The following is a 71002-nucleotide window of genomic DNA, read 5'->3' as shown; positions in this document are numbered from 1 at the left end:
CAGTGAGTCGTGGTAGAGACTCGGGCAGAGAGGCAGGGGTTGCCCGAGATCACATGGGGGTGCTCCTCCGTTTGTTTTGTCTTTTATTAAAGTCAGACACATTAGGCGATGGGACGAGACCATGGCACAGTCCTGGCCTCTGTCCCCTTGAGAAGTCAGCTGGAAGGAACTTCCAGCATTCTCCAGGACAGGTAAGACCTCATCAACCTACGCCCAGCAGGCTGTAAAAGCAAGCAGGATGGTGACACGCTCAGGCCAGGAGGGCAGTGACCGCTCCATGAGGACAACGAGACACGGATAGCCTCGGTGAGTCTCTAGATACTCTTGAGCACAGAGGCAGGGGCTGCCATGGGTGCAGGGGGCTGCTGCTCCGTTTGTTGCTTTCCCACTTTCAGCCAGAAACAGCACAATCCTGGCCACTCTGTCCTCGAGCACTCAACTGGATGGAAGAGCTGCTAACTCTCTCCAGGAAAGGTAAGACCGCCCCAGCCCACACCCACCAGCCACTAACAGCAAGCAGGACGGTGACATGTTCAGGCCAGGAGGGTAGTGACCGCTCCATGAGGATGATGGAACAGGGATGGCCTCAGTGAGTCGCTAGAGACCATCGGGCACAGAAGTAGGGGCTGCCTGTGTTCACAGAGGGATGCTGCTCTGTCTTGTGGTGCTTCTCTTTCAGCCAGAAATGCACAGCATGGAAGCAGACAACGGTATAATCCTGGATACTCTCCCCTTAAGAAGTCAGGTGTAAGGAAGAGCTCCCAATGCTCTCCAGGACAGGTAAGATCGCCCCAGCCCACACCCGCCAGGCTCTAACTGCAAGCAGGATGGTAACAGGATCAGGTCAGGATGGCAGTGACCACTGCATGAGGATGACGGGACACAGACAGCCTTGGTGAGAAGACCCTTGGGCACTCAGGGAAGCGCTGCCCATGGTTACAGGGGGATGCTGCTCCATTTGGTGCTTTTCGTCTTTCAGACAGAAACATCCCTAGCGATGAGACCAGACCATGGCACACTGCTGGCCTCTCTCGCTTTGGGAACTTAGCCAGAAAAGATGCCAATGTTCTACAGGACAGATAAGACAGCCCCAAGCCATTCCCCACCATGGTGTCACGCTTGGACCAGGAGGGCAGTGACCGCTCCATGTGGACGATGGGACAGGGACGGCTTTGGTGAGTCAGTAGAGACACTCAGGCACAGAGGCAGGGGATGCTCGTGTTCAGAGAGGAATGCTGCTCTGTCTTGTGGTGATTCTCTTTTAGCAAGAAATGCACAGCGATGGAACCAGACAATGGCACCTCCTTGCCGCTCTCCCTTGAGAAGTTAGCTGTAAGGAAGAGCTGCCAACGCTCTCCAGCACAGGCAAGATCGCCCCAACCCGCACCCTTGATGGTCCACAGCAAGCAGGAAGCTGACAGTGAATGCTTGAGCAGAGTGGCAGGGACTGCCCGTGGTCACAGGGAGGTGCTGCTCCATTTGGTGCCTCTTCTCTTTCAGCCAGACACACACAGTGACGAGACAAGGCCACAGCAAACTTCTGGCCTCTCTGCCCTCGACCGCTCATCTGGGAGGAAGAGCTGCCAACGCTCTCCAGGACAGGTAAGATCACCCCAACCCACACCCACCAGGCTCTAATTGCAAGCAGGATGGTGACAAGTTCAAGTCAGGACAGGAGTGACGGCTGGATCAGGATGAGGGGACACGGACAGCCTCAGTGAGTCGCTGGAGACCCTTGGACATTCAGGCAAGCACTGCCCATGGTTAGAGGGGGATGCTGCTCCGTTTGGTGCTTTTCCTCTTTCAGACAAAAACATAGCTAGCAATGAGACTGGACCATGGCACACTGCTGGCCTCTCTCGCTTTGAGAACTCAGCCAGAAAAGATGCCAACGCTCTCCAGGACAGATAAGACAGCCCCAAGCCATTCCCCACCACGGTGTCACCACGCAAATTGGGAATATGACACATTTAAGCTACAAGGAACATCTCCTGGACATCAGGAAAATGAGAGATGGACAGTCTTGGTGTGAGGCTGGGAGAACCTCAGTGATTCGCTAGAGACCCTCAGGCACAGAAGTAGGGGCAGCCTGTGGTCTCAGGGGGATGTTGCTCTGTTTCGTGCTTTTCCGTTTGCAGCCAGATTTACACAGCGATGGGACCAAATTACAGCACACTCCTGGCCACTCTCCCCTTGAGAAATCATCTGGAAGGAAGAGCTCCCAACGCAGTCCAGGACAGGTAAGATCCCTCCAACCTACACCGCCGATGGTCCACAGCAAGCAGGAAGCTGACAGAATGGGGGCAGGAAGGCAGTGAATGCTGCATCAAGAAAACGGGACACGGACAGCCTCAGTGAGTCTCTAGATACTCTTGAGCAGAGAGGCAGGGGCTGCCCATAGTCGCAGGGAGGTGCTGCTCTGTTTGTTGCTTTTCCTCTTTCAGTCAGAAACAGCACAATCCTGGCCTCTCTGCCCTCTTGCACTTAGCTCAACAGTAGAGCTGCCAATGCTCTCCAGGGCATGTTCATGTAAGATCGCCCCAACCCACATCCACCAGCCTCTAACAGCAAGCAGGATGGTGACTAGATCGGGCCAGGAGGGCAGTGACCGCTCCACGAGGACGATGGGACAAGGACGGCCTTGGTGAGTTGCTGGAGACCCTCGGGCATAGAGGCAGGGGCTGCCCGTGTTGACAGAGGGATGCTGCTCTGTTTGGTGCTTCTTCTCTTTCAGCCAGAATCACACGGCGATTGGACCAGACCACGGCACAATCCTGGCCGATCTCCTGTTGAGAAGTCAGCTGGAATAAGAGCTGCCAATGCTCTCTAGGACAGGTAAGATTGCCCCAACCCACCCCCACCACTGTCCACAGTAAGCAAGAAGGTGACACGATCAGGCTAGGACGGGAGTGACCGTTCCATGAGGACGACGGGACACGGACAGCCTCGGTGAGTTGCTAGATACACTTGAGCAGAGAGGAAGGGGGTTTATGAACAAACCATAAATGTTTGTTCACTGTCTTTTTTATTATAAAAAACAAGGAGTTCTGTTTGAGGAGCGGGAGTTGCGAAAGCTCCCTGCTGAAGTAAGGAGCAGTATAATGCTTGGCTAGACACTATGAAAATTCCTTTGCTTAATGTAACAAAATCTTTTGTTACCCCAGATCCTCACGCTCTCCTGCTCAGATGCCTACCTCAGAGAAGTTGGGCTTATTGTGGTTAGTGCTGTTTTAGCATCTGGGTGTTTTGTTTTTCTTGTGCTGTCCTATGTGCAGATCTTCAGGGCTGTGTTGAAGATCCCCTCACAGCAGGGATGGCACAAAGCCTTTTCCACATGCCTCCCTCACCTGGCCGTGGTCTCCCTGTTCATCAGCAGTGGCACATTTGCCTACCTGAAACCTCCCTCTATGTCCTCCTCATCCCTGAATCTTTTGCTGGCAGTTCTGTACTCGGTGGTGCCTCCAGCAGTGAACCCCCTCATCTACAGCATGAGGAACCAGGAGCTGAAGGATGCAGTGTGGAAAGTGATGACTGGAGTGTGTCAGAAACAATAAATGGTCTGTTTTCTTCTACATATCACTCATAATGTAACTCATTATAGGCCCAAATGTTCGTTTTCTCTGAGTGTGCCTTGCTCTTTTATTCTTTTTTCCTTTTTTTTTTTTTTTTTTTTTTTTTTCCCTTACTTATGATTGTGTCCACAAAGGCACAAAGACATAACATTTTTCCTCCCCTTCATTTCAGTATCTGCCTGCTTGAGTGACTCCAAGACTTGGTGGAAACAATGAGCCAGGCTCTCTGTATGTTTAAATAAAAGAAAGGACCCTGTAGTGACTTTCTTGCCTGAGATCCTTCCTCAGACACCTGTGGTGGAACTGCAGAGGCATTTGGCTGTGTGCAGAGGTGGAGGAGAGAAGAGTCCTGGCACAGCAGCATTACCAGGGAGCCTGAGGGCTTGGTTTGTCCTGAGCTGCTCTCTTTCACCTCCCACACTCTCCTTCAGAGCCCTTCTGTTGCTGTGAGTTCTGATTGCTCTTGTTGGTTGCTCACTGAGCAACTGTGGGGAAGTCTTTTGTCCACAGGCCAGGGTCTCTAACACAGCTCCGTACCAGCACCTCCAGCATGAAAGGGGATCTGGCACTGAGGGCAGTGCCTGAAGGCTCAGCTCTTCTCCCACATCTCATCTCATGGATATTGCAAAGGAACGGACTCAAAGGAGGCTCCTTGCTTTGCTTGTTTCTCTGTGGGCTCAGGGCGACGAGATCAGCTGATCACCAAGGATCAGCTTTTAGGCAGGAAGGGCTGATTTCAGAATTGCCAGCTGGTGTCTGGCACCCATAGAGATGGTGACTTCTCTTGCCTGTATCCACAGCATGCAATAGGTGTGAAGGTGGGCAGGTGTCTTTCTGGAGGGAAGTGGAAGTCACCAGGAGAGCCCAGGGGATTGGCAGGAACAGTGTGTGCCAGGGAGTCAACAGGGCATGGAGCCCACAGAGCATGAGCATGTCCAAGGTGGAGCCACCCAGAGGTAAGATGCTAAACCTGGGCTGGAACAGGCAAAGGAGAGCTCTGCAACTGCAGGGAACACAGCAAGCATAGAGAAAGCAGTCTGCTGAATTAGTTGTTAAACCTCTGGTGAAATTTCAAAGACTAGATCGAATGAATCACCCCAAAACATCTCTGACATTGGAAATGAGTTAGACTCAATGAGCTTTGTGTGTCTCTTCTACGAGGGGAAGGCGAGGAGTTGAGGTAATCTGCAGATGTCAGCAGCAGGGACAGTGCCACTGCCCTCCACTTTTCCACTTGCTGCTGTTAGGAATGTTTTAACAATTTGTGTCCATAAAGAACAGTCCTGTCTGTCTCTGGGCCCTGCACTGGCAATTTAATTCTTGAACCACAGATGCAGTGTGTCCCAGTCTCCCCCTCATTCTAGTCAATTGATCAAGTCTTCAGAAAATTTATGAACCTGTTTGCTTTTGTTATTCCGGACTTCTATTTCTAACAGTTACAGCCTTTTTTTCCATCTTCTTCGAGATTAACTAAACACAGCTATAGGTGTGAGTGTCCCTGTGAATGGCTGGTGAAGAATGTTTTAATTACTGGTGAAGTGTCAATAAGAAAGCTATTTGTGTTTGTATGAAGTCTTTGATGTCTGGGGGTTTCAGAACAACTGATAACAACTAGTGACTGTTATGGGATACTATGCAGGCCCCTGATATCTGACCAGGTGGCCAAGAGATTAAGAAGAAGAAAAAAAGAAGCTGAAGGACGGCTGGGAGACAAGACCTGCAGGGGATGTTCTATAAACTTGATACGGTGCCAAAGGAGTACAAAGGGGAAGGACGAGAAAAAAACTTGGAGAGGAAGACTACGAGCCTTCAGCATGAAAGACCCCTAGAGACCCCCAGAGGAGACTGATGCGCATGCTCCAGTAGGAGGGACTGGACCCCGGAAGCTAATTATAATAACCTGTTTTTTTTAGAAGTAGTAATGAATATGTATTAGTCTAGGAGCATAAAAATCAGCTGCTAGATGTAACTGGTGTGTGTCCTGGTGGAGCGGAGACTCCTGGTGCACCCAGCGCTGTTTGCTTACCTCTATTCTTTCATATTCTTTTAATAAATCCTATTTTTTATTTAATCCTAATTTGAAGATTGAGCCATTTCTAACACTGCTTTGGGGCCATTCCAGCCTGGGCTGCTCTGCTGGGCTGGGCTGGGCTGGGGAGAGGACGGGGAGGTGTGGAGAGCTGGGGAGGGTCTGGGCTGTGCTGGTCTCCTGGCAAAGACAAGGAGGAGCAGCAGAGCAGGGGCTGGGCTGGGCCCTTGTTCTCTGGACACCCTGGCAGATGCTGCCCCAGGGCAATGGTCCCAGAGCAGCCCCTCACAAAGACCATTCCCAGCACTGGGCTCTTGACCCAGCTCACACAGATGGTTTGGAAGGACATGGAAGGACACCAAATGACTACATCAGGAATCCACGTTTGCCTTGTCCATATGAGACGGCCCATAGTATTGGTGCAGTGAGATGAGCCTGAGTGAACACAAGTGCCAGAAACTATTCTCTAAGGCTGCTATCATGTGCAGTGGGACAGACAGAGTCTCAAGGTCCCTTCTCTTTAGAGGTATGGTCTCCTGGGAAACCAGCTAAATAAAGCAAATCAAGACAACATAACTTTCACACCAACTCCTTCTCTGTAGAGTTCTCAACGTTTTCCTAAAATTCATTTCTTGATTCACTTTTCCACACAGAGATGGGCATTTCCTTCAGGATGCACTGGTGTTGCTAAATGCTACATGGGGAAACATGAGGGACTGTGCAGGGTATCCCCTGCACCCACTGCTCCTGGGGTGGGAGGACGTAGGCTGGGAAGAGACCTCCTGAGCACAACAGCTCCTTGTAGCCTTGTGGATGCTGGCTGTGAGGTCACTTCTGTCCCAGCCCCTGGCTGGCCAACAGCAGGGAGGCAGAGCCTCTGGGGTCATAAAGGCCATTAGAAAGCTGCCCCCGGCAGGATGACACGTATGGGAGGCCAAGGGAAAGCCAGGAAAATAAAGTGGCAGATTGGTGGAGAGAAGACCAAAGTGGCTAAGAGAAAGGAAAGATTTGGAAGAGAGAAAAGGGTTTCAGGTAAGGGTGCTGATGCTGGAAAATATTCGTTTGGCAATATTTCTAACTTGCAACCTTAGGACATACATGTAGTCCTACCCGAAATGCCATCCCTCACCCTGAACAAATCCACTGCTCTAATCCCCAGCATCAAATCCTACCTTGAACTCAAACTCCAAACACGTCTCCTGTTACCATTAGTCTTAACCTATTGATCACCCTAATCTCAGGCCTTTAACTTCTACTATTAAATTCACAGTTTTAATAGCAGCCCTCATCCCCAAACAAAGCAGATAATAAAACCGTAACCAAAAATCTAGCCCATACCTTAAACAGTGACTGGCTACCCAAAGCAGAACACCAAAGCCTCCCTCTGAGACTCTGACAAATCCCTAAACCTGGAAAGCAAGATCTAATCCCTAGACCCTAACCTGAAGACCTAACTCCCAAATCCCTGCACTCTGATCATGTAATCAAATCAGGTTGGCCCCAAGAGCCTGATATAGATCTGGCCAGGTCATAGGGCTCAAGAAGATGGGTGGGGATGTTCTTCTGAGGTAGGTCACCTGTGCCTCAGGATCTCAAGAGGAGGCCCATGGCTGTGCAGGTGGGTGTTGGAGTATTGTGCCTAAGGGCCTAATAGGCCGCCTTCAGGCACATGGCTGGTGTATCATAGAATGATAGAATATCCCGAGTTGGAAGGGACCCATAAGGATCATCGAGCTCAACTACTGGCACCACACAAGTCTACCCAAAAATTCAGACCATATGACTGAGAGCACTGTCCAAACCCTTCTTAAACTTCAGCAGGCTTGGTGCCGTGACTATGTCCGTGGGGAGCCTGTTCCAGTGGGCGACCACTGAAAATAATAAAATAATAAACAAAGAAAATAATTCGGTGCCTGCCCCTCCATTCTCCCTCATGAGGAAGCTGTAGACCACGATGAGGTCTCCTCTCAGCCTCCTCTTTTCCAGGCTGAACAGGCCAAGTGACCTCACATTTGCTTACCTGAAGCCCCCCTCCATGTCCTTCTCCTCCCTCAACCTTTTGCTGGCAGTCCTGTACTTGGTGGTGCCTCCAGCAGTGAACCCCCCCATCTACAGCATGAGGAACCAGGAGCTGAAGGATGCAGTGTGGAAAGTGATGACTGGAGGTTTCTGAGCAGCAAATAACTGCATGTCCATTTCATATCACTCTTAATGTAACTCATTAAAGGCCAAGGAAGATCTTGTTGTTTTCTTTTTTTCGTTTTTCTTTTTTTTTTTTTATCTTTTTTTTTCTTTTATCTTTTTTTTTTTTTTTTTTTTTTTTCTTTTTGCGTTACTTATGTGGTGATATATTTTAAAAAATAAAAAAATCCTTTTATTTCTTCTTCCAGTTTGCTACTGAATGTCTCATGTGACTCTGAGACTTGGTATAAAAGAGGTGTATTTAATGGGCAATTAAATATTTAATGTGTATTTAAATAAAAAGATTGTTCCTGCAGTGACTTGCTTGCCTGAGATGCTTCCTCAGAGAAAGGTGGTGGCACTTGGCTGTGTGCAGAGGCTGAGGGGAAAAGAATCCTGGCACAGCAGCAACGCCAGGGAGCCCCAGGGCTTGGTCTGTCCAAATCAGCTCTCCATTTCACCTCCCACACTCTCCTGTGGAGCTCTTGTGTTGCTGCAAGGACTGATTGCACTTGTTACTTGCTCATTGTGCTGCTGCGGGCAGTCCTGTGTCTACAGGCAGGGAGAGGCCAGAGGCACTTCTCTAACACAGCTGGCTCCATACCAGCATCTCCAGTATAAAAGGGGATCTGCTCAGGGCAGTGCCTGAAAGCCCAGCTCTTCTCCCAAAGATGCTCTCATGGATATTTCAAAGGAATGGACTTGAAAGAGGCTCCTGGCTTTGCTTGTTTCTCTGTGGGCTCAGGCAGATAAGATAGGAGTCCCAGGATCATATTTTAGGCAGGAAGTTATGATTCCATTCCTGCCTGTTAGTGCCCAGCACCCATGAGATTTTGACTTCACCGGCCTGTATCCACAGCATGACAGGCTGTCTTCCTGGGAGAGTCAGGGAGGACCAGCAGAGCAGGGGCTGGGCTTGGACCTTATTCTCTGGACACCCTGGCAGATGCTGCCTCAGGCCAACGGTCCAAGAGCAGCCCCTTGCAACCACCGTTCCCAGCACTGGGCCCTCGCTGCAGCTCACACAGATGGCTTCTTCCTCTGGATATGGACACTAAATGACTACATCAGGAGTCCATGTTTCCCTTGTCCATATGAGACTGCATCCAGTGTGGGTGTGGTGAGATGAACCTGAATGAGCCCAAGTGCCATAAGCTGTTCCCTAAGGGTGCCATAAATTCCAGTGGGACAGAGAGTCTAAAGTTCACTTCCATTGGAGGTACGGTCCCCTAGAATACCATCTGAATAAAGCAATCCTAGCCATCATAACTGTCACATCAGCTCCTTCTCTGCAGAATTTGCCTAAAATATATGTTTTCCCAAAGTATATATTCAGTTCTTGAATCACTTTTCCACACATGGGTGGGCATTTCCTTTAGGATGCAATGGAGTTGCTAAAGGCTGCATGAGGAAACGTGAGTCTGGACATGTAGAAGACCTTCTGAAGCATGAGCTGGTTGGCAGGCAGAGTACCCGAGGGACTGTGAAGGGCATGCATCTGGTGCTCCTGGGTGGGATGGAAAGAGGCCTCCTGAGCACAACACCTCCTTGTGACCCTGTGGATGCTGGCTGTGAGTTCACTTCCGTCCCATCCCCTGTCTGGACAACAGCAGTAAGGCAGAGCCTCTGAGGTCATAAAGGCCTTCAGGAAGCTGCCCCCAACAGGATGACACATTTGGGGAGGCCAGGGGAAAGCTGAGAAAATAAAGGTGGGAGATTTGGGGGAGACAAGAGGGACTTGGCTAACAGAAAGGAAAGATCTGGAAGAGGTGAGAGGGGTTCAGGCAAGGCTGTGCTGCTGCAACACTTCACTAGGAAAACATCCATGTCAAGCCCTGGCAATATTTCTAAGCAGTAACCGTAAGCCCTACCCTAACACCTAAATGCTATCCCTCTCTCTGCAAGGAATCCACTACTCTTACTCCTAACCCCAAATCTCACCTGGCGTGGGTTAGCCAAGTCCCAAATCCATAAGGCCTTACCATACACTCTTAGCTCAATTCTCACCCTAATCCTCAGCCTTTCATCCCTAGCATTGAATTCCAGCCTTAACATGATTCCTCAACAGAGCCCTGAAGAAAATCCCAACATAACATAACATAGTCTCTACACTAGACACAGACTAGAACCCAAAGCAGTAAACACAGGCCTTCCACTAATACTCTGCCCAACCACTAACCCTGGAAGGCAAGATCTAATCCCTAAACCCTAACCTGAACACCTAAGCCCCAAATCCTGCATTCCTGTGGTCTAGTCACCTAACTGAAGCAGTTTGGCCTCATGAAGCTGAGCAGGGCTTGAGAGGTCCTACAGCAATCCCTTGGTCTTGGAAGAGGCAGGTGAGGTGACCATGGTGGATGTGGTCAGCTCACAGGACTCAAGGAGGAGATGGGTGGGGATGCTCTGCTGAGGTTAGCTGTGCCTCAGGCTCTCAGGTGGCAGCAGGAGGCCCATGGCTGTGCAGGTGGCTGTTGGGGCACATTCTCAAAGCTTGTTTGACTATTACTTGAACTCCACAGGCTGGAAATACTGCACTGAGCACTTTGGGGAGCTTTCCAGCTCAGAGCAGGTTTAGCACATGCCTTGAGCAAAGCTAGAATATCTCTGAGGAGTCCCCTTGGTCCTGGAATCACTAGCGTGTGTGTCACCCAATGTGTCCTGTCAGGAAATGCATGGGTGTGTAGAGCTGGGCCATGATAGTGTGGTCCCTGTTTCTCTGGGATGTATATGTGTGTTCGGTTTGGTACAAACACCTGGGCTGGTTTCTAACCTCCCCCCTAAACACAAGTGTGGAATAGCTCACCCCCTGCCAAAACCCTCCTTGTTTTATCTCATCCATGGAGGGAAGAGCCAAAAAAAAAAAATCTCTGAGCAATTTTCCCAGGGTTTTCGTCTGCTAGCAGCCCCAAAGCAACAGCAGTGTCTTGCCCTTGCCGACTCATGGGTCTGCTGGTGCTTGTCTGGGCTCTGCTTTTACCTTGCAAGTGGGAGGTTGTATTGGGCTTACATGGAAAGGGTTTTGTAGTGGGGGGGGGGGGGGGCTGCAAGGGTGGTCTCTTTGAGGTGTCCATAATTTGCCCCTTGTTAGGGAAGTGCAAGTTCCACATGGCTCCAAAATGGACACACTGCTGGCCAATGCTCAGCCAATGAGTGATGCTGAGCATTTTCAAGGAAGGGGAAAAAATGACATGAAAGAATAGCTGGGAGAGAAATGTGAGACAATGTGAGAGAAACAACCAAGGTCAGTGAAGAAAGAGGGTGTGGTGGTGCTACAGGTGCTGGAGAAGAAGTTCCTCTGTGGTGCACCATGTTGGAGCAGATCTCCATGCTGCAGCTGATGGCAGACCCCATGTGGGAGCAGGTGGATGTGGCCTGAAGGAGGCTGCAGCCCTTGGAGAGACCACGCGGGAGAAAACTCCACATCAGAACTATGGAGAGCTCTAGGCAGCCTCTGGGGATGGGGCCTTTCTTCTGAAGACAAACTCATGTCAACTCTTTGACAGATGCTGCACTTGCAAGAACAGGACTCAGGATGGCATAGCCCTTCAGGAAGGAGCTACCTTTGGGATTCCCTCAAAGTGTGGAACTCCTGGCTGTGTCACAGCTTGAGTCACTGCACTGTGAATGCTGACCTAGGTCCCACCATTACAGATCCAACCTCATGCTTTCCCTGCAGCCACTCCTCACAGTCCTCCTGAACTACCATTGGTGCTGAAGACTCAAGCACACAGAGATAAAAGGAAGTGCAAGAATGCCACTGTTGTGCAAACTCAGGGACAATGATACATGCTAGCAAGTAACTGGAACAGGAGCTGAGCACCAGCTCATCACAAGCACCAGCTTCATGCTTAGTTGGTTTGAAAGGACTGAGCACAGGGCATTAGAAAAAAAATAATAAAATAAAATAAAATAAAATAAAATAAAATAAAATAAAATAAAATAAAATAAAATAAAATAAAATAAAATAAAATAAAATAAAATAAAATAAAATAAAATAAAATAAAATAAAATAAGAGTTACATCTTCTCAGTGTGGACTCAGCAGCAGCAACTCTGCAGAATGACAACCCATCTGGCCGCTGATAGCTTGGACAAGTGTGCAGTTTGCTGCTTGAAGAACTGTCTCAAGGCCATGCTCAAAGAGTCTGCGTGAAGAGAGATCAGTCCAGTTGGTGGATGTTACCGGTGGCATTTTCCAGGCCTCTGTACTGGGTCCAGTTTTGTTTACTATTTTGATAAATGATCTGACTGAGAAGAACAAGTGCACCCTCAGTATATTTGCATATGATAACATGTTAGCTGGGACAGTTGATCTTCTGGAGAATAGGAAAGCTTTGCAGAGGGATCTGGAAAGGCTGGATTGATGGACTGAGTCCAATCACATGACATTCAACAAAGTGTTGGGTCCTACCCTTGAGTTATAACAACCCCATGCAGCAGCATAGGCTTGGCGAAGAGTGGCTGGAAAGCTGCCCAGCAGAAAAGCACCTGGGAGTGTTGGTTGACAGCCAGCTGAACGTGAGCCAGTGGTGAACCCAGGAGGCCAAGAAGGCCAATGGCATCCTGGCCTGCATCAGAACCAGGGTGGACAGCAGGACCAGGGAAGTGACTGTTTCCTTTCTACATGGCACAGAAATATAGAATGTTTTGTGTTGGAAGGGACCTTAACGATCATGTAGTTCCACCACAGACCCACACACCACCTCCTAATAGGCAGGGACATGTTCCAATAGATCATATGTGCTTACGAGGTCACTGTCGGCTGAAGATAGGCCACGAGCGGGACCATGGCAGGTGAATGTTCCTGTGATGCCAGTGGTGCCTGCATAGCTGACAGGCTGAGAGCAAGGATGGCCTGTGCTAGACGCTGTGAGGACCCTGGTGCCTGAGAAGATTGTGGGCCAGGAATAACCACATGGGTCGTGTGGGTCTTTTGGAACTTATGATGTCATGTCAGCGATGGCACCCCATGCTTGATTACTCCTGGAACCCACCACCAGAAACCCCAGGCACCTGTCTACTGGTGCATCACACTTGTTCATAGGTGAGCAGGTAGCAAATAAGTGTCTATGTGGTGCTCAGGTCAGTGGTGCCTGTGGAGCTGACAGACCAGCAGCAGGCCCACAGCTCTCATAAGTGCTTGTGAGGGCACTGTTGCCTGAGAAGATGACAGACAGGATGGAAACCCATGCCTGGGGAATGTACTTCTGATGCTACTCTTGGCTGAGTAGCCGATAGGGCAGGAGCAGGTGCATGGCCATATAAGTTCTTGGGAGGTCACTGGAGCCTGACTACTTCCATGGCGAGTATGCATCAGCTGCACGGATATCAGAGAATCACAGAGTCATAGAATGGTTTGGGTTGTAAGAACCCTAGTGACCATCTAGTCCACATCCCTCTGCTACAGGCAGGGACACCTTCCATTAGGCAACATGTGCTTATGAGGTCATGGTCAGCTGAGGAGTTGATAGGCCAGGAGCAGGCCCCTGGCCTGTGGATGTCATTTGGATGCCAGTGGTGCCTGTGTAACTAACTGGCTGAGAGCAAATATGGCCTGTGCTAGATGCTGGGAGGACCCTGGTGCCTGAGAAGCCAGGAAGCCAGGAATAAGCACATGGCTGGTGTGGGTCTGTGGGGAGGTCACTGGTGATCAAGTAGCTGATAGGTCAGGGCAAGGCCCACGGATTGTACCGGTACCTGTGAGGTCACTGGTGCCTGAGGAGGTGGCAGGCCTGGAACAGGCCAAGAACTTGTGTAGGTGTTTGTGAGGTCATTGCTGCCTGACTACAGACCAGGAGCAGGCCCATGGCAGGTGAAGATGCTATGGCATCACCTGGAGCTGAGTTGGTGTCGTGGTTTAACCCGACCGGCAGCTAAACACCACGCAGCCGTTCGCTCACCCTCCCCCCTCCCTCTCTGGGACGGGGGAGAGAAATGGAAAGTGAAGCCCGTGAGTTGAGATAAAGACAGTTTAATAAGACAGAAAAAAAAATAACAAAAATAATAATAACAATAATAATAATGATGATACAATGGTGATAATACGAAAGTAATAATAGTATGTACAAACAAGTGATGCACAATGCAATTGCTCACCACCCGCTGACCGATGCCCAGCCTAACCCCGAGCAGTCCGGCCCCCTCCCCCCGGCTAGCCACCCCTATATATTGTTTAGCATGACGTCAGATGGTATGGAATACCCCTTTGGCTAGTTTGGGTCACCTGTCCTGGGTCTGTCCCCTCCCAGCTCTTACTGCACCCCCCAGCCTGCCCGTTGGCAGGACAGAGCAAAGGCTGAGATGTCCTTGGCTTAGTATAAGCACTGCTCTGCAACAATTAAAGCATCGGGGTGTTATCAGCACTCTTCTCATTCTAAGCCAAAACACAGCATTCCACCAGCTACTAGGAAGAAAATTAATTCTGTGCTAACTGAAACCAGGACATCTATCCACCCCTTATTCCATACCATTTATGTCATGCTCAGGTTACACTCTTTTCCATACATTCTAATTAGTCACCTATAGTAATCATGGTAGTGATAACATACAGTATAATATACTATTTAACATGGTGCAATTCAGTTCATGGGCTATTCTCACCCAGTATTAAATCTCCTTGAGGTACACACCGGACCTCTCCGTTCTTTTGCATCACCCACCAAGTATATCCAGGTCCCTGAGCGAAAACAATTCCACGAATAGGTTTGCCTTTTCCTGAGGCAGGAGTAGCCCAGACTGTTTTACCCAGCATATTTTTTACATGCACTACAGGAACTTTATCCCCATCTACAGTACGTAACAGGTTTGATTGGGCAGGTCCAGCTCGGTTGGTAGATCCCCTAGTATTGACTAACCAGGTGGCCTTTGCCAAATGCGTATCCCAGTTTTTGAACGTCCCAGCGCCCATTGCTTTCAAGGTAGTCTTTAACAGGCCATTGTATCGTTCAACTTTCCCGGAGGCTGGTGCATGATAGGGGATGTGATACACCCATTCAATACCATGTTCTTTGGCCCAAGTGTCTATAAGGTTGTTTCGGAAGTGAGTCCCATTGTCTGATTCTATTCTTTCTGGGGTGCCATGTCGCCATAGGACTTGCTTTTCAAGGCCCAGGATGGTGTTCCGGGCGGTAGCATGAGGCACAGGATATGTTTCCAGCCATCCGGTGGTTGCTTCCACCATTGTAAGTACGTGGCGCTTGCCATTGCGAGTTTGAGGGAGTGTGATGTAATCAATCTGCCAGGCCTCTCCATATTTATATTTCAGCCATCGTCCTCCATACCAAAGAGGCTTTGACCGTTTGGCTTGCTTGATTGCAGCACATGTTTCACAGTCATGAATAACCTGTGCTATAGCGTCCATGGTCAAGTCCACCCCTCGATCACGAGCCCATCTGTATGTTGCATCTCTACCTTGATGGCCTGAGGTGTCATGGGCCCATCGGGCTATAAATAATTCACCTTTATTCTGCCAATTCAGGTCCACCTGAGCTACTTCAATCTTAGCAGCCTGATCCACCTGCTGGTTGTTTTGATGTTCTTCAGTAGCCCGATTCTTGGGCACATGAGCATCTACGTGGCGTACTTTCACAGCCAGGTTCTCTACCCGAGCAGCAATATCTTGCCACAATGCAGCAGCCCAGATAGGTTTGCCCCTACGCTGCCAGTTGTTTTGCTTCCATTGCTGTAACCATCCCCACAGGGCATTTGCTACCATCCATGAATCGGTGTAGAGATAGAGAACTAGCCATTTTTCTCGTTCAGCAATGTCTAAAGCCAGCTGAATGGCTTTCACTTCTGCAAACTGACTCGATTCACCTTCTCCCTCAGCAGCTTCTGCAACTTGTCGCGTAGGACTCCATACAGCAGCCTTCCATCTCCGATGCTTCCCCACAATACGACAGGACCCATCAGTGAACAGGGCATATTTCTTTTCATTCTCTGGCAACTGGTTGTACAGTTGGGCTTCTTCAGCACGACCCACCTCCTCCTCTGATGATATCCCAAAGTATTTGCCTTCTGGCCAGTCCATGATCACTTCCAATATTCCTGGGCGACTGGGGTTTCCTATTCGAGCCCGCTGAGTAATCAGTGCAACCCACTTGCTCCATGTAGCATCAGTTGCATGATGCGTAGAGGGGACCCTTCCCTTGAACATCCAGCCTAGTACCGGTAATCGGGGTGCTAGGAGGAGCTGCGCTTCAGTACCGACCACCTCCGAAGCAGATCGAACTCCTTCATATGCTGCCAATATCTCCTTTTCAGTTGGAGTATAGCGGGCCTCAGATCCTCTGTATCCCCGACTCCAAAACCCCAGAGGCCGACCTCGAGTTTCCCCAGGTTCTTTCTGCCAGAGGCTCCAGGTGGGGCCGTTCTCCCCGGCTGCAGTGTAGAGCACATTCTTTACATCTGGTCCTGTTCGAACTGGCCCAAGGGCTACTGCATGGACTATTTCCTGCTTGATTTGTTCAAAGGCTTGTCGTTGTTCAGGGCCCCATTCAAACTCATTCTTCTTACGAGTTACTTGGTAGAGTGGGTTTACAATCAGACTGTAATTTGGGATGTGCATTCTCCAAAACCCCACAACACCTAGGAAAGTCTGTGTTTCTTTTTTGTTAGTTGGTGGAGACATAGCTGTTATTTTGTTGATCACATCCATTGGGATTTGACGACGTCCATCTTGCCATTTTATTCCTAAAAACTGGATCTCCCGTGCAGGTCCTTTGACTTTATTTTGTTTTATGGCAAAACCGGCTTTCAGAAGGATTTGGACTATTTTCTTCCCTTTCTCGAAAACTTCCTCTGCTGTGTCACCCCACACAATAATGTCATCGATGTACTGCAGGTGTTCAGGAGCTTCCCCCTGCTCTAGTGCAGACTGGATCAGCCCATGGCAAATGGTAGGGCTGTGTTTCCACCCCTGGGGCAGCCTATTCCAAGTATATTGGACTCCCCTCCAAGTGAAGGCAAATTGTGGCCTGCACTCTGCTGCTAGAGGGATGGAGAAAAATGCATTAGCGATATCAATTGTGGCGTACCACTTGGCTGCCTTTGATCCAAGTTCATACTGAAGTTCCAGCATGTCCGGCACTGCAGCACTCAGTGGTGGCGTGACTTCGTTCAGGCCGCGATAGTCCACTGTTAGTCTCCACTCGCCATTAGACTTTCGCACTGGCCATATGGGACTATTGAAAGGTGAATGAGTCTTGCTGATCACTCCTTGGCTCTCCAATTGACGAATTAGCTTATGGATGGGAATCAGGGAGTCTCGGTTGGTGCGATATTGCCGCCGGTGCACAGTTGTGGTAGCAATTGGCACTTGCTGTTCTTCGACCCTCAGCAACCCCACAACAGAGGGGTCCTCTGAGAGACCAGGCAAGGTAGATAATTGTTTAATGCCCTCTGTCTCTAAGGCAGCAATACCAAAAGCCCACCGGAACCCTTTTGGGTCCTTGCAGTATCCTCTTCTAAGATAGTCTATGCCAAGGATACATGGAGCATCCGGACCAGTCACAATGCGGTGCTTTTCCCACTCATTCCCAGTCAGACTCACTTCAGCCTCCAATACAGTCAACTGCTGAGATCCCCCTGTCACTCCACAAATATAGATGGGCTCTGGTCCTTTATAGCTCGATGGCATTATAGTACATTGTGCACCGGTGTCTACTAAAGCCTTATACTTCTGTGCGCGTGATGTGCCAGGCCATCGAATCCACACAGTCCAATAAACTCGATTGTCCCTTTCCTCCCCCTGGCTGGAGGCAGGGCCCCCCTAATCCTGGTCAGAATCTTCCTCGTTTCTGTGTTTGAAGGACTGTCTGCTGGAAGTTGGAGCAGCAAACTTTTCGGAGAATCCCTTTTTCCTGATTGTTTTCTTTTGCAACTCACGTACCCGTGCCTCTAGGGTCGCGGTAGATTTTCCATCCCACTTTCTCATGTCCTCTCCATGGTCTCGTAAGTAAAACCACAGGGTGGCACGGGGTGAGTACCCACCATATCGTCTTCCTTGTGTGGGTGAACGCCTACCCCTGACAGCTGAGACACTGCTTTGTACAGGTGCGAAGGAGAATAATCTCTCTTCAAGTTGGTGAACCTTTTCAGAAAGTTTCTCCCAAGTGTTCTCCTTTGGTCAGTGGGCACTGGTTGGTTCAGGTGGGGAGGACAATAGATTCTCTTCAAGTTGGTGAACCTTTTCAGAAAGTTTCTCCACAGCTGAGACGCAGGCCTGTAAGGAAGAGGAGAGACTTTCTTCGTACTGCCGGAGTTGTTTAGCCGCTTCACCCACTGTGGGTTCCTCATCCTCTTTCCAGGCCATTATTGCCAATGAGCTGGCATATGATGATGGTGCACTCCGTACAAACTTCCGCCACATGGGTCGTGTACACTTGACTTCATCTGGATCTGTGGATGTTTGTTTGAGGTCTGGATCCTCATAAATCACTTCCCGTATGGCTAATTCCCTCAGGTACTGGATTCCCTTCTCCATAGTGGTCCACTTGCCTGGTAGACATAAAATATCTTCCTTGAAGGGATACCTTTCCCTCACAGCTGAGAGGAGACGCCTCCAGAGGCTGGTGGGTCGTGCTCCATCTGCAATTGCTTTGTCAATGCCGGCGTCTCGAGCAAGGGATCCCAGCCGCTTGGCTTCCCTGCCGTCTAATTCCACACAATTGGCTCCAGAGTCCCAGCACCGGAGCAGCCAGGTGACAAGCTGCTCACCTATACAGCGACCAAAATCTTTTCGCACATCTCGTAGCTCGCGCTCGTTTAGGCTTCGGGTAGTTACTGTTGCTCTTTCGGCATCCTCATCTTCCTCCTCCTGAATCCTTGACGGCCCAGCATCGTCATCATCTTCGTCATCTCTATACTTAGTTTTGGCAGAAGCCTTACCTGGATTGGCAGAAGACTCTCTGCGTTCTAAACGACTTGAATTTCTATACCATATTTTCACCTTCTCTACAGGGGCAGCTTGCACTGCTACTGCTCGTTTCTCTGACTTTGTTACAGGGTCTGCCACAGGGGTTGGAATGCCCTCTGCAGGGTCAACTTGCACTGCTACAGCTCGTTTCTCTGACACGGCCACAGGAGCTGGAGCGGCTACAGGAGCTGGAGCAGTTGCAGGAACCGGAGCTGTAGCGGCTACAGGAGCTGGAGCTGGAGCTGGAGCAGTTGCAGGAGCTGGGACTGGAGCAGCAGTAGGAGCTGGAGCTGGAGCGGCTTCAGGAGCTGGAGCTGGAGCGGCTTCAGGAGCTGGGACTGGAGCAGTTGCAGGAACTGGGACTGGAGTAGCGGCCGGAGCTGGAACTGGAGCGACTGCAGGAACTGGGACTGGAGCAGCTGCAGGAGCTGGAGCTGGAGCGGCTTCAGGAGCTGGAGCTGGAGCAGCTTCAGGAGCTGGGACTGGAGCAGTTGCAGGAACTGGGACTGGAGTAGCGGCCGGAGCTGGAACTGGAGCGACTGCAGGAACTGGGACTGGAGCAGCTGCAGGAGCTGGGACTGGAGCGGCTGCAGGAGCTGGAGCTGGAGCGGCTGCAGGAGCTGGAGCTGGAGCGGCTGCAGGAGCTGGGACTGGAGCGGCTGCAGGAGCTGGGACTGGAGTGGCTGCAGGAGCTGGGACTGGAGCGGCTGCAGAATCCACCGTAGGGGTCACAGTGGCCGTTGGATCTGTCACAGGGTTTGGAGTGGCCGCAGGGTCTGTCACTAAGTTGACAGCAGTATCAATGGCAGCTCGATAGGCATGAGCCAGGCCCCAGCACGTTACAATGATTTGTGTTACTTTGGAACTGCCAGAATCATTACACCTTTTTTTCAAGCATTCTGCCAGTTTTTGAGGATTTTGCCATTGTTCAGGGGTGAATTTCCAACACACTGGGGGTGCCAACTGCTCTAGATGCCTGCCCATATCCACCCATACTCCCTGCCACCCACAACTATACTGCCTCCGGGCAGATCTCCGGATGAGCTTCATAAGTAGTTGTTTAACTTTAAGCAGAATCTGAAGTGCATTCATGAGGCAGAACAACAAGACTATGGTATTCTGAGTATTCCAGAAATATTCAATATCTTGGAGAGCTATTGTGACAAGCTCAGGGGATAAGAGGGTGGTGAAGGAGGAAGGCAGAGTGACCCAGGAGGATACAGGGGTGGTGAAGGAGAAAGGGAGAGTAAGCAAGTAAGGAAAAATATCCTCCCCTTTCCCCTCCACAGATTGACTCTCTAATGGAGAAAAACAATAGGTATAATTGCTAATAGTTCCCAAGATGCTGTTTCCAAAGTACAGAGTCCACGATGTTACTGAGTATAAATACCAAGTTAGAGTCATGACCAGATATCTTATCGTCTCATAAGCCATTGCTATAACACTTAGTACCATAATGGTCTGAAACCAGGGCCCGGAGAGGAGAAACAACACTACAGAGAGCAAATACGGAAAATAATGTACTATAATACTCAATTTGGAAAACAGGCGCAGCAGAGTTGTGATTAAAGCAATCAGCATCATGACAAGTGACTATTAAGCAGGTCTAATCCTTCCACCAATTTTAGTTTAACACACTCTAATCAGATCTGCCGTTATCTCAACCTTTCGGGCCCCACGTTGGGCGCCAAAAAGACTGTCGTGGTTTAACCCGACCGGCAGCTAAACACCACGCAGCCGTTCGCTCACCCTCCCCCCTCCCTCTCTGGGACGGGGGAGAGAAATGGAAAGTGAAGCCCGTGAGTTGAGATAAAGACAGTTTAATAAGACAGAAAAAAAAATAACAAAAATAATAATAACAATAATAATAATGATGATACAATGGTGATAATACGAAAGTAATAATAGTATGTACAAACAAGTGATGCACAATGCAATTGCTCACCACCCGCTGACCGATGCCCAGCCTAACCCCGAGCAGTCCGGCCCCCTCCCCCCGGCTAGCCACCCCTATATATTGTTTAGCATGACGTCAGATGGTATGGAATACCCCTTTGGCTAGTTTGGGTCACCTGTCCTGGGTCTGTCCCCTCCCAGCTCTTACTGCACCCCCCAGCCTGCCCGTTGGCAGGACAGAGCAAAGGCTGAGATGTCCTTGGCTTAGTATAAGCACTGCTCTGCAACAATTAAAGCATCGGGGTGTTATCAGCACTCTTCTCATTCTAAGCCAAAACACAGCATTCCACCAGCTACTAGGAAGAAAATTAATTCTGTGCTAACTGAAACCAGGACATCTATCCACCCCTTATTCCATACCATTTATGTCATGCTCAGGTTACACTCTTTTCCATACATTCTAATTAGTCACCTATAGTAATCATGGTAGTGATAACATACAGTATAATATACTATTTAACATGGTGCAATTCAGTTCATGGGCTATTCTCACCCAGTATTAAATCTCCTTGAGGTACACACCGGACCTCTCCGTTCTTTTGCATCACCCACCAAGTATATCCAGGTCCCTGAGCGAAAACAATTCCACGAATAGGTTTGCCTTTTCCTGAGGCAGGAGTAGCCCAGACTGTTTTACCCAGCATATTTTTTACATGCACTACAGGAACTTTATCCCCATCTACAGTACGTAACAGGTTTGATTGGGCAGGTCCAGCTCGGTTGGTAGATCCCCTAGTATTGACTAACCAGGTGGCCTTTGCCAAATGCGTATCCCAGTTTTTGAACGTCCCAGCGCCCATTGCTTTCAAGGTAGTCTTTAACAGGCCATTGTATCGTTCAACTTTCCCGGAGGCTGGTGCATGATAGGGGATGTGATACACCCATTCAATACCATGTTCTTTGGCCCAAGTGTCTATAAGGTTGTTTCGGAAGTGAGTCCCATTGTCTGATTCTATTCTTTCTGGGGTGCCATGTCGCCATAGGACTTGCTTTTCAAGGCCCAGGATGGTGTTCCGGGCGGTAGCATGAGGCACAGGATATGTTTCCAGCCATCCGGTGGTTGCTTCCACCATTGTAAGTACGTGGCGCTTGCCATTGCGAGTTTGAGGGAGTGTGATGTAATCAATCTGCCAGGCCTCTCCATATTTATATTTCAGCCATCGTCCTCCATACCAAAGAGGCTTTGACCGTTTGGCTTGCTTGATTGCAGCACATGTTTCACAGTCATGAATAACCTGTGCTATAGCGTCCATGGTCAAGTCCACCCCTCGATCACGAGCCCATCTGTATGTTGCATCTCTACCTTGATGGCCTGAGGTGTCATGGGCCCATCGGGCTATAAATAATTCACCTTTATTCTGCCAATTCAGGTCCACCTGAGCTACTTCAATCTTAGCAGCCTGATCCACCTGCTGGTTGTTTTGATGTTCTTCAGTAGCCCGATTCTTGGGCACATGAGCATCTACGTGGCGTACTTTCACAGCCAGGTTCTCTACCCGAGCAGCAATATCTTGCCACAATGCAGCAGCCCAGATAGGTTTGCCCCTACGCTGCCAGTTGTTTTGCTTCCATTGCTGTAACCATCCCCACAGGGCATTTGCTACCATCCATGAATCGGTGTAGAGATAGAGAACTAGCCATTTTTCTCGTTCAGCAATGTCTAAAGCCAGCTGAATGGCTTTCACTTCTGCAAACTGACTCGATTCACCTTCTCCCTCAGCAGCTTCTGCAACTTGTCGCGTAGGACTCCATACAGCAGCCTTCCATCTCCGATGCTTCCCCACAATACGACAGGACCCATCAGTGAACAGGGCATATTTCTTTTCATTCTCTGGCAACTGGTTGTACAGTTGGGCTTCTTCAGCACGACCCACCTCCTCCTCTGATGATATCCCAAAGTATTTGCCTTCTGGCCAGTCCATGATCACTTCCAATATTCCTGGGCGACTGGGGTTTCCTATTCGAGCCCGCTGAGTAATCAGTGCAACCCACTTGCTCCATGTAGCATCAGTTGCATGATGCGTAGAGGGGACCCTTCCCTTGAACATCCAGCCTAGTACCGGTAATCGGGGTGCTAGGAGGAGCTGCGCTTCAGTACCGACCACCTCCGAAGCAGATCGAACTCCTTCATATGCTGCCAATATCTCCTTTTCAGTTGGAGTATAGCGGGCCTCAGATCCTCTGTATCCCCGACTCCAAAACCCCAGAGGCCGACCTCGAGTTTCCCCAGGTTCTTTCTGCCAGAGGCTCCAGGTGGGGCCGTTCTCCCCGGCTGCAGTGTAGAGCACATTCTTTACATCTGGTCCTGTTCGAACTGGCCCAAGGGCTACTGCATGGACTATTTCCTGCTTGATTTGTTCAAAGGCTTGTCGTTGTTCAGGGCCCCATTCAAACTCATTCTTCTTACGAGTTACTTGGTAGAGTGGGTTTACAATCAGACTGTAATTTGGGATGTGCATTCTCCAAAACCCCACAACACCTAGGAAAGTCTGTGTTTCTTTTTTGTTAGTTGGTGGAGACATAGCTGTTATTTTGTTGATCACATCCATTGGGATTTGACGACGTCCATCTTGCCATTTTATTCCTAAAAACTGGATCTCCCGTGCAGGTCCTTTGACTTTATTTTGTTTTATGGCAAAACCGGCTTTCAGAAGGATTTGGACTATTTTCTTCCCTTTCTCGAAAACTTCCTCTGCTGTGTCACCCCACACAATAATGTCATCGATGTACTGCAGGTGTTCAGGAGCTTCCCCCTGCTCTAGTGCAGACTGGATCAGCCCATGGCAAATGGTAGGGCTGTGTTTCCACCCCTGGGGCAGCCTATTCCAAGTATATTGGACTCCCCTCCAAGTGAAGGCAAATTGTGGCCTGCACTCTGCTGCTAGAGGGATGGAGAAAAATGCATTAGCGATATCAATTGTGGCGTACCACTTGGCTGCCTTTGATCCAAGTTCATACTGAAGTTCCAGCATGTCCGGCACTGCAGCACTCAGTGGTGGCGTGACTTCGTTCAGGCCGCGATAGTCCACTGTTAGTCTCCACTCGCCATTAGACTTTCGCACTGGCCATATGGGACTATTGAAAGGTGAATGAGTCTTGCTGATCACTCCTTGGCTCTCCAATTGACGAATTAGCTTATGGATGGGAATCAGGGAGTCTCGGTTGGTGCGATATTGCCGCCGGTGCACAGTTGTGGTAGCAATTGGCACTTGCTGTTCTTCGACCCTCAGCAACCCCACAACAGAGGGGTCCTCTGAGAGACCAGGCAAGGTAGATAATTGTTTAATGCCCTCTGTCTCTAAGGCAGCAATACCAAAAGCCCACCGGAACCCTTTTGGGTCCTTGCAGTATCCTCTTCTAAGATAGTCTATGCCAAGGATACATGGAGCATCCGGACCAGTCACAATGCGGTGCTTTTCCCACTCATTCCCAGTCAGACTCACTTCAGCCTCCAATACAGTCAACTGCTGAGATCCCCCTGTCACTCCACAAATATAGATGGGCTCTGGTCCTTTATAGCTCGATGGCATTATAGTACATTGTGCACCGGTGTCTACTAAAGCCTTATACTTCTGTGCGCGTGATGTGCCAGGCCATCGAATCCACACAGTCCAATAAACTCGATTGTCCCTTTCCTCCCCCTGGCTGGAGGCAGGGCCCCCCTAATCCTGGTCAGAATCTTCCTCGTTTCTGTGTTTGAAGGACTGTCTGCTGGAAGTTGGAGCAGCAAACTTTTCGGAGAATCCCTTTTTCCTGATTGTTTTCTTTTGCAACTCACGTACCCGTGCCTCTAGGGTCGCGGTAGATTTTCCATCCCACTTTCTCATGTCCTCTCCATGGTCTCGTAAGTAAAACCACAGGGTGGCACGGGGTGAGTACCCACCATATCGTCTTCCTTGTGTGGGTGAACGCCTACCCCTGACAGCTGAGACACTGCTTTGTACAGGTGCGAAGGAGAATAATCTCTCTTCAAGTTGGTGAACCTTTTCAGAAAGTTTCTCCCAAGTGTTCTCCTTTGGTCAGTGGGCACTGGTTGGTTCAGGTGGGGAGGACAATAGATTCTCTTCAAGTTGGTGAACCTTTTCAGAAAGTTTCTCCACAGCTGAGACGCAGGCCTGTAAGGAAGAGGAGAGACTTTCTTCGTACTGCCGGAGTTGTTTAGCCGCTTCACCCACTGTGGGTTCCTCATCCTCTTTCCAGGCCATTATTGCCAATGAGCTGGCATATGATGATGGTGCACTCCGTACAAACTTCCGCCACATGGGTCGTGTACACTTGACTTCATCTGGATCTGTGGATGTTTGTTTGAGGTCTGGATCCTCATAAATCACTTCCCGTATGGCTAATTCCCTCAGGTACTGGATTCCCTTCTCCATAGTGGTCCACTTGCCTGGTAGACATAAAATATCTTCCTTGAAGGGATACCTTTCCCTCACAGCTGAGAGGAGACGCCTCCAGAGGCTGGTGGGTCGTGCTCCATCTGCAATTGCTTTGTCAATGCCGGCGTCTCGAGCAAGGGATCCCAGCCGCTTGGCTTCCCTGCCGTCTAATTCCACACAATTGGCTCCAGAGTCCCAGCACCGGAGCAGCCAGGTGACAAGCTGCTCACCTATACAGCGACCAAAATCTTTTCGCACATCTCGTAGCTCGCGCTCGTTTAGGCTTCGGGTAGTTACTGTTGCTCTTTCGGCATCCTCATCTTCCTCCTCCTGAATCCTTGACGGCCCAGCGTCGTCATCATCTTCGTCATCTCTATACTTAGTTTTGGCAGAAGCCTTACCTGGATTGGCAGAAGACTCTCTGCGTTCTAAACGACTTGAATTTCTATACCATATTTTCACCTTCTCTACAGGGGCAGCTTGCACTGCTACTGCTCGTTTCTCTGACTTTGTTACAGGGTCTGCCACAGGGGTTGGAATGCCCTCTGCAGGGTCAACTTGCACTGCTACAGCTCGTTTCTCTGACACGGCCACAGGAGCTGGAGCGGCTACAGGAGCTGGAGCAGTTGCAGGAACCGGAGCTGTAGCGGCTACAGGAGCTGGAGCTGGAGCTGGAGCAGTTGCAGGAGCTGGGACTGGAGCAGCAGTAGGAGCTGGAGCTGGAGCGGCTTCAGGAGCTGGAGCTGGAGCGGCTTCAGGAGCTGGGACTGGAGCAGTTGCAGGAACTGGGACTGGAGTAGCGGCCGGAGCTGGAACTGGAGCGACTGCAGGAACTGGGACTGGAGCAGCTGCAGGAGCTGGAGCTGGAGCGGCTTCAGGAGCTGGAGCTGGAGCAGCTTCAGGAGCTGGGACTGGAGCAGTTGCAGGAACTGGGACTGGAGTAGCGGCCGGAGCTGGAACTGGAGCGACTGCAGGAACTGGGACTGGAGCAGCTGCAGGAGCTGGGACTGGAGCGGCTGCAGGAGCTGGAGCTGGAGCGGCTGCAGGAGCTGGAGCTGGAGCGGCTGCAGGAGCTGGGACTGGAGCGGCTGCAGGAGCTGGGACTGGAGTGGCTGCAGGAGCTGGGACTGGAGCGGCTGCAGAATCCACCGTAGGGGTCACAGTGGCCGTTGGATCTGTCACAGGGTTTGGAGTGGCCGCAGGGTCTGTCACTAAGTTGACAGCAGTATCAATGGCAGCTCGATAGGCATGAGCCAGGCCCCAGCACGTTACAATGATTTGTGTTACTTTGGAACTGCCAGAATCATTACACCTTTTTTTCAAGCATTCTGCCAGTTTTTGAGGATTTTGCCATTGTTCAGGGGTGAATTTCCAACACACTGGGGGTGCCAACTGCTCTAGATGCCTGCCCATATCCACCCATACTCCCTGCCACCCACAACTATACTGCCTCCGGGCAGATCTCCGGATGAGCTTCATAAGTAGTTGTTTAACTTTAAGCAGAATCTGAAGTGCATTCATGAGGCAGAACAACAAGACTATGGTATTCTGAGTATTCCAGAAATATTCAATATCTTGGAGAGCTATTGTGACAAGCTCAGGGGATAAGAGGGTGGTGAAGGAGGAAGGCAGAGTGACCCAGGAGGATACAGGGGTGGTGAAGGAGAAAGGGAGAGTAAGCAAGTAAGGAAAAATATCCTCCCCTTTCCCCTCCACAGATTGACTCTCTAATGGAGAAAAACAATAGGTATAATTGCTAATAGTTCCCAAGATGCTGTTTCCAAAGTACAGAGTCCACGATGTTACTGAGTATAAATACCAAGTTAGAGTCATGACCAGATATCTTATCGTCTCATAAGCCATTGCTATAACACTTAGTACCATAATGGTCTGAAACCAGGGCCCGGAGAGGAGAAACAACACTACAGAGAGCAAATACGGAAAATAATGTACTATAATACTCAATTTGGAAAACAGGCGCAGCAGAGTTGTGATTAAAGCAATCAGCATCATGACAAGTGACTATTAAGCAGGTCTAATCCTTCCACCAATTTTAGTTTAACACACTCTAATCAGATCTGCCGTTATCTCAACCTTTCGGGCCCCACGTTGGGCGCCAAAAAGACTGTCGTGGTTTAACCCGACCGGCAGCTAAACACCACGCAGCCGTTCGCTCACCCTCCCCCCTCCCTCTCTGGGACGGGGGAGAGAAATGGAAAGTGAAGCCCGTGAGTTGAGATAAAGACAGTTTAATAAGACAGAAAAAAAAATAACAAAAATAATAATAACAATAATAATAATGATGATACAATGGTGATAATACGAAAGTAATAATAGTATGTACAAACAAGTGATGCACAATGCAATTGCTCACCACCCGCTGACCGATGCCCAGCCTAACCCCGAGCAGTCCGGCCCCCTCCCCCCGGCTAGCCACCCCTATATATTGTTTAGCATGACGTCAGATGGTATGGAATACCCCTTTGGCTAGTTTGGGTCACCTGTCCTGGGTCTGTCCCCTCCCAGCTCTTACTGCACCCCCCAGCCTGCCCGTTGGCAGGACAGAGCAAAGGCTGAGATGTCCTTGGCTTAGTATAAGCACTGCTCTGCAACAATTAAAGCATCGGGGTGTTATCAGCACTCTTCTCATTCTAAGCCAAAACACAGCATTCCACCAGCTACTAGGAAGAAAATTAATTCTGTGCTAACTGAAACCAGGACAGTTGGAGAGAATAATGAAATATCTCACGTAGGAAAGAATCAAAGATCAGTGAGTCCAACTCCAGCCACCTGACAAAAAATAACTTATATTTATCTAAAAAACCTGTAAAAACTATAAATATATAATAAAAATATTAACATACATATTTATAAAATAAACTTTATACATAATATGTACAAAATAATATAATAAAAATAAAATAATATAGTAATATAAAATAAAATAAAAATAAAAATAAAAAAATATTATATAATACAATATAATTAATATAATAAAATTTACCGTAAAATATAGCATAATACTCTATAATATCATACTGTATGGAATATAAATATCACATAAAATAATATCATATAATACATGTATTATATATAATATATTATATAATATGCAATTAAAATAGCAAATATTTAATATTAATATATGATGTAATGTAATATATCCTAATATAATATAATAATGTATATGTAAACTGTATATTTTGTATATATTTATAAAAAATATATATTCTTTTAAAAATAAATAATATGTGTATATATACTTATGTGTGTTTGTATATATATATATTGTCCCAACACTTCTTGGACTCTGCCAGGCTTGGAGCTGTGAGGAGGCTGGGAGGCACCGCAGGGCCATGCCTGGGCACGGGGCCAGGAGGAAACCACCGTCTTCCTGCCCGGGTGCCATGTCACGTGGGCTGCGGTTTGTGCACCTGCAGTGGCAGGCAGGCTCCAGCTCCCGACCTGCAACGGGGAATAACGGCCCCTGGGTGACACGCTGAGAGCCAGGGAGACGCCTGAGGCTCTGGGCTGCAGCTCTGCTGCCAGGGCAGGCCCTGGACCAGCTCTGGCTGCTGCCGGAACCCCACAGGAGGCTCCCTGGGGAGGGACGGGACAGCCAGCACCCCATAATGGGGCTCTGGCCCTGCCCAAGGGCCTTTCCCAGCTGCTGCTGACAGCACAGCAGGGGCTGTATCAGGGGTGGGGGCTGGTCCCTTCCCAGCCTGACACAGCCCCGCTGCAGGACCAGCCCCGGGGATCCCATGGCTCAGAGACGGCCGGACAATCGCACCTTGGGCTCTTGGATGCTACAGCTTAGGAGATGCTCCATGCTCCCACAGCAGGCTGCAAGGGGTGTCAGAGCCATCTGCCCCCACACCCAGCCCTACCCCACGATGATCTCCCACCGCAGTGATGTGAGAGCCGCAGCGGAGCCGTCCCTCATATATGGTCATGAAGAGCGCTGGAGAAGTTCATTGGAGAGCTGGGCTGCGTTGGAGGGGAGATAAGTGCCGATAACGTCTAAAAAGGTGCCTGCTGCTTCGATTGGCTCCTCCTGCAGCTGGGACAGCATCTGCACAGATATATTGCCCTCCCATCATTTCCATTTCACTGTGGGTCCCCAGGAACTCCAGCAGCAGGGTCGTGCTGTCAGGACAGGAGCCTCAGGATGGGGACGGAGGGACTCCTTTTCCCTTGGGTGCTGTGGCTGCTCCTCTGGGTGCATCCATGCAGAGGTAAGTGACAGCTATTTTCTTCAACAGATTGGGGCCAGTGGGCAGCAGTGGGGTCATTGGGATCCCTCTGGGAGTGGGGTTGCTTTGCAGGCACCACTGAAATGAGAGGCAGAAGGTGCTCAGTCCCTCATCCCTGTGTTTTAATCTGTGCCTGTCTGGGTGGGAGAGGGTAATCCATTTCCACAGCTCCCATGTATTTGGCAGACCATGCTTGGCTTCATTTCTAGAAACCTTGACCTTGGGTACCCTTTTGGGACCCCTTTTTTCCCGGCACTGTCACCCTGGGTCTGGAGGACTCCCAGACAGTGAGAGTGGCCCTCAGTGATCTCCAGGGCACAGCCAATGTCTGGGGTGCCCCACAGGGCTTGTGTGCTTTTCCCTGCCCCTGGGATATGGGGAAATACGGACTCCAGGAGGGCAGGTTGTGTCCCAGTAACAGAAGCGGACTGGAGCATCTGCACCCAGAAGTGGTAGAGAGGTGTCCTTCCTGGGGCCCTGGCTAAGCACAGGGACTGGTCTGACAGCAGGGACGGAGAAGAGACGCAGTTTGTTGGTATCCTTGTGATCAACTCAGTGCCCTGTGGGCATCCTCGAGGTCCTGGGTTGGACAGTGGATTTCGGAGGTGCTTGTGGCAAGCAATGGGCAATGGAAGCTGCTCAGGGGCATGGGGCTGTTTGTGAGACACTGGACTGGGGAGGAGCAGGAGCCCTGTGCAGGGCTGGGGGCTGTGTGGGGGTGGGTGGGGGCAGGGGGCCACTGGGGTAGGAGGAGGTGCTAAGGGCTGTGGGGCAGTGAATGGCCCAGGAGGGCTAGAGCTGGGTACCCCCAGACCAGCATAACCCATGGGGAGTGGAGAGACACCCTCACACACTGCCCCAGGGACTGCCCGTGGGGCAGGGCTCCCACCCTGGGACCTGTGATTCTGGCTGGGCAGGAGGCACTCACAGACCCACAGTATGGGGCTCGAAGCTCTCCTGACCCTTCCTGTGTTGGTGTTTGAAGGGGCTGCGGAGGTGAGGCTGGTGGATGGCGGCAGTCACTGTGCTGGGAGAGTGGAGGTGAAACACCAGGACCAGTGGGGGACCGTGTGTGATGACTCCTGGGATATGTCCCATGCTGCAGTGGTTTGTAGACAGCTGGTCTGTGGGGTTGCTCTCAAAGCTTTTAAGGAGGCACACTTTGGGCCAGGATCTGGACGCATTTGGATGGATGATGTTGAATGTAATGGCACTGAGTCTGCCCTGTCTGACTGCACCCACAGGGGATGGGGTCAAACAAACTGTAATCATGGTGAGGATGCTGGAGTGACATGTTCAGGTAAGGACTGAATTTGGTCCCTTCCTCTGGGTCCAGGAATGTTGTAAAGGACCTGTAAAGGGCTGTTGTAAAGGATCTCAGGAAGCAACAAGTGGACACCAGAACATGGCTGTGTGTGTCAAGTTGCACTCTGAGCTGGGTCTGTCACTGCTGGTGTCCCTTGTCCCTGGGGAAAGCCCAGTGGGAGCACACCCAGCCTGGCCCTGAAGCTGGAGCAGCCAAGCCTGGGGAGGTGCCTGGGGCTGGGAGAGGAAAGCCCCCACCCTCCAGCTCCACCAGTCACCAGCAGCCTCAGGGAAGGGCGTGCAATGGCCCAGGACTTATGGGTTGTACTCCCAGCAGACAAGAGAACCTCAGCCAAAGCAAGGGGGCTGTTCAGAGGGCAGGAGCACTGGGCTTGAGCAGAGGAGCAGGGTGCCAAATGGCACCTTGTTCCTGTCCCAGGGTCACCCAATGAGAGCCAGTCCTTGGAGACACAGCCCCTTCAGGTAGTGCTGACCTGAGGCCCAGCCTCTCCTGCCTGCCCTGTGCCCCAGGGGCTGTGCCAGCACCTCCTGGCTCTCCTCTCTGCCTGCCCTCCCACCAGGAGCTCGTGTCAACCCAGGGCTGCTCTCTGCCTGCTCTCCTGCCCTCTGCTCAACTGGTGGCTGGGCACGTGCCTGTCCACACCACACTTTGTCCCTGCCTGAGGACCCCCGTTTTCCTGCTCCCCAGATGTGCCCCATGTAACAGCATGTTCCCAAGAGCCCTAGCAGCCCCAAGGAAGAGGCAGCTTCTCTGGCAACTCCAAGGGATTCCTCAACCTCACCTGAGCCTGGTGGGGCAGAGCCAGCTGCAGAAGCCCCCAGTGCCTGGGCCCATTTCCCTGGGCCCACGTGCTGTGGCTGCTGCAGTGCTGGGTCTGGGGCCGGGCAGCCCAGGGGCTCCGGGCAGCAGCAGTTTGTCTGAGCGGTGCCTGTGGCTGGGGGCTGGGAGAGAGGGCAGCCCATGGGTGCTGGGCTGGATTCTGAGAATCAGCAGGGGGTCCCAAACCTCTTTGTGCCATCAGCACCCACTGAGAGCTGCTGGGCTGGCCATGGGGCTCTGCATGTGGCCACCTCAGGGATGAGGTGGGAGGTGGGCACAGAAGTGCCAGAGGGCTCTGGGAACTCACAGGTCTCCTTGGTTGCTCCAGGATTTGTCCGGCTGGTCGGAGGGGACAGCCCCTGCTCAGGAAGTGTGGAGGTCTACAACAGGGACCAGTGGAAAGCTGTCTGTCACTCCCACTTTGGTGCCAAAGCTGCCGAGGTGGTGTGCAGGGAGCTGCAGTGTGGCACAGCCCTGTCTGTCCATGGGGCAGCTCAGCTGGAAGAAGGGGCCGGTCCTGTCTGGGACAGAGAGCTGCAGTGTGTGGGGAATGAATCCGTCCTCTCCTTCTGTCCCACGGGGGCCCCCAAGGACAAGGCCTGCACCCACAGCAATGGCACTCATGTCACCTGCACACGTAAGGACTTGGGGTGGGATGGTGCCCACGGGGGCTGTGGTGGGGGCAGGAGAGCAGTGTGGGCACTGGGCTGTGCTGGGTGGGGGACAGGTGGGGTGAGGTGGTGGTCTGCAGCCCTAAAATGAGAGTGCTGCAGGAGGAGAAAGGCACGCTGTCCCTTTGGCCTCTCCTGCAGCTCCTGTGGGAGCAAGAGCACAAATGTGGCCTCTCTCACCCTCCTTTGTCCTTGAGTACACAGGGTTCAGGCTGGTGAACGGCAGCACAGCGTGTGAGGGCAGGGTGGAGGTGGAGGTGCTGGGGACGTGGGGGACCCTCTGTGCCTCCCGCTGGGACCTCTCGGATGCCCACGTTCTGTGTCGGTACCTCGGCTGTGGCTTTGCTGAGTCCATTCCTGGAGGAGGGCATTTTGGGAGAGGAACCGGCCCCGTCTGGAGAGACTCGTTCCACTGTGACGGGACTGAAGCCCACCTGGGGCAGTGCCCGGTGACTGCCCTGGGGGCCTCACCATGCTCCCAGGAGAACGCTGCTGCTGTCATTTGCTCAGGTGAGTGCTGGGCAGTGCTGCAAAGTCCATTTGCCCCTGGTGTGTGACATGGCCACCCACAGCTGGGGACCCCACATCAGCACCAGGCTGAACTTCTCCTCTCACCAGGCCCCATGTCCCTGCAGCTGGTGGGTGGAAGGAGTCGGTGCGATGGGCGCGTGGAGGTCTTCCAGCACGGGACGTGGGGCAGAGTCCTGGATGAGCAGTGGGACATGCAGGAGGCCAGCGTGGTGTGCCGGCAGCTGCAGTGCGGAGAGGCAGAGGCAGCCTACACCCCCGTGAGGGCCGAACGAGGACCAGGACCTGTGGGGCTGCGTGGGGTGCGGTGTGCAGGGCACGAGGCTGACCTGAGCCTCTGCAACACCTCCCTGCCTGAAAGCCACCCGGCAGCAGGGATTATGGAGGATGTGGGGTCCGTGTGCCGGGGTGAGTGGTGCTGCACGTCCCCCGGGTGTGGGGCTGGGAGGGCAGCCAGTCCCTGACGGCCGGGGTTCTCCCCACTGCAGGGAGCCGGCAGGTCCGGTTGGTAGATGGGGCCGGGCGCTGTGCCGGGAGAGTGGAGATCTACTACCAGGGGCGCTGGGGCACCGTCTGCGACGACGCCTGGGACCTGGCCGACGCCGCCGTCGTTTGCCGCCAGCTGGGCTGCGGAGGGGCCCTGGAGGCAGCCGGCTCTGCTCGGTTTGGGGAGGGCTCTGGGCAGATCTGGCTGGATGGCGTCAACTGCTCCGGGGCCGAAGCTGCTCTCTGGGACTGCCCTGCCGAGGCCTGGGGGCAGCATGACTGCGGGCACAAGGAGGACGTGGGAGTCATCTGTTCAGGTCTGTGCTGGGCGTGGGGCTGGGAGCTGGGGCCTCAGAGACTAGGGTGAGGGCAGAGCTGGGCAAGGCTGATGCCATCCCTGGCTGCCTTGGGTCCCCTGCCCAAGCCCATCCTGGGGAAAACCTCACACAGACCCTTGGGAGCCCATCCACCCTGACAGTGAGTGGGGAGGGCAAAGGAGTATGTCAGAGACCTCTCTGCCCCCAGATGCAAAAGAGATTTGCTGGCTGTGCCTCTGAATTCCTGAGCACCTGGGGTGCAGAGGAGCCTCTGTTCCATCAGCCCCAGACCAGCCTGTTCTGTCTGGGGCCTTTCCTCCTTCCAGAGTTCATGGCCCTGAGGCTGGAGAACAGCGACGGCTGCTCTGGGCGCCTGCAGATTTTCTACAATGGGAAGTGGGGAAGCGTTTGCTCCAACTCCATGACCACCGAGACGGTGTCACTGGTGTGCAAGGAGCTGGGCTGCGGGAATGAAGGGGAACTGGAAATGCATTCTAATTATGCTAAGCTGTCTGGTACTGCATGGCTGGATCACGTGGAGTGTGGGAAGAGCAACAGCTCCTTCTGGCAGTGTCCCTCTGCTCCCTGGCATCCGCAGTCGTGTGATGACCTCCGAGAAGAGACCCACATCACCTGCAATGGTAAATCTGAGCCATCAAGGCACCAGGTCCTGTTCCCCACTGGACATGGTGAAATGCAGAGAAGGAACCCAGAGAAGCTTTGACTTTCTGCATTAGACCTTGTAGCTGCTGGAGGAACAAAGGTGACTTCAGCTTTCAAAGCTACCCATGCCCACCAGCAGTACCTAGTCAGGCTGCCAGCAGCCCCTGGGGGATGCAGAGGCATCTCCATGCGGGGTCTCAGAGAAGACCAGTCAGGAGGAGGGGGCTACATGCTGGGCTGTGAGACTCGAGGGAATATGTGGGAGCTGGTGGAAGTCTGTGATGGACCCAGCAGGGTGGAATCTGCCCCATCACCCAGCCCTGTCATCCCCAGCCTCCACTGCCTTGTGTGGTCAGGAGTGGCACGTCCTGCCCCCAGCCTCTGTCTGATGCTGCCCCTGCCATGTTCCTGCCCATGCAGATCCCCCACGGGGCCGTCCGACCACCAGCAGCGAGAGACTCTCGGTGCCTGTCATCATCTGCATCATCCTGGGGGCCCTCCTCTGCCTGCTCCTGGCCCTCCTGGCTGGGCAGGTGCGAAGCGCCAGGGCTCAGCGCAGAGGTGGGTCCTTCCCCAGTGGTCCTGGGGGGGAGATGCCTCCTGGCAGGGCTGAGGGTGCTGGGGGTGTTGGAGATGGGTACAGGCAGAGCTGTGTGCTGCTTCCTGCCCCATGTGCTGCCCCACTGACTGACAGATCATGGGGCACCAACATCAAGGGGTGGAGAGAGCCCAGAGCCTGAGGCATCAGTTCTGGGGTGAGAAAAGAAATGTGAGAGCTGGGCTGGGTGAGACGGGGAGGATGCACTGCTGGCAGTGCTCTGGGCAGCTCTGAAAGGAGGAGCATGGGGCAGCAGAGTCCATCACTGTGGTGTCAGCCACCCCCCAGCAGGGCATGGGCTGTGCTATTGATGTGTGGGGCAGAGATGGAGCAGCAAAAGTGGGGAGGAGAAATGAGGGAACTGGTGCAGGGTCTGCACTGGGACATGACCCAGGGAACAAAGGGGCACAAGGGCTGTCTCCAAAGGGATGGTGCGAGGCTGACTCTGCTCCAGACCATCTCTATGGGGATGCTGCCCTCCCTGGGGATGTGGCTGCAGTGCCAACACAACACAGTGGGGCTGTGCTGTGGGGACAGCCTTGTGCTGGCCCCGATAATGGGGCTTGGAGAACCCAGTGGGGTCCTGTCCCTCTCTGCCCATCCCCAGATCAGCCCTGCCTCTGTCCCCAGGCTCTGGGAGAGCTGGGGAGCCCTTCCCTGAGGCCGTGTGTGAAGAGATCGCTTACAGCCTGGCGTGGGAGAAGCAGGCGAGGTTCAGTCTCTCAGGTGGGTGAAGGTAACCTGCGGGGGCACATCTGCTGTGTGCATTCTCCCTGCCCCAGACCAGGGATATCCCCTGCATCTCCTGCCCATGGTCCCTGAAATGGTTGGACCATGGGGTCTGTGGGAGAGCATCTAGGTGTTGGCCCCCACAGAGGAGCTTCCTCCCCACCAGCTCTGCCCATCCCAGAGGGGACAGCCCCTCTCTGCTTGTCCCTGCACCTTATTGAGAGCCAAGGGCTAAGCAAAGGGCTGTCCCAGGGCAGCTCTGGGAACCTCTCTGGGAAGTGCCTTGTCCCAAGGGAACGGGTCTCCTCCCCATGCAACCCCAGCTCTGTGGGTGCCCATCCCCAGCAGTGCTGACCACCAGTCAGGGCAGCAGGGCTCATCCCACAGCACCCACTGCAGCTCTCTGCAGGCTCCTTTTCAGAGGGGTCCCTGACCCAGCTGCAGCCCTACCCCAGCCACATGAGGAGGAGGATGATCTGGGGCCACACCCAGGGATAAGAGGTGTGGAGGGGAGGAAGGGCTCCATTTCTCCTCCCTGCAGACAGACCAGATGGACAGCAGTGCCACCGAGTGTTATCATCAGAGCTGGAAGCATGAAGGCTCTGCTGTGACCCTGACACCAGCAGCATGTCAGCCCTGTGTCCCCACACACTCTCCCATCCTCTGCTCTGCAGGACATCTCTTCTCATTGCCACCACCTTCCCTCTCCTTTCAGATGTCCCTGTCCTGCCCGGAGGTTACCCAGCAGATGGCTATGATGATGCTGGGGAGGTTTCTGACCCTGGGGAGGATCCTGTCCCTGGGCAGGGGGACTGGGAAGTGCCCAGGACACCAGAGGAAGGAGCTGGGCGCAGGGATGCAGTCACAGGTGAGAGGGCAATGCAGCACTGCCACTTCCTAGGTGCCAACCCCAGGCCTAGGAGAATCCATGCCATATTGAAAGCCTGACCTTCTCCACATGGAGAACCTGTCCTGGGATATTTTGTGGGGGCTGGGAGAATGGGCCGAATATCTCAGGCTGGTGAGGACGAGGAAGGTGATAAACAGCCCCAAGGGGCACCCCACAGGCCCAACCACAGCAGCCTGCCTTGATGCTTACAGGGGGAAGCCTGCACTCCCAGAGAAGTGCTGGGGTCCCTGGAGCTGAGGGAGACACCTCGTCACCTTTCCTGGGGAGCACGGGCTATGACGATGTTGAAGAGGTGTCTCTGGCATGTCCCCACAAGGACACCCAGGATGTGACACCAGAGCCCCGTGCACAAGAGTTCCAGAGCCCCAGGCCAGCAGAGCCCAGCCCTGCCGAGCAGCTGGGTGCAGCCGGGAGGAAGGAGAGCTCAGTGCCACTGGGAGAGCCGTGAGTGCCAGGAAATGGTCTCCCTTTTCCAGCAGGCAGTAGACACACATGGGTATTTCCCCTCTTGGTATTCCCCTGTTTTTATGCTGTGTGTTGGTATTTCCTCATATTAAAACCCTCTGGGGGCTTTGTCCCAGATCCTGTGCTTCCCTGCCCATGTATCCGGGTGTCTTCCTGAGGCTGATCAAGGGGAGCAGAGCTGAGAAACACAGCAGTCGGGGAGGGTCTCGTCATAGGGTCAGCAGGATCAGTGTCTGGCTGTGGTGCTGACAGAGCCCCTGGTCCCTGGACACTATTCCTACTGACAGAGACATTTCTGTCCTGCCAGCCACAGGCAGTTTCCAGGCAAAGTGGATCTCTGTGAAGCCCTGTGAGGCACTCACTGGCAGTGCCCACCCTCTGCTGCCTTGGGCCCCCATGGAGCCCAAGGATGCCTGACCAGCACCCACGGGCAGGGATACCTCTCTTGCAGGAGTTGAATAAGTAGAAAGGTGGGACCCTTGGGCAGGGCTTGGAACCCAGACAGCCCTCCCAGCTCCTGCTGGTGGGTCCCCACAACCTTCCAGTTCTTTCCCAGTAGGCTTCTCTGCTGCAGGCTGGGAGGTGTTTTTGGCAGTGGGATGGTGGGCTGGAACACCTATTGGAGCATCTATTTAATCCGTTTGGGTCAGTTGTCCTGGCTGTGTGCCATGGCATTGTCCTGCATACCCCCAAACCTACATGTTGTGGGGACAGTATGAGACATGGAGAACCCATTGATACGGTTCAGCAGTAAGTGAAACACTGGTCTGTTAACAACACTGCTTTGGTCTCAAATGCAAAACTCAGCTCCATATGAGCTTCTCTATGTAGAACCATAGAGATTGAAAGAGTTTCGAGGGAGAAATGAATCCTAGCACAGGAGCTAGCAGGAGTCATTGAGAGAGCATTAACTATGACGGGGGAAGGGGATAAAACAGGCATCACCAGAGAAGTGCCTGGGGGAGCAATGCTGAAGCTGAGGGTGAGGCAGATATCTCATCTGAAGTGCATCTACACCAATGAATGCAGCATGGCCAACAAACAGGAGGAGCTGGAAGCGATTGTACAACAGGCTAACTCTGACCTAGTTGCTGTAAGGAAGCATAGTGGGATCACTCCCACTACTGGAGCACTGTGATGGATGGCTACAAGCTCTTCAGAAGAGATTGACAAGGAGGGAAGGGTGGTGGTGTGGCAGCCCTTTATATTAAAGAGTGTTTTGATGTTGAAGAGCTTGGGGTTGGGAATGGTAGAGTGTCTATGGATAGGAATCAGGGGAAAGGCCTGTAGGGGTGACATCTTTGTGGGGGCCTGTTATATGATCGTATGACCAGACTGGTAGATGAGGTTTAGGAGTTCTTTTTGCTTTCCGTGTTTAGAGATAGGACAGAGTCTTAGAGGGAGGTTTTCATGTTCTGGTTTGGGGAGCCAGTCAGAGTTTAGTGTAAGGGCTAGATATTTGCTTAGGTTTTTGTTTGTTTATTTGTTTTTATGGTGTTTTACTGGGTGAGGGCTGGTGTTAAGGCTGGCAATCTAATGCTAATGATTAAAAGCTAGGCTTTATTGAGAGTTAAGACTAATGCTAAAAGGTAACATGTCTGGGGTTTGACTTCAAGGTAGGATTTGAGGATGGGGATTAGAGCAATGAATTCCTTCCAGGGTGCGGGATTTAGAGTAGCTGTAGGCGTTAAGGTTACTGGACATAACATGAATATTTTTCAAGTGAGTGTTGCAGAAGCATCAGCCTTAGATGAACCCCTATCACTGCCTCCTAATCCTTCCTTTCTCTTAGCCAAACCCCTCTTCTTTCCCCTAAATCTCCCACCTTTATTCTCTCAGCTTTCCCCTGGCCTCATCAAATGTGTCAGCCTGTTGGGGGCAGCTTTCTGATTACCTTTATGACCTCAGAGGCTCTGCCTCCCTGCTGTTGGCCAGCCAGGTGCTGGGACACAAGTGACCTCACAGCCAGCATCCACAGGGCTACAAGGAGCTGTTGTCCTCAGGAGGCCTCTTCTCAGCCCACCCAGGAGCACGGGTTGCAGGGAGTGCCCTGCACAATCCCTGAGATACTCTGCCTGCCAACCAGCTCATGCTTCAGAAGGCCTCCCACATGTCCAGAGTAATTTTTCCTCATGTAGCCTTTATCAGCTCCAGGGCATCCTGAAGAAAATGGACGCCTTTCTGTAGAAAAGTGATCCAAGAACTACTTTCTCAATTTCTTCTGCACAGCTAAAATGACACACGTTTACACCAGCCATCAGCCTGAAGGTGGCACATCAGGTCCTCAGGCACAAGTGCCCCGACACCCACCTGCACAGCCATGGGCCTCCTGCTGCCTCCTGATGTCCTGAGGCACAGCTGACCTCCGCAGAGCATCCCCACCCATCTCTTCACTGATTCCTGTGGCCTGACCAGACCTAGGTCACCTCCCCTGCCTCCTCCAAGACCAAGTGATTGCTGCAGAACCTCTCAAGCCCTGCCCAGCCTCGTGGGGCCAAATCCCTTCATTTACATCATAAGAGTGCAGGAATGAGGGATTTGAGGTTTGGTTGTTCCGTTTAGAGTTTAGGGATTGTATTTTACCTTCCAAGTTTAGGAACTGGGCAAGGTCTTAAAGGGAGGCTTGTGAGTTCTGCTTTGGGTAGACAGTCAGTGTTTAGGGTATAAGCTAGATTTTTGGTTAGGGTTTTATTATGTACCTTGTTACGGGATGATATCTGGCAATATAATTCTATGAATTAAGACCTAGGGATTAGCAAGAGCAATATGTTAAGACTAAAGGTAAAAAGTAATTTGTTTGTGGTTTGACTTCAAGGTAGGAAATGAGGTTGGGGTTTAGAGCAGTGGATTCCTTTCAGGGTGAGGGAGAGCATTTAGTACTAGGTTAGCACTAGGTTTTCAGGATGCTGGTTAGAAATTTTGCCAAGGCCCAACACGAATGCTTTCCCAGTGAGTGTTGCAGAAGCATCAGCCTTACATGAACCCCTATCACCTCTTTGAAATCTTTCCTTTCTCTTAGCCAAGTCCCTCTTCTCTCACCAAGGTCTTGCACCTTTACTCTCCTGGATTTCCCTTGGCCTCCCATACGTGTCACCCTCTTGGGGGCAGCTTTCTGAAGGTCTTTGTGACCTCAGAGGCTCTGCCTCCTTGCTGTTGGCCAGCCAGCTGCTGGGACACAAGTGACCTCACAGCCAGCATCCACAGGGCTGCAAGGAGCTTTTGTGCTCAGGAGGCCTCTTTCCAGGTCCCCCAGGAGTAGTGGGTGCTGGGGATGCCCTGCGCAGTCCTTCGGGTACTCTGCCTGCCAACCAGCTCATGCTTCAGAAGACCTCGCACAAATCCAGACTCACATTTCCCCATGTAGCCTTTGCAAGTCCAGAGCATCCTGAAGGAAATGGCCACCTCTCTGTGGGAAAGTGATTCAAGAACTGACTATATATTTTAGAAAAATGTTGAGAACTCTTCAGAGGAGTTGCTGTGAAAGTCATGATGACTAGCATTGGTCATATCCATATGCAGTGAAAAAAGGCCCAGCCCAGACTGTTCTGTGGTTCCCCTAACTCTGCCAGGAGGCCAGCCCAGCCCAGACCCTCCCCTGCTCTCTCCTCTCCCCAGCCCAGCCCAGCAGAGAAGTCCAGGCTTGGCTGGCCCCAAAGCTGCAAATGAAGCAGGGGAGGTCACTGGCAGTGTCTTTGCTGCTGCAATGTGCAGGAGAAAAACCCTACCGATCCACCTTCCCAGACAGCCTGCACTCTCCCCTGGGCCAGTGCCACTCCCCTGTCACAGTGCCAGTGTGGTGCTGTGCTGTGCTGGGAAGTGGCACTGGGGTTCCTCAGGCAGCACCACTGTACACACACAGCACCCTGCTCTGCTCCCGGGACACCCCATGTCCCACACAGCCTTGCCCCAGCCCAGCACGTCTGGGCTGGCCTGAGCAGACATTCCTGCAGCCCCTGCCCATGCTGCCCACAGCCCCCCAGCTGGCGGTGCTGCCCTGCAGAGCGAGGGGACTGTGGTGCATGGGGCTGTGAGGCACTCTGCAGGGCCGTGCTGGTCAGGCTGTGAAGGCAGAGCTAACTGGTGTGGGGGGCACTGCCACTGAGTGCCTCCCACACAAGTGGGTCTTTGGCCATGGAGAGTGTGCCTTCTTCAGAGTCAGAGACTCGAATAAATTCATTGAAGGGACCCACAAGCATTATCAAGTCCAACTCATTTCCAATGTGAGGAGAAGTTTTGGGGTGATTCACTAGATCCAGACTATGAAATTTCACTGGTTGAATAAGTAATAATTTTCCCAGTCCCTTTCCCATTGCCTTGTGTTGCAGAGCTCTCCTTTGTCTGTGGAACACAAATAATGATCATATTTCTCTCTGGACATCTGTATCATCTTATCATCATTAGTAGACATCTTATCATCAGTAAAACAAAGTAAGAGTAAAAATAAAAGGAAAACAAAATGAAAACTGTATCTCGGTCTGTAACGAGTCGCATTATCAGTGATATGCAGAGGACAGTGACTATATTGCTTCTGAAAAACACCCAGACATCACTTTCCACACAGCATCCTTCAGCACCTGATTCCTCATGCTGTAGATGAGGGGGTTCACTGCTGGAGTCAACACTGAGTACAGAACTGCCAGTAAAATATTCGGGGATGATGAGGACATGGATGGGGGTCTCAAGTAGGCAAATGTGCCAGTGCTGATGTACAGGGACACTATGGCAAGGTGAGGAAGGCAAGTGGAAAAGGCTTTGTGCCGTCCAGGCTCAGAGGATATCCTCAGCACAGCCCTGAAGATCTGCACGTAGGAGTAAGGAATGAAGAGAAAACACATTAAAAGTGAACATGCAGTAACAACAATAATCCCAACTTCTCTGAGGTAGGCATCTGAGCACGAGAGCTTGAGGATCTGGGAATTTCACAGAAGAACTGGTTCACAGCGTTGCCTTGGCAGAATGGTAGCGAAAATGTATTGGCAGTGTGCAGCACAGCATTGAGAAACCCACTACCCCAGGCAGCTGCTGCCATGTTGACACAGGTTTTACCACATATGATGGTCCTGTAGTGCAGGGGTTTGCAGATGGCAACATAGCGGTCATAGGCCATGATGGTGAGAAGATAAAACTCTGCTGGAATAAAGACAGCAAACATAAAGACCTGGGCAGCACATCCCGGTAAGGAGATGGTCCTGGTGTCCCAGAGGGAGTTGGCCATGGCTTTGGGGACAGTGGTGGAGATGGAGCCCAGGTCAAGGAGGGCAAGGTTGAGGAGGAGGAAGTACATGGGGGTGTGGAGGCGTTGGTCGCAGGCTACGGCTGTGAGGATGAGGCCGTTGCCCAGGAGGGCAGCCAGGTAGATGCCCAGGAAGAGTGCGAAGTGCAGGAGCTGCAGCTTGCGTGTGTCTGCAAATGGCAGGAGGAGGAATTCTGTGGGGAAGGTGCTGTTGGACATTTGTTGCATCTGGGCATGGTTGCCTGGCCATGGAGGAAAAGAAAGAGACATATTAGAGAGACTTTTCTGAGCAAAAACTAAACCTTATTTCATAGAAATCCTCCTCACCAAGACTGCATTCTCACTGCATCTTCATCTGAAGAAGACTTGCTCCTGCCTGGAGCTCTGCATCTCTCTGCCTAAGGGTGCCACAGAGACCATGCAGATCCTCTTTAGACTCAGCAAGAGTTAGTACTGCCGAACAGTATGTAGTAAAGAGCACCAGGAATGGATCTCAGACATCTGCTGGCCAGAGGCATCTCCCTCTTTACAAGTGCTGAGAAGGAGTTCCAACAATCCCACAAAAAACAAGGAAGGTTGTGTTGGTGCTCTCTGTAAGCTAAAGAGTGTGAAGTGAAATTGTGAGGCTCCTCAGACCTAGAGGTCCCTTTCAGTATAATGCTCTATTAGTTTCAGTCCCTTGTATAATCCTGACAACAGCATTATCATCCCCCTGACTGCCCTCCAAAGCAGGAAGTTGAAAGCAGAGACCTCAGAGAGTGCCTTTCCTTCAGGTATGGCAGGTGTTGTTCTTCCCTTTCAAGAATCTCCCCTGAAGATGTCCTGTGGGTGCTGTGGAGCTCTGAGCAGGTGCCCCAGAAAGCAGCGTCTTAGCACCTGCAGGAACCACCTGCCCTGTCCTGCTCTGCTAGGGGGGTTTCCTTCCACCAAAATCTTCTCCCCACAGTGCCTCAGGCAGCTCCCCGGGCAGGCTGAGTACTGAGCCTGGCAGGCAGCAGAGGCCCTGTCCCGGCACACAGCCCCTGGGGCACAGCAGGGACCCTGCTCTGCACCACAGCCCTGGACACCCCTGCCTGTACCCCAGCTGCACAGTCTGCAGCCAGCATTGAGGGAAGGAACCCTCATGTCCTGTCCCTCTGACAGCTTTGGAAGGTAATCCCTGCTCTGGAGCACTCTCCTCTTATACAAAGAAACTGCGAGTGTTCTTGTGAAAAATCCTATAGGCTGAGGGATGTGCCAGCAAATCTGGAGATGGCACCAGGAACAACAGCTGTGTTGCCCTGCAGCCACAGACTTACCCTGTTCAGGGCTCTGAAGACTTCAACAGTGAGCTCTCAGCATCCCTCCTCCACACTGCCTTTAACATCTCCCTCCCTTCTCTCAGCTGCCCTTGTCTCCTGCAGGCAGTGCCCCCAGCCCTGCTGTGCTGTGCAGAGGAGCTGCTCCTGGGCAGAGCTGTCTCTCTGCAGTGCTTCCCGCTTGCCAGGAGTTCCCGTTGGGCCCAGGAGCCCGGCCCAGCTCAGCAGCACAGGGAGCTCTTGACAAGTGCCTGGGCCTCCAGGGGAAATCAACTTTGAATCAGACTGATGCAATCCCTGATGTTTCCTCCCTTAGTTAAGGAGTGACACTTAGTGTCAGCAGTGTCATTTTTCCTATCATGAGAAGTTTCATCAAAGAATCAGCTTGTCCTCTTTCACTTTTAGGCAGGACACCCAGCCTATGACTGGCATGAATCACATTTTCCCAAGCTGAGGGAAGTGATCACAGGGAGTCAATTGATGCATCTCATACTGAGTTTGATGTCCTAGGCCTGTAATGCAGCCCAGAACCTTCCATACCAGTCACAAACCCACACAATTTCCGATTTCTCTAAACTCTGTTCAGATATGTAAAAAATACTCTAGATTAAGCTCCCATGGTAATTACAGGAGATAGAGAAGAGTGGTGAGTAGTTCAAATCATAGAATCATAGAATATCTCATGTTGGAAGGGACCCACAAGGATCACATCCAACTCCTGGCACCACACGGGTCTACCTAAAATTTTAGACCATGTGACTGAGTGCACAGTCCAAATGCTTTTTAAACTCTGACAGGCTTGGTGCACTGACTACTCCCCTGGGGAACTAGTGAGGTGTCCAACCACTGTTCTATACTTGTATGTTGCTCACCTGGGATCCTCACTAAAAGTCTTTTATTCTTCTTCCTCACACCCCTTGGGATGTGGGACCCCACAATTTCAAGACAGTGACTGCCAGGGCTGACACGGATCATCACATCCCTGACCAGCTCTTTCTGGCATGCAGGTATCATATCCAGGTTTGTGTTTACTCTGTTGGCCCACCTGGCAGCTGGACCTAGAAACTATTTCAAGACGCTCTAGAAAGTACCTGTACTGTTTCCACAGAGCTCTGTTCCCCTTCTGGAAAATGGCAGGAATGATAAAAAGCCCTCAGGGAGACCCACTCATACATCCAGAGACTTCTTTGGGGTGCTTAACAATGACTATGTCCACTTGGTCGCCCTGGCTGCAGGTTCTTTTTCTCCCACCATGCTATCCCTTCTCTGCCCCCTTCTCTGATTGGCACCTACAAGGGCTCACAGAACTTTTCACAATGTCACATAAAGGAGCTCCATATATCCAAGCAGCTTCAATGAGGAAATCTAACTCTGGATCATTCCAGCCTGTCTGTCCTGAAGTCTGCATCCACCCACTGAAGGATCCCATAGCTGCATGTGCTGTCCCACCACGCCTTGGCAGTGACTCCATGGATGTCAGAAATCACAGGCTGCAGCTTGTTCTGATCTGTGCTCCTGGCTGAGGGTGTCGGTACATCTTTGGGCTGTCACATCTCAGCTGTTGGACGATGCCAAACTCTGCCTGCTGTCTGCAATGACAACGAGAAACAGAGCTGGGATGAGCAGCTCTAGCAAGAAATGGGTTTGCTTTCGGTCTATGTTTGCATCCCCTGTGGGCCATTGGTGGAGGTTATGCAGCTCTCCAAGAATCTCAAGGTACTGCTGAGAGGCACACTCTGAAAATGGTTGGTCTGTTCCTTGACAGATACATAAAAGGATAAGTAAAGGATGGAGGAGAGAGAAAGGAGTTTGAGAGCACAGGCACATGAGTGGAGTGTCCTACATCTACTAAAGGGGCCTTACTGAGACATCTTGATAGATTGGAATGGTGGTCTGTCACCTACCATTTAAAATTTAACAAGAACTAATGCCAGATGCTGCACATCAGACAGTGTATTCCTGGACATACATATAGATTGGGGGATAAGTGGATGGAACATAACCCTGCAGAAAGAGATCTGGGGGCTGTGGTTCATGGTAAGCTCAGGATGAGTTAACAATGTTCCCTGCAGTGACCATGGTCGAGTTGATCCTGCAGGAGGGCAGCATAGCTGACAAATAGCAAGCTCACAACTCTGGTCTCTGGGAGAGCAGTCTTTGGCCTCTTCAATATCTGCTCGGAAGAACACTGTGGGATAAGATCCTGGAGAAAAGAGCAGTCCAACAAAGATTGTTAATATTCCAGGATAACCTCCTACAACATCGATAACAGTACATCCCAGGAAAGATGAAATCAGGCAAAAATGGCAAGAGGCCTGCATGGATGAACCAGGAGATCCAGGCCAAACTCCAACCCAGAAAAGAAGCATAGCAACACTGGAACAGATAACATGAGAGGAATACAGAGGCCTTGTGTGGGCATGTAGGGATGAATATCGGAAAGCTAAAACCTGACTCTAATGGAATTTGTCCACAGATGTCTACGGCAATAAGAAGGGCTTCTGGAAGTACATAGGTGACAAAAGAAAGGTTCTGGAATATGTGGATCCACTGCTGAATGAGGCCCAGGATCTGTTGACACAGGACAGGGAAAAGACAAGAGGTGCTGAGTTCCTTCTTCACCTCAATCAGTACAGGCAAGGCTGCCCTTTGAGAATCCCAGGTCACAAAGAAAGGGGAAAGTCTGGGGCAAGGAAGATGTACACTTGGTGGGAGTGGGTCAGATCAGGGCATACTAGACCAAATGGGATACACAAGTCTATGGGAGCTGATGGGATTCACCCATGAGAGCAGAGGGAGCTGGCTGATGTCCTTGCAAGGTCACACTCTTGGTCATCTGGGATCAGTCCTGCTGACCAGGAGAAGCACCCCAAGACTGGAGGAAGGCATATGTACTTCCTAGCTGCAAGAAGGGCAAGGATGAGAGCCCAGGGAAGTACAGGGTGTTCAGGCTCCACTCCATCCCTGTGAAGACGATGGAGCAGTTCATCCTGGAACCCATTTCCAGGCTCAGGAAAGACAAGAAAATCATCTGGAGCAGCTGGGACATCTTCATATAGGGGAGGCCACGCTTGACCAATTTGGATATGAAATGTCCATGCTGAAATGACTGGCCTGGCAGAAGAAGGCCGAGCAGTGGTTATAGATCTCCTCTGACTTCAGTAAGGTTTTGTAGTGGACTAACCTGGAAGTAGCTAAGCACCACACAGCAGCTAGTTTGGTCCCCCCACCCAGTGCGTCTAAAAGTGAGAAAGCTTGTGGGCTGAGATAAAGAGAGTTTAATAAGTAAAGCAAGAGCTCTGAACACATGCAAAGTAAAATGAAAATAAAATAAAATAATGAAATGAAATGAAATAAAGTAAAATAAAATAAAATAAAATAAAATAAAATAAAATAAAATAAAATAAAATAAAATAAAATAAAATAAAATAAATGTAATAAGAACTCGTTATTCTCTACTTGTCATTGACGAGCAGAAGTTCAGCCATTTGCAGGAAAACCATGTTTCATCAAGTGTAACCATTAGTTGCAAAGGAGGATGTAATATTTCTCAATATTCCTCACACCATGAATAAAAGAAAAATACAGACTTTTTTAGTGTTTCTTCAATAGCTCAATAAATGCCTATCTTTTTATTTCTGTCTCAGCTCAGCATAATAGACACATCAGCTTAGTAGAGCAGGTCCAGAGCAAGGCTACAAAATCTTTCAGAGGGTTGGAGCAGGTCTGTTACGTAGAGAGGCTGGGAGAACTGGGGTTTGTCAAGATGGAAAAGAGAAGGCTCCAGGGAGACCTTACAGCAACCTTCCATTACCTAATACGGGCCTACAGAAAATCTGGGGAGGGACATTTTATCAGGGAATGTAGTGACAGGACAAGAGGTAATGGCTATAAAACTAAAAGAGAAAAGTTTTAGATTAGATATTAGACATTCACTTACTGATGAACCACGTAAGCACAGCATCAAGGTTTTCTGTTTCTCATACTGCCCCCCATGACATGTGGGTTGAGAGCGTGCAAGATATTGTGTTGGGACACAGTCAGAAAAGCTAACGCAAAGAGATCAAATTGCTGTTCTCCACCATTCAGCCCCCCCTGCAGCCCACTACCCCACTACCAAAAGCATGCCATGGACAGCAAACATACCTTCTGTAAAGAGAGGCTGAGAGAGTTAGGATTGCTTAGTATCAAGAAGACAAGACTCCGTGAGAAATTATTGTAGGTTTCTAGTACATAAAGAAGACCTGCCCATGTGTGTAGTGATGAAGTGAAGGGAAGCAGAATGAGGAGAGGAGAGGAGAGGAGAGGAGAGGAGAGGAGAGGAGAGGAGAGGAGAGGAGAGGAGAGGAGAGGAGAGGAGAGGAGAGGAGAGGAGAGGAGAGGAGAGGAGAGGAGAGGAGAGGAGAGGAGAGGAGAGGAGAGGAGAGGAGAGGAGAGGAGAGGAGAGGAGAGGAGAGGAGAGGAGAGGAGAGGAGAGGAGAGGAGAGGAGAGGAGAGGAGAGGAGAGGAGAGGAGAGGAGAGGAGAGGAGAGAAGGGAAGGGAAGGGAAGGGAAGGGAAGGGAAGGGAAGGGAAGGGAAGGGAAGGGAAGGGAAGGGAAGAGAAGAGAAGAGAAGAGAAGAGAAGAGAAGAGAAGAGAAGAGAAGAGAAGAGAAGAGAAGAGAAGAGAAGAGAAGAGAAGAGAAGAGAAGAGAAGAGAAGAGAAGAGAAGAGAAGAGAAGAGAAGAGAAGAGAAGAGAAGAGAAGAGAAGAGAAGAGAAGAGAAGAGAAGAGAAGAGAAGAGAAGAGAAGAGAAGAGAAGAGAAGAGAAGAGAAGAGAAGAGAAGAGAAGAGAAGAGCTAGGGATCAGGTAGGTATAAACTTCTATTCTGAACTGGACTGCTGGTGAACAAGGTGCCCAAACTCCATTTTACACTGTCAGGCACACTGTCATTCAGGTGACAGGGCTGTTAAATGAGGTGCCTCATTCTTCATTCAGCACATGGAATAGTAATTTCAGTGCAGGAGGAGTGGGTTTTCCTCAGAGAAGTCTACCTTACTTGTCCCTTTTATCTTCTCCTAGTGTAGACCTGCATGCCCTGAGGCAGCAAATGTCCAACAGCACCTTCCCCAATGAGTTCCTCCTCCTGGCATTCGCAGACACGTGTGAGCTGCAGTTCCTGCATTTCAGGCTCTTCCTGGGCATCTACCTTGCTGCCCTCCTGGGCAACGGCCTCATCCTCACAGCCATAGCCTGCAACCACCACCTCCACACCCCCATGTACTTCTTCCTCCTCAACCTCGCCCTCCTCGACCTGGGCTGCATCTCCACCACTGTTCCCAAAGCCACGGCCAATTCCCTGTGGAACACCAGGGCCATTTCCTGCACAGGTTGTGCTACCCAAACCTTTCTGTTAGTCTTTTTCATCTCAGCAGAATTTTATCTTCTCACCATCATGTCCTATGACCGCTACGTTGCCATCTGCAAACCTCTGCACTACCAGACAATAATGGCCAGCAGAACTTGTGTCAACACGGCAGCAGCTGCCTGGGGCAGTGGTGTTCTCAACACTGTCCTGCACACTGCCAATACCTTTTCCCTCCCCCTCTGCCAAGGCAATGCTGTGGACCAGTTCTTCTGTGAAATTTCCATAGATCATCAAGCTCTCTTGCTCAGATGCATACCTCAGAGAAGTTGGGCTTGTTGTGGTTAGTGCTGTTTTAGCATTTGGGTGTTTTGTTCTGCTTGTGCTGTCCTATGTACAGATCTTCAGGGCTGTCCTGAGGATTGCCCCAGAGCATGGCCAGCACAAAGCCTTTTCCACTTGCCTCCCTCACCTGGCTGTGGTCTCACTGTTTCTCAGCACTGTCTTTTTTGCCTACCTGAAGCCCCCCTCCATGTCCTCCTCCTCCCTGAATCTTTTTCTGGAAGTTCTGTACTCGGTGTTGCCTCCAGCAGTGAACCCCCTCATCTACAGCATGAGGAACCAGGAGCTGAAGGATGCAGTGTGGAACCTCATGACTGTTTTTCAGAAGTGACAAATTATCTATCTTCCTTCTCATATCACTCATAATATAACTCATTACAGGTGAGATGTATTTTTAATTTTTTTCTCATTTTGCTTTTCATTTCTTGAGGTAATATTGTCCAAAAAGAAATTATTTTTTCATCTTCTTCCATGTAAACACCCACCTGTCTTGAATGACTCTGAGATGTGGTGGAAACAAGGTTTATTTAAAGTGTGTTTGAGATATATTTAAATAAAAGGAAGGACCTGCAGTGACTTGCTTGTCTGAGATCCTTCCTCAGACACCTGTGGTGGAGCTGCAGGGGCACTTGGCTGTGTGCAGAGAGTCCTGGCACAGGAGCACTGCCAGGGATCCCCAGGGCTTGGTCTTTCCTGTCCACAGGCAGGGTCAGGCCAGGAGCATGTCTCTAACACAACTGGCTCCGTACCAGCATCTCCAGCATAAAAGGGCATCTGCCTGGGGCAGTGCCTGAAGGCTCAGCTCTTCTCCCAAAGCTGCTGTCATGGATATTGCAAAGGAATGGAATTGAAGGAGGCTCCTTGCTTTGTTTGATTCCTTGTGGGCTTATGAGGATGAGATCAGCTGATCACCCAGGATCAGCTTTTAGGCAGGGAGGGCTGATTCTGGTATTGCCTGCATGGATATGGTGACTCTACCAGCCTGTGTCCACAGCATGCAGTAGGTGTGAAGGCAGGCAGGCATCTTTCTAGAGGGAAGTGGAAGCTGCCAGAAGTGCCCAGGGAATCATCAGGGACAGTGTGTGTCAAGGAATCAGCAGGGCATGGAGCCCACAGAGCATGAGCCACCCAGAGATACTATGCAAGATCTGGGATGGAACAGGCAAAGGAGAGCTCTGCAACTCCAGGGAAGACAGCAGGCATAGGGAAAGAAGTCTGCTGAGTTATTTGTTACACCTCTGGTGAAATTTCATAGACTGGATCTAGTAAACCACACAAAACCATCCGTGACATTGGAAATTGTTGCCTTCAGGGGGCAGTGGCGACCTGGTTCAGGAACGGCATGGCGACCAACCCCAGGCTGCTTGGTCCATCAGCTCACAGACACCAATGTGGTGGATGGCAAATGGCGTTTATTATTGAGTCACATGGTGTTATATAGCCGAGGCCCACAACGTCACTTCCGCTTGCTTACGTCACAGACCACGCGCTACTGTCCATCAAGGGAGGGGCTCCACCTTTCCGTACAGCACGACATCTTCCGGCCACCAGACCCTAACTACCCACATTTCCCCCCTCCCTATGCACAACCAAATTAGCTAAAATATAACCATCTAAAAAACGGTTCTGGTAACAATCTTAAGAGGCAGACATCATAACTTAAATAAAAAACATAAGGCACAATAACCAGGAGAAAACTAGGAGGTAACTGGTAATCCCGAGTAAATACACTCTTAAAGTAGTTGTTGGTGTTCTACCAACATAATGTAAACTTTCTCTAACCGACTTTTAACAAACGACACAAGCTTATTTAGTATACAAGGTCCAAAGATTAGATCACACAAAGGCATTGCAGCCCCCCACCCACGGAGGCCTCTTCGCTGTTGTCTGGGTTCTGCCAGTGTGAAACTCTCAGGCTTAGACAGGACACTTGCCGACTTATTGGCTTCTCTTGTCACCGGGGTATACGGATTACGGGGGTGTCCGATGATCCGTTCCTGTGAACAGAAACTCAGTTTTCATTAGTTTTATTCTGAAGGTCCGGTTTGATGGACTTAAGCGTACACCATTTGACCCTGCCATCTTTTTTGACTGCAGCATACCCTCGCCCTGTCAGAACTAATTTCCACCCTTGTTCCCATTCTCCCAGCTCATTTCTAACTATAACTGATGGGCCTTCTTCAAGCGCTCGAGAATTTTCGCACTTGCGATTTCAAACCCCTTTGTTTTTAGTTTCTGAGACTGTTGACACTAGCTGGTCCACTTGACTTCCTGACGGCGCAGTGATCAGGATATCGTCCATGTATTGGATGATAGTCGTGGTCGGATCACTGTGCCGAACTGGCACCAGCGCCTGATCCACTGTGTTCTGGCAGATAGTAGGCAAGCTGATCATTCCTTGAGGCAGCACTTTCCATTGGAAGCGTAAATTGGGGTGTTGGCTGTTTGGAAACACAACAGAGAAAGTAAACCGCTCCTTGTCTTCTTCATGTAGAGGTATCGAGAAAAAACAGTCCTTAATATCAAGGACGGCACAAGGTTGCCCTTCCGGTATCATAGAGTTCATAGGCAACAACATTTGGACAGGACCCATTGGCTGCTACGACTGGGCCTTTTGCCTCCACAGGCAGTGATGAAGAGTCGACCGCTGCCTGGAGACGATCTACAAATTGTGTAAAGCTCTCACTTTCACTTTGTTTTATTGTTGACCATGGTGATGGTTTGGCAATAACTCTAGAGGCTGTCCGAATAGTTTCTCTGGCCGCACGAGTAGTTGCCATAACTTCATGGGCCCACAGGCCCTGGGCTTGCGCCTGGGGGGTGATCATTGTTGGGTCCATACCCATTAGCCGCTGCAAGCTAGAGCCATATAGTGGGTGATCCGCCCCAGTTACTTGGGCCAGTTGTCTCGTACAGTTGTCCTCCCACTCTTGTTTAAAAACGATCATCCCTGCCCCATCAAAAATCAGTCTACAAGTTTGTTTTATATCAAACGGGAGCATATCGTCTCCCCCAAAAACACCATCTATGAGGGTGGAGACCATTGCAGAATTAAGTCCTTTATCTGCGATGGCTTTAACAATCGCTTGTACAACCTTAGGGTTTATTGGTCTGTCACCCGGACCGGGAACGCTAGCGTGGCCGATGGAGCCCAGTCAGCACACGCAATCTTAATTTTCCTCCAATCCGTGAGAGGAATTTCTCCCCCTCGCGGTGCAGCTTTATTTTGGATGGGGATGTTTTTGTTTTTGACTCCATCTGTCCCCATTTCCTCCTCCTCCTCCGAATTTCAATCGGTATCTGATCCGGAGTTGGAGCTTGACTAACTCGTCACCTCCGAGTTCCGGTACGTTCCCGTCGAGTTCCGGCCCCACCCACCACCCTTGCGGGCGGGCTGTTGTTTCCCTTGTGGCTGGCCCCGCCGCCTTCTCGGCGAGGCGTTTGCCCCACAAGAGCATTTTTTCGGATGGACGTTCAGATTGGCTCTCTGCCCCTCTCTCGTGCTTCTAGCTCCTCCCCGGTCACCCCCACAGCCATTCTCTTTCTCGTTCTCCTCCTCCCATTTGCACATGTTAGTTAAACCTAGCACTTCTTCCCCATTCCCGCTGGAGGCATCTTTGCCCTACCCTTCGTCTTCTAGTTCGACGCTGTATTGGGGCGCACATGGTGGTAGTCTCTCCCAGATTTCCTCAGGCTCTGGTTCCCCACCGGCACCCCTGGCTTCCTCAGCTGACCCACCCCATAGCTTCCGTAATTTTGATACGACCTTCACAAGGATTTCCATCTTCCTTATTGGTCCGGGAGCATCCTCCCTGCCGGGCTGGTCCCGCCACTCCAGCCGCCATTCACCTGAATCCAGGAGTTTTCCCGGGTTTTGGCACCACTTGTTGCCTTCACGGGGCAGTGGCAACCTGGTTCAGGAACGGCACGGCAACCAACCCCAGGCCGCTCGGTCCATCGGCTCACAGACACTAATGTGGTGGATGGCAAATGGCGTTTATTGTCGAGTCACATGGTGTTATATAGCCGAGGCCCATAACGTCACTTCCGCTTGCTTATATCACAGACCACGCGCTACTGCCCGTCAAAGGAGGGGCTCCACCTTTCCGTACAGCGCGACATCTTCCGGCCACCAGACCCTAACTACCCACAGGGTGTCCAGAGAAGAGCCCAGCCCAGACCCTGCTCTGCTGGTCCTCCCTATCTCTCCCAGGACGCCAGCCCAGCTCAGCCCATCCCCAACTCTCCACACCTCCTTCTCCTTTCCCCAGCCCAGCCCAGCCCAGAAGAGCAGCCCAGGCTGGGAAGGCCCCAAAGCTGCAAATGCAGGAGTGGAGGGCAGTGGCAGTGTCCCTGCTGCTGAAATTTGCAGGAAATTCCCTTCCCACAGGCATTCTGCAACCCTGTATGCTAGCCCTGCTCCCCAGCACAGCACAGCACAGCACAGCATCACACTGCTGGCCCTGGGGCTCCTCAGGCACCACCACTGCACACACACAGCACCCTACTCTGCTCCCGGGACACCCCATGTCCCACACAGCCTTGCCCCAGCCCAGCACGTCTGGGCTGGCCTGAGCAGACATTCCTGCAGCCCCTGCCCATGCTGCCCACAGCCCCCCAGCTGGCGGTGCTGCCCTGCAGAGCGAGGGGACTGTGGTGCGCGGGGCTGTGGGGGCACTCTGCAGGGTCGTGCTGGTCAGGCTGGGAAGTCAGAGCCAGCCGGTGTGGGGCACTGCCACTGAGTGCCTCCCACACAAGTGGTTCCTTGGCCATGGAGGGTGCACACAGATAGCCGGACTTCTTCAGAGTCAGAGACTCATGGAATAGCCTGACTAGGAGGAACCCACAAGGATCATCAAGTCCAACTCTTTTCCAATGTCATTAGATGTTTTGGGGTGGTTCACTGTATTCAGTCTATGAAATTTCACCAGAGGAATAACAACAAATCCAGCAGATTGTTTTCCCTATGCCTGCTGCGTTTCCTGGAGTTGCAGAGCTCTCCTTGCCCTGATTTAGCACCTTGAATGCTTTAGCACCTGGGTGCCTCCACATTGGACAGACTCATGTTCTGTATGTTCCATGCTCTCCTGCCTCTCCTGAGCAACAAGAAGAATCAGTCCTCACAGTAACACAAGGGCTCTGAACAGGAATGTGGGAGGTGAAAGAGAGCAGCCTAGAAAAAAAAAAAAAAAAAATAAAAAATAAATAAATAAATCCTGGGGCCCCCTGGCAGTGCTGCTGTGCCAGGGCTCTTCTTCCCTCCACCTTTCCACACATCCAAGTGCCCCTGCAGCTCCACCACAGGTCTCTGAGGAAGGATCTCAGGCAAGCAAATCACAGCAGGGTTCTTTCTTTTATTTAAATACACAGAGAGCCTAGCTTCTCGTTTACTCCATGTCTCAGAGTCACACAGACAGGTAGATACTGAAATGGAAGGGGACGAATAATGACATTTTTGTGTACAACACTATCACACGTAAATCAAAGATAAGATAATGCAACACAACCACACACAAATTTCCAACAACTAGGCCTGTAATGAGCTACATTATAAATGATATGCAGAGGAAGAATGGCAGTTTATTGGTTCTGAAAATATCCAGTTACCAATTCGCACACTGCATCCTTGAGCTCCTTGTTCCTCATGCTGTAGATGAGGGGGTTAACTGCTGGAGGCACCACTGAATACACTACTGCCAGCAAAAGATTCAGGGAGGAGGAGGATACAGAGGGGGGCTTCAGATAGGCAAATAATCCAGTGCTGATGAACAGGGAGACAACAGCCAGGTGAGGGAGGCATGTGGAAAAGGCTTTGTGCCGTCCATGCTGTGAGGGGATCCTCAGCACAGCCCTGAAGATCTGCACGTAAGAAAGCACAACATAAAGAAAACATCCAAATGCTAAGCAGGCACTAACCACAAGAAGCCCAACTTCTCTGAGGTAGGCATCTGAGCAGGAGAGCTTGAGGATCTGGGGAAGTTCACAGAAGAACTGGTCTAGGGCATTGCCTTGGCAGAGGGGGAGGGAAAAGGTATTGGCAGTGTGCAGCACAGCATAGAGAAAAGTACAGCCCCAGGCAGCTGCTGCCATGTTGACACAAGCTCTGCTGTCCATTATTGTCCCGTAGTGCAGGGGTTTGCAGATGGCCACGTAGCGGTCATAGGCCATGATGATGAGAAGAGAAAACTCTGCTGAAATGAAAAAGAAAAAGAAAAAAATCTGAGCAGCACATCCATAGGAGGAAATGGCCCTGGTGTCCCATAGGGAATTGACCATGGCTTTGGGAACAGTGGTAGAGATGCAGCCCAGGTCGAGGAGGGCAAGGTTGAGGAGGAAGAAGTACATGGGGGTGTGGAGGCGGTGGTTGCAGGCTATGGCTGTGAGGATGAGGCCGTTGCCCAGGAGGGCAGCCAGGTAGATGCCCAGGAAGAGCCCAAAGTGCAGGAGCTGCAGCTTGCGTGTGTCTGCGAATGGCAGGAGAAGGAACTCTGTTGGGAAAGTGCTGTTGGACATTTGCTGTCTCAGGGCATGGTTGCCTGTCCATGGAGGAATAGACAGTGACATGTTAGAGAGACTTTTCTAAGCAAAAACTAAACCTTATTTCAAAAAAAACATCCTTAACAAGGCTGTATCCTCACTGCATCTTCATCTGAAGAAGACTTGCTCCTGCCTGGAGCTCTGCATCTGTCTGCCTAAGGGTGCCACAGAGACCATGAAGATCCTCTGTAATCTCAGCAGTAATCAGTGCTGCTGGTAAAGAACACCAGGGGTGCATCTCAGGTATCCACTGGCCAGAGGCATCTCCCTATTTACAAGTGATGAAAGGGACATCCAACAATCCCACAAAGAAACAAAGAAGGTTGTGTTGGTGCTGCCTGTAGGTTAAATGGTGTGGAGTGAATATATGAGTTTCCTCAAAGACCTACAAATCTCTTTTAACTGTAATGCTCTATGAGTTTAGGTCCCTTCTACAATCCTAACAACACCATTATCATCTCCCTGACTGCCGTCCAAAGCAGGAAGTTGAAAAATGAGACCTCAGAGAGTGCCATCCCTTCAGTTATGGCATGTGTTGTTCTTCCCTTTCAAGAATCTCCCCCAGAAATGCCCTGGGGTTGCTGAGGAGATATGAGGAGCCTGGCCCATGTAGCAGCCCCCTGCCAGCAGCAGGACCCTGTCCGGCCCTGGCCTTCTGGTCCTTCCACCCACAGCTTCTCCCCACAGCACCCTGGGCAGCTCCCCAGGCAGGCTGAGTGCAGAGCCTTGCAGGTGGGAGAGGCTCTGCCCCGGAACAAAGCCCCTGGGGCTCAGCAGGGACCCTGCTCTGCACCACAGCCCTGGGCACCCTTGCTTGCTCCCTGCTTGCACAGCCTGCAACTGGTCCTGTGAGAAGGAACCCTCATGTCCTGTCCCACTGATAGCTTTGGTAGGCAATCCCTGCTCTGGAGCTTGTCATTCTTCTGTTATCCAAAGAGAATTCTCCAAAGATAAATATCCAAAGAGTTCTCCTGAAAGATCCCATAGGCTGTGGGATTTGCCAGCAAATCTGGAGATGGCACAGGAACAACAGCTGCGTTACCCTGCAGCCACAGACTTACCCTGTTCAGGGCTCTGAAGATTTCTCCTGCAGTGAGCTCTCAGCATCCCCCCTCCACACTGCCTTTAATATCACCCTCCCTTCTCTCACTGCCCTTGTCCCCTGCAGGTAGTGCCCCCAGCCCTGCTGTGCTGTGCAGAGGAGCTGCTCCTGGGCAGAGCTGTCTCTCTGCAGTGCTGCCTGCTTGCCAGGAGCTCCCCTTGGGCTGAGAAGCCCGGCCCAGTTCAGCAGCACAGCTCCAGCCTAATGCCTCTCTGTCTCTCCCCTCTCTCATGTCCCTTGAGATGTCCCTGGGCCTCCAGGGGAATCAGCTTTAAAACACACTGAAGTAATCCCTGATGTTCCTTCCATCAGCCGCTGAAGGAATCTCATTTCCAGCACTGTCCTTCCTTATTCAGAAAATGGATGAGGTCCAAGGATCACCTTTCCATGCCCTGTTTTAAGGCAGGACACTCCTGCAAGGACAGGGATGGATCTTCCTTCTCCCTGCTGAGGGAAAGGTTTCAACTAAGCCAACCAAGGCACCTCCTTCTTTGTTTGCTGTCCAGAGGCTAGGAGGATACCTTAATGTAATCCAGATGTATTACCCTGCTCTCTCTTCTGTGACTCACATTTGGAAACTGCCCTGGCTATGTTACGCAGTGACCATTCACTGCCTCTACTGTGAACAGCGCAGGGAGCTCTTGGCAAGTCCCTGGTCCTCCAGGGGAATCAACTCGGAATCAAACCAATGCAATCACTGTTCTTCCTGCTGTCAGCTAGGGAGAGACACCTATTTCCAGTGCTATCTTTTCTCTTAAATCAAAATAAATGTTTGATATGGGAATCATCTTTTCTCGTCCTTTTATTAGTTAGGACACACACAAATTTTATTCCATTTCTTTCAAGCACCTGTTAATATTCCGGAGAATGAATCTTTTTTGCTGCAAATGAAATCCCTCTGTCTACACAGACTACACAACCCAGCAAGCTCATAGAATCATAGAATATTTGGGGTTGGAAAGAACCTTAAGGTCTAGTTCCAGTCCCCATGAAATGGGCAGAGTCTCGTCCCACCTGACCAGTTTGCCCAAGGTCCCATCCAACCCGACCTTAGACATTACCAGCGATGAGGCATCCACCACTTCTCTGGGCAACCTGTTCTAGAGCCTCACCACCCGCTGCGTGAAGAATTTCTTCTTTAGATCTGATCTAAATCTGCTCTCTTTTAGCTTAAAAGCACTGCCCCTTGTCCTATCACTACACTCCCTGATACAGTCTCTCCAGATATTTATCCTATGTGTCTCCCCCTGTTCTCTTAAGAGTAGGGAGGGAGAGAGTGGCTGTGCGGTGCTTGGCTACCTCCTGGGGATAAAGCACAACACATCTGGGGACACAAACCTGACAAACAAGTGATAAAGGAGGCAGTGAGGGAGCCAGACCTGGTCAGTCACACTGACTGCTGAGAGTATGAGAGAGGATGTTTCTTCCAGCGAGTTTATCTGACCAGGTTTCTTGTCAGTTGAGAAACCAAGGGAAAACAGGGAATACTGGTAAAAGGGGATGTCCTATAAGGAGAGGCTGAGGACACTTGGGTTGTCTAGTCTGCAGAAAAGAAAGCTGAGGAGCAACCTCATTTTTCTGAGCCACTGTCTTAGGAGGGCAAGTGGAGAGGGAGGTGATGACCTCTTCTCACTGGTAAATGATCAGAGAAAGTGTGCAGTGGCACACAGATGCACCAGGGAGGTCCAGACTGGAGAGTGGGAAAGTTGTCTGTACTGTGAGGGTGGTCAGACACTAGAATAGGCTTCCTTGAGACCTGTTTTTTTTTTTTTTTTTTTTTTTTTTCCCAGCCTGTCAGTGTTCAAGAAGCATTTGGACATTGCCCTCATTGATATGCTGTAACTTTTGTTTAGCCCTGGAGAGATCAGGTAGTTGGACCAGACAACCTTTGAAGGTCTCTTCCAACTGAACTATTCTGTTCTAGTCTAGTCTTGTCTAGTCTAGTCACTACACATGTGCATAGGCCCATTTGTGTATTGGAAGACCACAATAATGCTTCCTGGAGTCTTCTTTTCTTCAGGCTAATCCCAACTCTCTCAGCTGCTCTTCACAGGACATGTATTTGGTGTGCATGGCATGCTTTTGGTAGTCAGGTGGTAGGTTGCAGGGGGTGCTGGATGATGAGGAACATCAATTTGATCACTCTGGGTTAGCTCTCCTGACTGTGTCCCATCGCAATGTCCTGCACACTTCCAACCTACATGTCATGAGGGGCAGTATTAGAATCAGAAACCCTTGATGCTGTGTAGACACACTCCATGACTGTTTCTAAACCTTCTCAAAGCCCCTGCACTAAAACACCTCATCCCTGGAGAATCCTGTGCAACAGCTGTCTTGAAGAGTGTTTGTTTTGATTTCATCTTTCCTTTAACATGTGACCAAGTCTTGGAAGACAGCAGATGTTACAGAAGTCTTTGTTTGGAAGACAAAGTTGAGGCTGAGCTGAGAACTAAGTGAAAAATATGTGTTTATTGAGTTAATTAAGCAACACTGAAAAAAAAAAAAAATTTCTTTTATTGATGGTATGCAGAATGTTAGGAAATACCTTGACTTCAGTAAGGCTTTTGACACCGTCTCCCACAGCATTCTCCTCAAGAAACTGGCTGCTCTTGGCTTGGACTGGCGCACGCTTCGTTGGGTTAGAAACTGGCTGGATAGCCAGGCCCAAAGGGTCGTGGTAAATGGAGTCAAGTCCAGCAGGAGGCCGGTCACTAGTGGTATTCCCCTGTATCGTCCCCCTCTACTCAGATCTGGTGAGGCTGCACCTCGAGTACTGTGTTCAGTTTTGGGCCCCTCACTACAAGAAGGACATCGAGGTGCTTGAGCGGGTCCAGAGAAGGGCGACGAAGCTGGTGAGGGGCCTGGAGAACAAGTCCTATGAGGAGCGGCTGAGGGAGCTGGGCTTGTTCAGCCTGGAGAAGAGGAGGCTCAGGGGTGACCTTATTGCTCTCTACAGGTACCTTAAAGGAGGCTGTAGCTTCCCCCAGTGGGGGTTGGTCTATTCTCCCGTGTGCCTGGTGACAGGATGAGGGGGAATGGGCTTAAGTTGCACCAGGGGAGTTTTAGGTTGGATGTTAGGAAGAACTTCTTTACCAAAAGGGTTGTTAGACATTGGAACAGGCTGCCCAGGGAAGCGGTGGAGTCACCATCCCTGGAAGTCTTTAAAAGACGTTTAGATGTAGAGCTTAGGGATCTGGTTTAGTGGGGACTGTTAGCGTTAGGTCAGAGGTTGGACTCGATGATCTTGAGGTCTCTTCCAATGTAGAAATTCTGTTATTCTGTGTAAATATGGCATTTGCCTTTGCAAGTAATGCTTCTTGCAGCTAGGAGTGGCCTTGCAAGGACATCAGCCAGCTCCCTCTGCTCTCCCGGGTAAATCTCATCATGTCCAATAGGCTTGTGTATCCCATTAAGTCAAGTATGCCCTGACCTGACCCACTCCCACCCAGTGTACATTTTCCTTGCCCCTGTCCTTCCCCCAGTCTCTGTGGCCTGTTTTTCCCAAAGGCCATTCTTGCCTGTACTGACTGAGGTGAAGAAGGAATTCAGCACTTCAGCCTTTTCCCTGTCCTGTGTCAACAGATCCTGGGCCTCATTCAGCAGTAGGTCCACATATTCCCAAGTGTTCTTTTTGCCACCTATATACTTCTAGAAGCCCTTCTTACTGCCTTTGACATCCTTGGTCAAATTCCATCAGAGTTGGGCTTTAGCTTTCCGATATTCATCCCTACGTGCTTGGGCAAAGCCTCTGTATTTCTCTGAGCTTATCTGTTCTTGTTTCCACCATTGCTGTGCTTCTTTTCTGTGCTGGAGTTTTGCCAGAACCTCCTGGTTCATCCATGCAGGCCTCTTGTAATTTTTACCTGACTTCCTTACTCTTAGAATGGACTGCTCTTGATGTTGGAGGAGGTGATCCTGGAATATTAACCACCTTTCTTGGACTGCTCTTCTCTCCAGGGCCTTATGCCATAGGACCCTTCCAAGCAGATGGCCGAAGATGCCAAAGACCAGGGCTGCAAACTTGCTATTTATTTTGTTTCTCATTGTCATTGGAGACAGCAGGCATAGTTTGCCATGGTCCCACAGCTGAGGTGTGACAACCCAAAAATGTATCGATGCCCTCAACCGGGAGCACAGACTAGAACAAGCTGCAGTCTGTGCTTTTTGACATTCGTGAAGTCACTGCCAAGGCATGGTGGGACAAGTCATGCAACTTGGAATGCTGCAATGGGTGGATACAGACTTTAGGACAGACAGAGTGGAATGATCCAGAGTTAGATTTCCTCATGGAAGCTGCTTGGATATATGGAGCTCCTCTATGTGACCTATGAAAAGTTCTCTGAGCACTTGTGGGTGCCAATCAGAGAAGGGGTCACTAAGGGTGCTATCATGGTGGGAGAAAATAACCTGCAGCCAGGGCAAGGAAGTGGACATAGTCATTGTTAAGCACCCCAAAGAAGTCTCTTAGAGTAAGAGTCTGGGAAAAAAAAAAAAAAAACCCTGAGGGTTTTTTATTGTCCCTGCCATTTTCCAGAAGGGGAACAGAACTGCGTGCAAACAGTCCACGTGGTTTCTGGAGTGTCTTGGGATAGCTTCCTTGTCTAGCTTCCAGATAGTCCAACAGAGGTAATACAAACCTGGATCTGATACCTGCATGCCAGAAAGAGCTAGTCAGGGATGTGATGATCTGTGTCAGCCCTGTCTGTCATGACCCTGAAATTGTGGGGTCCCAGATCCCAAGAGGTGTGAGAAAGGAAATAAAAGACTTTTAGTGGTGATCCCAGGTGAGCAGCACACAAGTTCAGAACAGTGGTTGGATGCCTCACAAGTTCTGTGCAGGGGTGAGGAGGCAATAAAGCCCTGGGCTGGTGTCCTCTTGTGGTCCTCAGTGGAAGGAATGGCAGCCCTAGATAGCTGAGAGGACAAGGACCTCAGTTCTGTTGGTGGAGGTCCCAGCTGTGATATATGTTCATCTGATTCATGTCAGTATGGAACAATGCTAGGGCCGCATGGTATGATGAATGTGACCTTCTGTCTTACATACCCTTGTATAACCACAAGTCTAAGAAAAACTGAATGGTTAATGTATAGAGTTCTTGTACCTTGCAAAGGAATTTGTGTCACTAGAGAGCAGTTCTGTCTGTCTCTGGGTCCTGCACTGGCAATTTAATTCTTCCACAGATGTGGTTTCTTCCCTTTCCTCCCAGTGTCCCAGTCTCCCCCTCATTATAGTCAAATTATCAAATCTTCAGAAATATTCCTCAAATCCATGAGCCTATTTGCTTTTGTTATTCTGAACTCTTATTCCTAACAGTTACAGCCTTTTTTGTCTTTGTGGTTGATTTAGCACTGCTATAGATGTGACTGTCCCTGTGAATGGCCTGTGAGGAATGTTTTAACTACTCGTGAAGCGTCAATAAGAGAGCTATTTGTGTTTGTATGTTCTTTCTTTGAAGTCTCTGATGTCTGGGGGTTTCAGAACAACTGCTAACAACTAGTGACTGTTATGGCTTCTGAATGGGACAATATGCAAGCCCCTGATATCTGGCCAGGTGGCCAGGAGATTAAGGAGAAGAAACAAGAAGCTGAAGGATGGCTAGGAGACAAAATTTGCAGAGGACGCTGTGTAAGCTTTTGACATGCTGCCAAGGAGCACAAAGGGGAAGGACAAGAAAAAAAAACTGAGCGGAAGACTACGAGCCTTCAGCATGAAAGACCCCCAGAGAGCCCCGGGGGACCAGCGGAGACTGATGAGCATGCTCCAGTAGGAGGGTTTGGATCACGGAAGCTAATTATAATAACCCAGTTTTTTTTAGAAGTAGTAATGAATATGTATTAGTCTAGGAGCATAAAAATCAGCTACTTGATGTAACTGGGGTGCATCCTGGTGGAGCGAAGACTCCCGGCGCACCCAGCGCTGTTTGCTTACATCTATTCCTTTAATAAATTGTAAACTTTGATTATAATCCTATTTTGAAGACTGAGCCATTTATAACACAACCATGCCAGAGACCTCAGCTATTCCCACCACAATCTGTCCAATGCTTTTGCATGTCTGTGCTTGTTTCTCTGCAGATAACTCTTATGTCACTTCAAAATAAGTGATAATAAATCTTTCTCCATTAATTTTCTCCCAGTTTTGGGGAGGAGAGAGAGATGATATAGGGGAGTTTTATAAGATTTAGCTAACTGCCAAGGGACTGCTCCCAGGTTAGTGACAAGGCACAAAGGAAGGCAACAATTTTAGGCAGTATACACTGACAAAATGCCAATACCTATATTCCCAATCTCTGAAGTCCTAATGACTGCTAACCTGGACATCCTCTGGCACCTCAAATGTCAAATGGAGTTTGCATTTGAACAACTCACTGCTCTTCTCTATCTCCTGTAATTACTGTGGGAGCTTAAGCTAGAGTATTTTGTGCATACCCAAACAGAGGTGAGAGAAATCACATCACCCATGTGTGCATTTGTGGCTGATAAGGAAGGTTCTGGGCCCTGTTTCAGGCCTGGGATATCAAACTGAGAATGAGATGCATCAATTGACTGACTGTGGTCACTGCCCTCAGCTTGGGAAAATGTGATTCCTGACAGCCACAGTCTGGGTGTCCTGCCTAAAAGTGGAAGAGGACAAAGTAATTTTTTGATGAAACTTCTCATGATAGAAGAAATGACATTGCTGGCACTAAGTGTTGCTCCTCAGCTAAGGGAGGGAACATCAGGGATTGCATCAGTCTGATTCAAAGTTGATTCCCCTGGAGGCCCAGGGACTTGTCAAGAGCTCCCTGTGCTGCTGAGCTGGGCCGGGCTCCCGGGCACAAGGGGAGCTCCTGGAAAGCAGGCAGTGCTGCAGAGAGACAGCTCTGCCCAGGAGCAGCTCCTCTGCACAGCACAGCAGCAGGGCTGGGGGCACTGCCTGCAGGAGACAAGGGCGGCTGAGAGAAGGGAGGGAGATGTTAAAGGCAGAGCGGAGGGGGGATGCTGAGAGCTGACTGCGGGAGAAATCTTCAGAGCCCTGAACAGGGTAAGTCTGTGGCTGCAGGGCAACACAGCTGTTGTTCCTGTTGCCATCTCCAGATTTGCTGGCAAATCCCACATCCTATGGGATCTTTCAGGAGGACTCAGGACTCAGGAGTTTTTTTTTTTTTTTGTTTTTTGTTTTTTGGATAAGAGGAGAATGACAAGATCTAGAGCAGGAATTACCTGCCAAAGCTGTCAGAATTACAGGAGATGAGGGTTCCTTCTCACAGGGCTGGCTCCAGGCTGTGCAGCTGGGTTGCAGGCAGGGGTGGCCTTGGCTGTGGTGCAGTGCAGGGTCCCTGCTGTGCCCCAGGGGCTGTGTGCCAGGAGAGGCCTCTGCTGCCTGGGAGGCTCAGTACTCAGCCTGCCTGGGGAGCTCCCCAGGCCACTGCAGGGAGAAGCCATGTTTAGAAGTAGCCCTCAAACAAGGGCAAGGCAGGGCAGGGTCCTGCTGGAGCCCAGGGGCTGATGCCTGGAGCAGGCTGCTCAGAGCTCCACAGCACTCCCAGGGCATCTTTGGGGAAGATTCTTGAAAAAGAAGAGAAACAGCTACACTGCCAGAAGGGAAGAAGCTCCATGGGGTCTGTTTCACTTTTCTGTCCTGAAGGGCTCTCTGGACAAGTCACAGCAGCTCCTTAGCCACTGGACACAATGAATATGTCCCTGGAAATTGCCTTGGGAAAGGATGTGTCTGCAGGGCAGAGCTGAGCACACTGCAGGTGGGACAGGGTCTGTGAGCAATGGCAGGGAAGAGATGTGGAGACAGGGAAGGAGCTGCCAGTAGGGACAGTTCCAGGCAGCAGTGATCTGTGTAGGGAGGGAGAGGGAACTGCTGCCTGAAACACCAAGAGAGGGGGGATACAGGCACTTCCTGCCAGGCCTGCAGTGCAGGCACCTTCTCTGCAGCAACCCCCTGCTCTCCTCTGCCACCCAGTACATCAGCCAGTCTCAGCGCCTGGGGATTTAGTGCATGAACCACCATCTCCTCAGCTGGACCTCCAGAGGAAGAAAGGAGCCTGTGTCCTGCAAGATGATACACAATGATGAGGCTAAGAGTACCTGCCCTGCAGTGTCATGTCTCTAGGTGGCATGCAAGCTTGATAGGGTGTAGGTTTCACTGCATGCCCATCTGCTTTTCTCTCTGTCAGCTGGTTGGAGCATTGTGGTATTCATTCTCATTTCTCCACCTGTACGTGGCTCTCCTACTTCCTTTGTCTGGGAAGCAAGTGCGTGTAAACATCTGTTCTGACACGGAGTGCTGGGTACTGCTCTGAGCATTTCTTCTTGGGAACAAGGTGTCCAAACTCTATTATAACCTGTCAGGCATGCTGTCATTCAGTTGGGTGGGTTGGATAACAAGCTGACTCATTCAACTCAGGGAATGGTGATTTTTGTGAGAGAAGGCGTGAGTTTTGCTCAGAGAATTCTGCCTTGTCATTGTCTTTTCCTCTAGTGACAGGTGCACATGGCCAGATGCAGCAAATGTCCAACAGAACCTTCCCAACAGAGTTCCTCCTCCTGCCATTTGCAGACACTCACGAGCTGCAGCTCCTGCACTTCGGGCTCTTCCTGGGCATCTACCTGGCTGCCCTCCTAGGCAACGGCCTCATCTTAACAGCCATAGCCTGCGACCACCGCCTCCACACCCCCATGTACTTCTTCCTCCTCAACCTCTCTTTGATTGACCTTGGAACTATTACCACGACTGTCCCCAAATCCATGGCCAATTCCCTGTGGGACACCAGGGCCATTTCCTATGCAGGCTGTGCTACCCAGGTCTTTATGTTTGTTGTCTTTGTTGCAACAGAGTTTTATCTTCTTACCATCATGGCCTATGACCGCTACATTGCCATCTGCAAACCCCTACACTATGGGACAATAATGGACAACAGAACTTGTGTCAATGTGGCAGCAGCTGCCTGGGGCAGTACTTTTCTCTATGCTGTGCTGCACACTGCCAATACCTTTTCCCTTCCCCTCTGCCAAGGCAATGTCTTGGACCAGTTCTTCTGTGAAATTCCCCAGATCCTCAAGCTCTCCTGCTCAGACACCTACCTAAGAGAAGTTGGGCTTCTTATTATTAGTGTCACTATAGCATCTGGGTGTTTTGTTTTCCTTGTGCTGTCTTATGTGCAGATCTTCAGGGCTGTGATTAGGATGCCCTCCCATCAAGGACGGCACAAAGCTTTTTCCACGTGCCTCCCTCACCTGGCCGTGGTCTCCTTGTTTGTTAGTACTGCCACTTTTACCTACCTGAAGCCCTCCTCCATTTCTTTCCCATCCCTCGACCTTTTGCTAGCAGTTTTGTACTCGGTGGTGCCTCCAGCAGTGAACCCCCTCATCTACAGCATGAGGAACCAGGAGCTGAAGGTTGCAGTTAGGAAAGTGATTTGGTGGATGTTTTTCAGTTCTTATAAAGATCCCTTCACTCTCCACAAATGAACGTCAGTAATCCTCTTCCAGGCATGTTTTTGTGTTTTTGTTGTTCTCATTATACACACACACACACACACATAAATATATCTAGTCATTATGGCTGTTTGTGCTCCTTGCATCCCTGCATAAATATTTGAATATTTAGATTCCCCAAATTGCTATGAATCCACGAACCTGTTTGCTCACATATGAAAGCTGTATAAATGTGCATTTAACACTGTGAGGGAGTCAGTGAAGACTCTCATAACATTGCTGTACTAAAATGGAAACACCCCAATGCTATGCTCAAAGCCTGAGCCTGAGCTGTCTTTACCAAACCAATGCCAAGGCCCAAATAATTGCTGCTCATAAGAGTCTGTTCCTCTTTTGGTTCAGGAGGAAATGGATCATTATCACATTTGTGATCTTTCAGAGACCAAGGGCTAGTTTTAAGACTTACCCATGGATGTCTACTGACAACAGAGGCAGTGAATGGTCACTGCATTACATAACCAGGGCTGTTCCTACATCTGAGCCATAGATGATGTCCTTCAGGAGAGGCATCTGGAGCTGCCTGCGGAGGCCAGGGTACTTCCAGGGACAGCAGAGCCTGGTATGAGCCATGACTTAAGCCCCTTTGAAAGTGAGATCTCCCACTGTGCTCTCAGCCACAGGGAAAGAACTAAAGCCAGGTATTCACAGGGAACCTGCAACCCTGAAGTCTCAGAGAAGAGAGTGGGCACCCAGAAGGCAGAGGGAAGGGAATCTGAGGAGTTATTCATTTCCCCTTTCAAGAAGTACCTTTGTTTGGTACAACACTACAGCCCATTTCCTCTGCACAGCAGCACTGCCAGCTTGAGGGACAGCTTGTGGGGAGCATGGAGATGGCCATTCCCCACCGCCAAGGGGAGCTGATTTTTGAAATTTGACCAGCTCCATCCTTCTGCTGGCATCAGTGTCTATACTGGGGGAGCAGCCACCAAGACAGTGGATCAGTGTTGGGTCATGGGCTAGAAAGCACTGACTAACCTGATCTACCTGTAAAACTATCACTGCTCAGAGAAAATGATCATAGAATAATAGAATCATAGAATATCCCAAGGTGGAAGGGACCCATAAGGATCATTGAGCCCAACTCCTGACTCCACACAAGTCTATCCAAAAATTCAGACCATATGACTAAGAGCACATTTCAAATACTTCTTGAACTCCAACAGGCTTGGTGCCATGACTACGACCTTGGGAAGCCTGTTCCAGTACGTGACAACCCTCTCATTGAAGAACCTTTTACTGATATGCAGTCTGGACCTCCCCTGTTGTAGCTTGACACTATTCCCTCAGGTCCTATCACTGATCACCAAACAGAGTAGATCGGTGCCTGCCCCTCCACTCCCCCTCATGAGGAAGACAGACTACAATGAGGTCTCCTCTCAGCCTCTTGTTTTCCAGGCTGAACAGGCCCAGAGACCTCAGCCACTCCCCATACATCTTCCCCTCTAGGCCCTTCACCATCTTTGTAGACCTCCTCTGGACACTATCCAACAGTTTCACATCCTATTTGTACTGTGGTGCCCAGAACTGCACACAGTACTCAGGGTGAGGCTGAACAAGTGCAGAATAGAGTGGGACAATCACTTCCCTTGACCTACTAGCAATGCCGTGCTTTATGCACCCCTGGATATGGTTGGCCCTCCTGGCTGGCAGGGCACACTTCTGGCTCATATTCAGCTTGCTGTCAACCACAACCCCCAGATCCCTCTCTGCAGGGCTGCTCTGCCCAGCTCTCCATTCTGTCCAGATCTCTCTGCAAGGCCTTTCCACCCTCATCAGAGTCCACAACTCCTCCAAGTTTGGTGTCGCCAGCAAATTTGCTCAGAACACCTCCTAGTCCTACATCCAAATCATTTACAAAAACACTGAAGAGGACTGGACCTAAAATGGAGCCTTGAGGTACCCCACTGGTGACTGCCCACCAGCCTGATGCAGACCCATTTACCTCAACCCTTGGAGTCCTACCCATCTGCTGGTTATTCACCCAACGTATGATATTTTTGTCCAGCTATATGCTGGATATTTTGTTCAGTAGGATCCTTTGTGAAACTGTGTCAAAAGCTTTACTGAAATCCAAAAAGATCACATCAGCTGGCTTCCCTTGATCAACTATATGGGTGATCTTGTCATAAAAGAAAATCAAATTTGTCAAACAGGACCTACCTTCCGTGAACCCATGTTGACTAAGACCAATGACTACATTGTCCCCCAAGCACGTTTCAGTATCTACAAGGACAATCTTCTCCATAATTTTACCAAGCATTGACATGAGACTAACAGGCCTGTAGTTAGCAGGATCTTGTCCTTCTTGAAACTGGCACAACATTTGCCAACTAGGACCTCTGCAGATTCCCAAGACTGTTTTAAAATAATTGAGAGAAGTCCTGTGATGATGTCAGCCAGCTCTCTGAGCACTCTGGGATGAATCCGGTTTGGACCCATGGACTTGTATGGATCCATGTGGTGCAGCAAATCACACTCACATTCAGGGTCAGTTGGGAGTTTATCATTCCTACTGTTACAGTCCTCGCAGCACCTGGAGTCCCGAAACCCACCCTTGGCGTTGAAAATGGAGGCAAAGAAGGCATTAAATGTCTCTGCTTTGCCTATGTCCTTGTCTGTGAGGTGACCTTCCCAATCAGGTAGCGGACCTTTGTTTTCTCTGGTCCTCCTTTTTCACATATTTAAAATAAAACTTTTTATTGTCGCCCACAGACCTGGCCAGCTTCAACTCTAATTGGGCTTTGGCTGCATGTATTTTCTCCCTACAAACACGAACAGCGTCCCTGCAGTCCTTTCACATTGCCTGACCATGTTTCCAGCACCCATACAATTTCTTTTTATGCCTAAACTCCAGAATAAGATTCCTGGTCAGCCAAGCTGGCCCTTATGCCCCACCATTTGCCTAGGCGATCGGCTCCGGGGCAGACGCGTTCTGCAGCGGAGTGGGGGATCAGGCCAGGCAGGGCTAATTTTTCCAGCATTGAGCCTACTTGAGGGAGCCGCCAGGACCCGGCAGCCCTCATGAGGGAGGCTGATGAGGCGTAGGTGGAACCAGCAGCGCCCCCTCCCCAGCCGTTCAAAAGCTGCCCCTAGGGAGCACAGCGAACAGGATGGGCAAACAGGGCGTGACGCTTCAGAAGGGCGTGGCGCGGCAGTTAGTGGGGCAGTTCGCGCAGGCAGGGAGAGCAGGAAGGGCAGAGCACTCCCCCCGCCCATACGAATACCTCCTTAATGACAGCTGTTAGCTAAGTGACAATGGTCTCCACCAGGCACGGTGCGCTCTCCAGGAAGTCGGTACACACCCAGGCCGACTGCCCATTAAAAAACGCAGCAGTTCAGGTCACCGGATGCAAGGAGTGTCTGAGCCTGTTGCTGCCATCAGCGGGAGGAAGAGAAACTGCGTGCGTGAGGTGCGAGCAGGTGGATGACCTGGTCCGCATGGTGGCGGAGCTCAAGGAGGAGGTGGAGAGGCTGAGGGATATCAGGGAGTGTGAGCGGGAGATAGACTGGTGGAGCAACTCCCTGAAGGGCCTCAAGGAGAGGTATCGAGGTGAGACACCCCAAATGGGGGTGGACCCCCTGCCCTGTTGCCGTCTGGCAGAGGGAGGGGATCTGGGAGTTGAGGAGGAATGGAAACAGGTCCCTGCCTGACATCGCAGGCGATGCCCTCCCCTTCCGGCCCCACCTTCCCAGGTGCCCTTACGCAACAGGTTTGAGGCCCTGGAGCTCGACAGACCTGTAGCTGAGGAAGAGGTAGCAAGTGTTCCCAGGAGGATGCCTAGGGCAAGAAGGTCGACTCCACGCCTCAGGACTGCCTCCACCAAGAAAGACAGAAGGGTTATTGTTGTGGGAGACTCTCTTCTTAGGGGAACAGAGGGCCCTATCTGTCGGCCTGACCCTACCCGTAGGAAAGTCTGCTGCCCCCCTGAGGCCAGGGTCAGGGACGTTGCCAGGAAGCTTCCCAACCTGGTACACCCCTCTGATTATTATCCTCTTTTGATAGTCCAGGCAGGCAGTGACAACATTGAAGAGAGAAGCCTGACGGCTATCAAACGAGACTTTAGGGGGCTGGGTCGGTTAGTGGATGGAGCGGGAGTGCAGGTGGTGTTTTCGTCCATCCCTACAGTGGCAGGGAGGGGTACAGAGAGGATGCGGAAAGTCCACCTGTTAAACACGTAGCTTAGGGGCTGGTGCCAACGCAGAAATCTTGGGTTTATCGACCATGGGGCACTTTACTTGGCACCTGGCCTGATGGCAGCAGATGGGTCCCTATCTTTTAGGGGAAAAAGGATCCTGGGCCAGGAGCTGGCAGGGCTCATTGAGAGGGCTTTAAACTAAGTAAGAAGGGGGATGGGGCTGAAGCAAGGATTGTTGGAGCTGTGCCACGGGGAAAAATGGCAAGGCCCAGCTGAAGGTAAGGCAATGGCCCAGCTGAAGTGCATCTACACCAATGCACGCAGCATGGGAAACAAACAGGAGGAGCTGGAAGCCATCGTGCGGCAGGCAGGCTACGACTTGGTTGCCATCACGGAGACGTGGTGGGACCAGTCTCATGACTGGAGTGCTGCAATGCCTGGCTATAAGCTCTTCAGAAGGGACAGGCAGCACAGAAGGGGTGGTAGTGTGGCTCTCTATATTAGAGAGTCTTTCGATGTTGTAGAACTCGAGGCTGGGAACGACAAGGCCAAGTTCGTTTGGGTTAGGATCGGCAGGGACAACAAGGCTAGTGTCCTGGATGGGGTCTGCTATAGACCGCCGAACCAGGATGAGGAGACGGATGAGGAGTTCTACAGGCAGCTGACAGAAGTTGCGAAATCGTCAGCTCTTGTACTCGTGGGGGACTTCAACTTCCCTGAC

At 50.9% G+C, this 71002-nt stretch overlaps 3 protein-coding genes across 3 annotated transcripts; 2 read left to right on the top strand and 1 right to left on the bottom strand.

The window, feature by feature from the left end:
- Window positions 1–30226: 30226 nt before the first annotated feature.
- On the top strand, window positions 30227–51303 carry LOC309891600 (scavenger receptor cysteine-rich type 1 protein M130-like; the record flags this gene model as incomplete). The annotated part of the gene is made up of 9 exons (XM_082785951.1): window positions 30227–30587; window positions 32309–32614; window positions 32723–33040; window positions 33121–33435; window positions 33762–34076; window positions 34519–34659; window positions 35327–35422; window positions 36100–36293; window positions 51250–51303. 9 exons carry the CDS (start codon window positions 30227–30229, stop codon window positions 51301–51303), a joined length of 2100 nt encoding a protein of 699 aa, XP_082642077.1.
- A 3294-nt stretch (window positions 51304–54597) lies between these two features.
- LOC309891599 (olfactory receptor 14A16-like) lies at window positions 54598–55581 on the bottom strand (the record flags this gene model as incomplete). Its single annotated transcript, XM_082785950.1, has 1 exon — window positions 54598–55581. The coding sequence occupies one exon, from the start codon at window positions 55579–55581 to the stop codon at window positions 54598–54600; it is 984 nt and encodes a 327-aa protein (XP_082642076.1).
- Window positions 55582–65158: 9577 nt separating this feature from the next.
- On the top strand, window positions 65159–66118 carry LOC309891598 (olfactory receptor 14C36-like; the record flags this gene model as incomplete). The annotated part of the gene is made up of 1 exon (XM_082785949.1): window positions 65159–66118. One exon carries the CDS (start codon window positions 65159–65161, stop codon window positions 66116–66118), a length of 960 nt encoding a protein of 319 aa, XP_082642075.1.
- Window positions 66119–71002: the final 4884 nt, after the last annotated feature.

Source organism: Aythya marila, assembly GCF_965140915.1.
Source record: "Aythya marila genome assembly, contig: HAP1_HAP1_SCAFFOLD_158, whole genome shotgun sequence".
In the NCBI taxonomy this organism is placed as follows: domain Eukaryota; kingdom Metazoa; phylum Chordata; class Aves; order Anseriformes; family Anatidae; genus Aythya; species Aythya marila.
Note: the sequence above shows the minus strand (reverse complement) of the source record. Positions and strands in the feature narration are given on the sequence as shown.